The 72089-nt window shown below is 33.3% G+C and overlaps 3 protein-coding genes and 1 long non-coding RNA gene across 9 annotated transcripts; 2 read left to right on the top strand and 2 right to left on the bottom strand.

The window, feature by feature from the left end:
• The first annotated feature begins 1121 nt into the window (after nt 1-1121).
• Nucleotides 1122-8041, top strand: LOC111987506 (uncharacterized). Of its 6 annotated transcripts, none has more exons than XR_010628838.1 (3): nt 1122-1947; nt 2682-2783; nt 5049-8041. It is a non-coding gene; the product is annotated as an uncharacterized LOC111987506 (long non-coding RNA). The 6 variants fall into 6 exon arrangements; XR_010628836.1 differs by having other exon boundaries at nt 2984-8041; XR_010628837.1 differs by having other exon boundaries at nt 2682-6090; nt 6172-8041.
• A 3924-nt stretch (nt 8042-11965) lies between these two features.
• Nucleotides 11966-17447, bottom strand: LOC111987524 (protein EMBRYO DEFECTIVE 514). Its single transcript, XM_065773094.1, has 4 exons — nt 16534-17447; nt 15482-15599; nt 12836-14933; nt 11966-12346 (listed from the first exon to the last, which is right to left on the bottom strand). Exons 1-2 carry the CDS (start codon nt 16930-16932, stop codon nt 15594-15596), a joined length of 405 nt encoding a protein of 134 aa, XP_065629166.1. The 5' UTR covers nt 16933-17447; the 3' UTR covers nt 11966-12346; nt 12836-14933; nt 15482-15593.
• Nucleotides 17448-18518: 1071 nt separating this feature from the next.
• Nucleotides 18519-56264, bottom strand: LOC111987503 (putative disease resistance RPP13-like protein 1). Its single transcript, XM_065773126.1, has 8 exons — nt 55932-56264; nt 40664-40736; nt 36499-36543; nt 22401-25945; nt 22232-22267; nt 20815-21198; nt 19591-20496; nt 18519-19359 (listed from the first exon to the last, which is right to left on the bottom strand). Exons 1-4 carry the CDS (start codon nt 56262-56264, stop codon nt 22431-22433), a joined length of 3966 nt encoding a protein of 1321 aa, XP_065629198.1. The 3' UTR covers nt 18519-19359; nt 19591-20496; nt 20815-21198; nt 22232-22267; nt 22401-22430.
• Nucleotides 56265-66157: 9893 nt separating this feature from the next.
• On the top strand, nt 66158-68825 carry LOC111988604 (uncharacterized). The gene is made up of 3 exons (XM_065773093.1): nt 66158-66253; nt 66356-66408; nt 68635-68825. The coding sequence occupies exons 1-3, from the start codon at nt 66163-66165 to the stop codon at nt 68755-68757; spliced, it is 267 nt and encodes an 88-aa protein (XP_065629165.1). The 5' UTR covers nt 66158-66162; the 3' UTR covers nt 68758-68825.
• The last annotated feature ends 3264 nt before the right edge of the window (nt 68826-72089 follow it).

The raw sequence follows: 72089 nt of genomic DNA, 5'->3' as shown, positions 1-72089 counted from the left end.
TAACAAATTAACAAAAATATTAATCTTGACACACTAAAAACTATTAAAAAATAAGAATTGATCATTAAGCTTGGAATCTTCTTGGAGGTGCCAATGAAGCGCTAATGTATGACAGTGTGAAGTAAGGAAGAGTGAGATTGAACATTGTGTTTGAACCCGGCCTTGCTCTGAGAAATCCGTAAGGAGGAGGAGAGGGCAATGTGTAGATCTAGTTGGTAGATGTTGAGAGAGGAGGAGACATGGGATGACGGTATAGAATTAGGAGGAGATGATGTTTTACTTTTATTGTCTTTCTCGTTGGACTCCTTGGTTCTAGTTGTGGGATTAAAAGAGCTCTAAACTCTATTGAGATCACCCATAAAAGTATGCAGGTGAGATGTTCTTACTTAGGCCAATGAATATTATCATTGTGGTTTTCTTGGCTTCCGTGTAAAATGTTAATGCATCATTTATTTGGGTACAAAAATTAGAAAATTTAGATAAGATATATGACATAAAATTAGAGTCCAATTTATAATCTCCATCAAAGTGTGTAGGTAAGATGTTCTTGCTTAGGCCAATGAGCATTATCATTGTGGTTTTCTTAACTTCCGTGTTAAATGTTAATGCATCATTGTGGTTTTCTTACCCATTCAAGTCACTTTTTGTGTGTGGGTGTGTGTGTACGAGGAACATGTAACTAAAATTTAGTTGTTTTTTTTTTTTTTGAAAACAACTAAATTTTTTTTTAACTAAATTTTTTTTTTGGATAGGAAAAACAACTAAAATTTAGTTGTTGAGAATTGAGATGATTCAAATTTTATTAAGGCAAGAAAAATAACCATGGTATATTATAGTCTTTAAATAATGCTAAGGTTACTATAAATTTTATTACATAACTTTTACTGTGTCCATACTTTTATTAAAAAAATAAAAAGTCAGCAATCATAAAATTATAAATCAAACCTTATTTTATTATATTATTCAAATCCACTAATAATATTTATTATCACGTTAGGTAAAGTGTAACTTATAAACATTTCTTAACATTTTCTTTTTGATTTTTCTGAAATAAATTTACTTAAAGTAAAAAACGAAAAAAAAAAATTGTTACTTTATACGGACTATTATACCCCTTTTTGCTTTGTTTTGCTTTTGTGTGAAAGCAATTGAAGAAATTTTACCAAACAGATCCCCAAAAATCTCCCTTTTTGTTCAAATCCAGCTAATGTGCTATATAGCCTCTTCAATCCCTTCCTTCACCCATCTGAAATCTCCTCCTTACTGCAAAACCATCGGTCTTTGGTTTGGTTTGCAGACTTGGCAGCGGCGTGGTTCAAAGTGGCGGACATTTGGGTTGACGTCGGGTCGGTAGACGTTTGCTTGTTATTTTGTAGCAACCATAGTTAATTGTTATTCCTAAAAACAAATTCTCTGAAGGTATATAGAATTTCCTACAAGTTATTGTTAGTAAAATGTGAGGCTGGACTTTTCTTCTAAAAGATGTCTACTTTTTTGCTTAAATAATACCTGATATGCCAAAACTATTAACTTTGTTGCATTCCAAGTAAGGAGAAATCGTCTTAGATGGAGGGGAAAGTTGTGGCCTTCAAAATAGTCTGTCAGGGCAACTATGCAGTCTTTGAGAAGATAAGAATCCACAGAAGCAGGTAGCCAAACCAAGAAATGTAATCAATTAAGTCGTTTTGTTTTTGTTTACTTCTCTTATGATGTCACCATCCATGTAGAAATTGTTCCTTCACTCATCTGTTGACCTGAGAATATGGTGTATATGTCTGACAAGATTAGGATTTATTAAAGTCATGTATTTTGTGAAAGTATTCTACTGAGTGTCAGACATTTACAAAGGAATTAAAAGTATGCACTATTTATTCATTTGAATTGCGTGCAAATTTTTTGACAAGTATGTGAAGGCGATAGATTTCTTTAACCTGAAAGGGGGAAATGGTATGTACTATTTATTCATTATAATGGTTTAATTTCTGTATAACCTTTGCTGGTTTGTTACATATGTAACTCAGCATTTCATTTACTGTTGCAAATAATGAATTGCATATGTTTGTGTAATCTTTTAGTTTTCCACTCTGTAACTGATTAGTGAGCTCTGAAGATGCCAATGCTGGTTAAAGTTGAAATAGTAGAGCAACTCCAGAATTCATTTTATAACCCTGTTTGTGGATAACAGGAATGGTTCATAGACTGTCTATTTCTAGTGAAGATGTTGGCACTTACAAGAAGGGTGGGTCACTACTCTGGACATTAGTAGACACAAACTTGACATTAGCCCTTGGCAGTTCTAATTTTTGGACTGAGTGTTGATTTGATCTAAATTTGGGCCTTTATTTTATTTTATTTTTGTTCCATTATTTATAGTCTTTGAGAGATGGAATGAGGTTAAGGAACCAATTGGCATTCTTTTGGAGCATAGGCTATAGCCTATAGTATATGATTATGCTTAAACTTTCATTTGCTCATACCAAGCCCTAAAGTATATGATTATACTCAAACTTTCATTTGCTCATACCAAGCTAAAGGGCGTGGTTTTTGAGTGATGCATTTCTACAAATTTTGTGAATTTCATTCTACTGCATTATTGCAATTTCCTTTTGGTCATATTTGAATCAATTTTTCCTCTTTTTGGTGTACACTCTTCCTTTTTTTTTTTTTCCCCTTATGTGCAGATGCAGATAATCTTTTATTCTCCAGTGGGGTTCAATAACAATAGTTTAATAAATATTGGGCGGTAATTTAGAGAAGCAATGCTTTCAACATCTTATTCTCAGGTACCTTCACTCTTACACTCCTCCATTCTTTTTGGGAATCTTATTTTCTTTTTCTTTTCTTTTTTTTATAAAAATTTTGGGATTTTTTCACTTTTTGGAGTTAAATACTTAAATATCTATACTGTGTTTTTGTTTGTTCATGTCCTTGCTTGTACACAATCAGTACAAGTTCAACTTTTAATGCCATTGTTATAACTTAGGCACAGAGCAATCGTTACAAAAGTTAATCGGAACAAATTTTTGTCATGACTATGGAGATCTTTCTCTTACAAGATCAAAAACCCAATTGCTATAAAGGTCTGTAATCGTGGTTTGGATCATCCAGTTACTCCAATGTGGTGGATGGAATGTGTCTTGCTCACCTGGTGTTTGACAAAATGGCCGACTTCTTTGGCACCGCTTTAGCCACACTTAAGATTGTATTCCATTAAACATTATTTTATTTAGAATGACAAAAGAATCTGACAGGTACATGTGGGTCATTCTGCCTCCACCTTATAGTTGTGCAAAGTGTAGCTTTTTACTTCATAAATCTTGTGTTAAATTACCTAGAAAAAGCAACTATATCACTCACTCACCTCCCAAAGACACACTATACAAGACGGATTGTAATAACCTCAATACGCCTACAGAGGATAAGTATGGAAATGTCCAAGCATTTATTCTTCTTGTTATTTTCTCAATTAAGGGCCTGCAATCATGATAGCTCAGCTTACCAGGGACTAAAGGCATACCAAGATATCTAATTGGGAGACAACTTTTCCTTAAAGTGAAGAGCATCCAAAATTTGGTTCTTTAGACCTGCAGATACACCTGCACAAAATACTTTACTTTTAGAATATTAATCTACAGGCTAGAAATTGCTTTAAAGTCTTCAAATGCTTTTCACTCACTGAATTGGGAGTAGATCAGCTCTCGTGAAAATCATTCAGTTGATATGCTGCAGATTCTCACATCTGGGATGGAATTTGAATTCCTTGCAACCAAGAATCCTTTTTTTAGCACCTGAGTTAGGAACTCCATTGCTAGCAAAAAAAAAATAATTGGACAATGGATCCCTTTGTCTCATCCCCTTGGCTCCTTGAAAATAACCAGCTAGTCCTCCATTGACAGTCACATAGTATGTAGGAGTGGTAATAAAATTCACAACTTGAAGGCACTGAAAAGTAAACTACTGTTCCAGATTTTCCACTGAATCATAAGCTTTCCTATTTTCCACCTTGATGGTACACCTGTCTTGGCCTTATTCTCTATGGTAGAGTAGTTCTTAACAATTTCATGAGCTAATAGCACATTTTCTGCTATATTCCTGCCAGGTGCAATTGCAGTTTGGTTGGGGCTAATAATATCATTCAAGCATGCTTTAAGTCTTAGTCAAGTTCTTTGTGATGCTCTTATAAATTATATTTCAACAAAAAAATTGGTCCATAATTCCCCCATGGCCCACACTTGAAGGATTGCTCACTTTATGGACAAGAGTAATAATTGTTGCATTCACCTCTCCAAGTAACCTACCTGAATTGAAGAATGATTGGATGGCATGGACTACATCTGAAGGGATAACAAGCCGAGTTTTTAAAATTTAAAAAAAAAAAAAAAAAAAAAGTTGTGAACCCATCAGGGCCTGGGGCCTTCTCTCCATCCAAAGAAAACATAGTCTGCTGGATCTCTAAACTTGGAACTGGCGTTTGCAAATTTTCTTTGTGATCTATTGCAATTTGGAAGTGTAGAACCCGCTGAAAGTCTCCCCATATTTCTTGAGCCAAGTTCCCCTCAAAGGTGCCTAACAGATTTTAATAATAGTACCCTGAACAAAGGTTGGCTCCAAACATGTTTGGAGCTATCTTTTCCAACCCATTAGGTTTTGATTTATAAGATTATTCATGTGTATTATTTAAACAAGTCACATGACTTATTAACTAAGTCATGTGATACTCTTATAGAATTCTCCAATCTTAAATTGCAGCATCAGTGGTTGGGCTGCAAAATTCACAGTATTCTCTTTGGGTCTAACTCCTCCAGCTTGTAACTAACAGTTATGCCCTCACCCACATTCCTATCAACTTTCCCTGCCAACAACAATGATTGATGTGGCAAAACAACTTTTGGGAATTGATTGGTCTATCTTACGTCCTTGTTATCTATTTTCATCCAAATTCATTGCCGTTCCTGTCTGCAATAAAACAAATGTATACTTAAAGTAGAAATATATGTTCCAAGTTGCGACTGTGTCATTGAATTATATTACACCTTTGTGTTTTAAAGTTGCAGGTGGAGGTATAAAATTGTCTACAAGAATGGTGTCACTATACAAATTGGCAGCGTTATTATGATTGAACACGCAGTTAAAAGTTAGAAACTTAGTTGGATTCCCTTGGCAGCTCAATAGCAATACATTAGTGGCCCTTTGAAATACTGCTGAAGCAGGAAAAAAAACATCTATGTTCTTGGTTGTTTCTCATACCCTGATTCAAGTTTGCCAATCATAAGATTATATATGCCTGAGACGGTGCAGTACTCTTCACCAGTTTAAAACTGAAAAGTGAGCATATCTGCCCAATAAAACCCAACAAATTTCTAAAACAGACAATCCCAACAATATGGTCTATCAGATTCAGTTCAGCCCAAGCCCCAAACAAGAAAATGTGAGATTTTATTAGACAATTATACCTAAAGCACAATTGACACACAGAGAGTGTGAACAAATTTAACAATAGTCCAGATAGTTCTCAAATATTTAACGTGACATATAGCCTATAGGCATTTAGTAAAATCCAACTCGGACTCCCTGCTTTCACAGAAATCTAGAATAATTTATTGGGCAAACAGTTTTCCCCCTTGTGATTTGGCCATGTGACAACTTAGTCCACGAAATTTCTTATGTTGCATTTATACAGCTAAGGTTGGACCAAAACGAATTCATTAGGGTTTGTTCTAATTCTAAATTAATAGAGTTTATATTTTGTGGACAAATTGACCCTAAATGATCCAAGTTTAGTAGTCTGATTTGGTCAATGAGCCATGCATGCAATTAAAAAAAGCATGTGAAGTCAATATTTTGATATTAGGTTTCTATTTGTTGGAGCCATGCAATCGAAAGAAACAGAACCAACATGCAAAACCTCACCCCATAACTAAAAAAAACAATGTTGAGAAACCTGGTCCACAAATTTAATCTTTTTACACCCTTTTTTTGGTCTGGCTCTCAACCAGGTACAACACACAGGTGTATTAGGTGAAGGTATTGAAGAGAAAGTCCAAGGAAACTGCCAAGTCATTGTGATGAAATTTCTCAGTTTCCAGATTGGTATTCTTAATTGTGATGATCTTTCTTAAGTGGACTAGGAAGTTTTTTTTTCCTATACACTTTGAATATAATCTTTTACAGGTTGTACACGATATAGCTCATAAAATATTAAGTGTGTAAGACTTCCACGTCCACAAGCTAGCAAAATCTGATATAAGTTTGTTCTGCTTCACATTTTATAGCTGAAACTCTCTCTCTCTCTCTCTCTCTCTCTCTCTGGGTTCTTCACAGGTACATTCTCTTCACCACTGAATTTTCAATTACTATATGTGTCTGCATGCCTATGAAATGTGATTGTATGAACTTTTGGGCGGTCCAATGTGTCCTTATCAATAGGTAGTATAAGAGGTTCTATTTCATTTCTGGATGACTTGTAATATATCTATGAATGCGTCTAAAGCAGGACTAATATCATGCTATTTTAAGACTTCTGTTATTAGGTCATATGATATGTTTAAAAAACTGTTCTTATTGATTTGCTGCTACATAATCAAACATTGTCTTAATTGGATCTATGTTCATATTTATCACCTCTGTTAATCCCAAGGGATTTTTATTTTTGGAAGTACTTTCAGTAAAATTGAACTCTAGGCAAAATAACCGCTTTATGGTATTTGGTTCTTGATATGGTTCATTTTTGTAGTTTTATCTCATGGAACCAAAGCCCTCAAATTTATATGGCTTCAAAAGACTAAGAAATTCGATAGATAAAAGAGTCCATGAAAAATCTGTTTTGTTTTTATAGAACATTTCTTGTCAAAACAATTACCAATTGATCCAAGCTCTTGTATGATGTTCATAGTTAGGAGAATAGTCAGCCTGGACCATCAGTAATTCAATAACATTTTTGGCCAAGAGACTTTTAGCTCAACGGCATAGCTTGCTCTCCTTTATTAGGAGAACCAAGGTCAAATCTCCCCTCCCCCATTGTACTATCCAATTATCAAAATAATTATAAAAACAATAATAATAACTTTCTTGATACTTAGGTAGGTAATATGTTTCAAAATCATGCAATTCTTGATTTACATAATGGCAGAATACTACTGGTTTAATACTCTGAATTGTGCATGAGCATGACCATCGTGATCTTTAAGCAAAGATTGATCAATGGCCTCCAAGTTTCTTTATTTAATGCCAGATTATAGCCTCTTTAACATATTAAATATGTGTATTAATATTCCTATCTGTAATCTAAGGGTTTGGTGGACAAGATGAATTCATGTTTGAAAATGAAGAGGAAAGCAAAAGGGAAGGCACCATTTATGAAGAATGGAAGACTATTATTAGAGGAGCCAATTGCCTTTTGCAATGGGAAAAGCAATCCTATCCATGTCTTTTCTACCGAAGAGCTCAGAAGAGAAACAAACTACCTTGACCCTTGCTTAGTTTTGAATTTTAAAAGGGCTCTTGGGAAGACCGCTTAATTTCAGTTAAAAACTATAAAGGAAAAATTCTTTGGGATTTTGAAGTTGAAGGAATTATTGAAGTCTTTGTGGTTGGATCACAAATGAGTGTCCACCAAAATGTTCTAAAACACTTAGCATGCTGCTTAGAGACCAATATGCCAATTCTAGTGTATGAATTTGCAGGGGACAGAATTCTCTCCACGTGTATCCATCCAATTCAGGGAGTCGTCTCTGAACCATTGCCATGGAAATGTAGGCTAAGCATTGCAATGGGCATAACTAATGCAATTACAGATCTCCATTAATTTTTTAGGCCTGTTATCCATAGAAATATTAAGCCATCCACCATTAAATTGGATGAGAACAATGTTGCCGAGCTGACAGATTTCTCACTCTCTATATCTATTCCTAAAGATCAATTGCAAGTAATGTGATAGTAGTTTAGGAAGCTGTAGTTATATTTTATCTTTTTTGATTGAAAGTATGTATGCACCTGAATATACAGCTGCAGGCTACATAACTTAGAAGGTTGATGTGTACAATTTTGGTATGCTTCTACATCCTCTTTTGAATGGACGGCCTTCACATTTCCATGCTATCTACCAAATTGAGTGTGTTCCTATGTTGAACAAAATCAGGTAATTGAAGTTGTATGGTACAAATGATTGGGCCTATTATCAACATACTCTTGGGTACCCCTTAATTTTTAATTCATTAAAGTCTGGATCCATGAGTTGTAATTAACATAATTTTCAATGGTCTGAAGCGGGATCAAGATAATGCTAGTTCAAGATTCATGTTCTTACTTTTTTGCTGCATTTTTTTAATTCAGTATTCTTTGTGGATCTTGGTTTATATGTCAACTTCAAACCTTTTTCTTCAAATTATCATATATTTGTTTAATCTTTAAGGGAAGTATTTATTATAGAAGAATTTATTACAAAATTATTTCGGGAAAACTAAAATGGCCTCTAGTCTAGATTAGAGAATGTGCAAGTTTGGCTGTAGGGTGCTCTAGATGAGATTGTTCTGCTGTCCATAAATAAAGGACCTTGCTTATGATTCTCAATGAAAGTTTCATCATGCGATTCTCAGAAAAAAAAAAAAAACTTCAGGGCTGATTCACTTAACAACTTACGATATTTACTGGATCTTGAAATATTTCAACTATAGAAGTTTATCATGAAACCATGCTCTCAGATTTATAATTCTTCAATCAATGACTCAGAAATTCAATGGACAAAGATAAGGTGACCGTGGAAAATGTTTTAAGATTTTGTTGTTGTTAGAAAACATTCATTGCCTAATCCAAGTTTGTTACACTTACAGCTGTAAAATTTAATAGAGGCTTAGTGTGGACCGTGTGGTACAAGATTGGGCTTAGCCATAGGCCGTGTGTAGTGTGATGATAGTTGTTAGTGGGCCTCATTCACGGAATTGGGTTTTAAAGATAGTCCCTAGGCGTGTAGAATTATAAACCGAGGCTTAACATTTTTTGGTTTTGGAAAACGAGCCTCAACAAAATTTAAGTTAGAAAACCGTAATAAGTTTTTTTTTTTTTTTTTTGATAAAAAGTTAAGTTAATATAGAAGAGATATTTAGATGTTTGGAATTTGGTAGCCACGTGTCTATGTGGTTAGCGAGAAAGGAACGAAACAACCACACATTTTGGATGCGTTTGTGAATTGCTAAAACTAGTTTTGTTTTTTACATTTTGTCTCGATATATATATATTTATATATATATATATTTATAAAATATAACTTTTATCTCCTTTTTTTCTTTTTTTCTTTTTAAACTAGCTTTTAACTTTTTGTAAAACATTTAACATAAAAGTTATCAAAAATCATTTATTTTGATTAAAACTACGCAAATAAGCAAAAGTCAAACGTACACTTAAAGCTCTTGTGAGACCTATTAACCATTTGAAATCCTTGCTAATTCAAACTTTGTTTGATTAGTCTCAAGTTTCGGGATTTACTCATTGTACTTTCATTTTTGAATTTCTATTTGAGTTGTTTTTTTTATTGTTTTAGGTACTTTTGTGTTCTCCATCATAAACATAGGGTACTGGTTCCTTTCTTGATAAAATTTTTATTACTTATAATAAAATTAAAAATAGAATAGGTGTATACCATTGGTGTTGATTTTTTTTTTAAACAACTTTAACCGTTTTTTAGGTGTTTTATTTTACTTTTTTTTTTAAATATGTAATCTACTAGCTAATTTTTGTCTCAAAAAATATAAAATGGCCTTCCAAACCTTTTTTTTTTTTTTTTTTTTTTTTTTTTGTTATCAATATTTTGAAAATTGTTTTTAAAAATTGGAGCCAAACAATTATAATGCAAAAATAAAAATTCCACTAAAAACTAGTTTTAAATTCAATTTTTTGAAAACAATTCACACTATTTTGAAAACAAAAACAAAAATCTACCTAACATATAATTCATCACTTATCCTTTTTGTTAATTTCATATTGAAACTAATATTTCCCTGTCTCTAAAATACATTAATTGAACTTAGGTAAATATATTATTTTAGTCTCTACATTTTGGATTTACAGTCAAATAAGTCCCCACATTTTGAAGAAATTATATAGTCCTTATAGTGAACCATGTCATCTGTCCACAATTTCACTAAAAAACTTCTACTTGTTTAAAATTGTCGAGTCAATAATTAGTTTCTGTTTAATTTTTTTTTTAACTAGCAATTTTAAATATGTTAAAGTCTTTTAATAGAATGGTAGACAAATAACGTAACCTACCATGAGAATATTTTAATTTCTCCACATTTTGGCAATAATCAATTTGACCACTATTATTTTCAACTCACGGTAAATTTGATCTTTACAAATGTCTACATGGCAAATGGTGAGTGCAGAAGTGGTGGATCAATTAAAGAATGACACATCAACTAAAAAACACAATCAGAATAAGAATAAGAGTTTTCAACCCCAGACAGATCCCCACTTCTCCCATGACCCAAACAACCCCATCCATCACCTGTCAAACAGACCCAATTCTCTACCACCTTCATCTTCATCCTCATCCTCATTGCTACTCCGCTGGCCACTGGCTAACTTTAAACCATGGAACTTCTACTACTTGTGAGCGGATCTAATAGCAATTTTCAGTGGTGTCTGTGGACTGCAGAACCAAGCCGAAGCAAGGAGGGGATTGGGATTGCCTTGGTTTGGGTATTGTCCTAATGATCCAAATCGTGAAACCCAAATCTCTTAGCAAGGACATCACAAATCTAAAAGAGAAAGAAAACTACAGAGACTTGAGAGAGAGAGAGAGAGAGAGAGAGAGAGAGATTGAAGTCTTTTAATGTTTTTACAAAGTAATCCCCGTATAAGGCCTTATACAAGATCTGGGTTTCCCATATAAGGCCCCTTAGAAGATCTTTCCATTAATAAACAAGTCTCCAGTAAGCTCAAGCTGCTGTGCCTAAACAAAATTACTTCCCTTTTAGATTTTAAATTTCGAGAGGTTGATTCAGCACTAGCAATGGCCATCAAAACGTCTCCTTCCATTGTATTTGAAACTTTTTTTTTTTTTTTTCAAACTTGTGTAGAAAGTTGTTATTGATTTTGTGAATTTGAATTGGATTTGATCTGAAAGTGGCTGAGAATTGTGTTTAAATGGATGGGGTTGTTTGGTAATGGAAGAAGTGGGATCTGTCTGGGGTTTGAAACTTAGATTAGCTGAGTTGGAGTTGATTGTGTTTTTTTAATTCATGTGTCATTCTTAATTGGTCCACCTCTTTAACATTGCACTCACCCTTTGCTACATAAGCATTTTTTTTGTTAGTACCTTAACAGTAGAGACCAAATTGATTGTAAGTAAAAAATCATAAGGATCAAATTTATTGCTATCGAAAAATACAGACTAATTAGATTTGATTGTGACTCCAAAATATGAGGACCAAAATAGTATTTTCACCTTGAACTTATTAAACACTAGTATGTAATCCCGTGCTAGTGCACGAGACTGGTTAATTGTAATAATGCTACTGGCCAATTTTTTTGTTTTTGTTTTGTTTTGTTTTGTTTTTTTTTTTTTGGTTTATCACACGGATGATAGAATTAAATCAAACAATGAAAAATATATATTGCATTTTATTATTTAAGTAATGCTATTGGTTTTTTTTTTTTGGTTTATCATACATAGGATAGCATTAGATAAAATAATGAATAAAAAAGAGAATATTGCATTTTATTATTTAAGTGATGCTACAGTGAAGAAAAAAGAGAATATTGCATTTTATTATTTAAAATATATAAAGAGACATTAATGGAACTTTCTTCAAAAGTTTCTAATAAAATTGGACATGAATAGCATATTGGAATCAGAAGTGTGTTGCAATTCACAGTTTTTAGTGGAGATGCCATTAGATGACACTTTTCCCCTATAGACATGTCTAATACGCTGTCCTTGAGTTTATTTTGAGTACGTTGCAAGCCGAAGTCAATATTGTTGTCTCTTTTATCACTTCAAATTGCCATTGATCAGTTTCACAAAATTAAAATTTACAGAACATTTTACCTTCTTGTTTTTTCAACATTCGAAGGTTAAATGGTTCTATTAAAATCCAAAAGTTCACCTAACTAAAAATCATATATACATATCTTTCATCAATTGTTAATAGCTCTACAATCTATTTATGCACCAAAGGCAATTACTAACTTGAAAGAAGAGAAAGATTACATGTTAGCATTAACTATCACTTTCAAAAGCATCATTAATCAAATATTAAAATGAAATTATAATTCAAAATAATTCCAGCAGTTGTAAGCTTCAATCTTCTCCCACCAATTGTGAGCAACTTAATCTCAAAATCCACACCTGAAAATGATTAAAACAATAATGAAAGTTCATAATACAATCTAAAGAATGAAAATAGTGATCCCTACAAAAATAGAAATAAAAGGACATGAAAGCTCTTGGTGCACCTAATAATACAGAGACTAAGAAGCTCTTGCCCATCTTGGGTTTTCTCAAACCAAGATAATATTGACTATTTAACTCAAACGTTTGAATAGCACACAATGCAGAATTGTGACTAATGAAGTTTAAAAAAAAAAAAAAAACAATTACATGAACTCCAAAAAATGAACTTAGCTCAGCAAAGCAAGCGATACCTTACCAACTAACACATATAATAATAACTAAAAAATGGTCTTCCAAGTGGGATAACCTAATGAAAGGTTGAAAATATTTTGTATAGTTGCAAGATAACTCTTAAAAACCTGACATTTTAATTGAAGGCAGATTTGGCATGTCTCTTTTGTTTATAATCTCTACAACAATTCAAAATTTTAGTATTTTGCTTACCTTGATAGGAATGTAGCAACTTTAGAGAAGCATATATCATGACAAATTCCTACTCCAAAATGACCAACATCTGCATTGAACTCTTGCTTATCAGTGCCAACCAATTTTGAAGAAATTGCTCTTCAACCAATAAATCTAAAAGATAGATTTGTGTTAACTTTCATTATAATTATTTTCAAATTTTGTTATACCACAAATTCTCACAATTGGTCTCAAACGAACCTCTGATGATGGCACCTAGTGGCACCTTACAAAACCACATCCACTTTATCTAAGTAGGCACAGAAGGAACAGAGCCAATCCTCTAAGAAGTATAGATAATACACATTTATGGTGCATAATTTCAATACAATCTTATCACAACAAATGGTAGTTATTTAAGGTTTGAGTCTAAATCATATACACCTATGTTTGGCAACCCAAATTTAAAAAAATCTGGGATAACTACATAAATAAACAACATATTGGAATTTTGTTTGTGTTTGTGTAGTAAAGGGAAAACAAAACCCATAGAGTATAATAAGAAGAAATATTAACCTAATATCAACTATCAATTTTTGAATAAAGAAACTCTATGCTTCAAGTGCATCACAAAAAAAAAAAAAAAATCACAATGGCATTTAAATTAGGAAAATCTTACTTATATACTTCCATTCAGGAAGTCGACAGTACAATCAATATGAAATGTAACGAACTTAGAGTCATTATTCACTTCTCCAAAAACACAGTCCTTATTTACAAATCAAAGCAAATGAAAAAAATCAGCAATGAAAGAAGAATTTAAGCTATCATTATGTGATGTTGTTGACAGTCTCAGACAGCCTTAAAAACTTTAGTTTTGTTGCCTTATTAACCCAAAGACACACAAAACAAAAACCTGAGACAAACACATGGAATGGAAAGGAAATGAAATTTTCTCAGAAAGCAAAAAAGCATAGGATACCTTACGTTAAGTTTTGTGAATGTGATACCTTATGTTTTGTTTAAGTGAGGGTCAGATCTGATATCATTCATAAGCAAATAGATATCAAGCGTAATCTGAAATAAAGCAAATAGATATCTAACTATCATAAAAATAATAAAAAATAAAAAATCACATGAAATTAATACAAACTTGCATAGTTATTAACAAAAGATTGTGTGCACCATTCCTACGCTTGAAGCCTGTCAACGAGACAAAGAAATTAAGACAAGAAAAAAAAAAGTAAGAAGCAAACATCAAATTTAATATTTAGTATTAAATTTTAGATTCAGCGTAGAAATTCTCACCAACAAAACCCATCAACAGAATTTCTCAACCAACCAAATAAATAAATAGAGCAATACAAATTCTGTTAGTTTCAATAGAAAACAGGCTAATTTACCGGAACCAAATATTATATTTTAAAAAATCATTGCCTTTGAAGGATCTTGGAATCTGGTTGCTATCAAAATTAATCAATCTGTAAGTCCACGAAAGAATACCAAGAATCTCTTTGATGCAAATTCAACCTTTTTCCATAGATATATAGATATATAGATTAGATTCACTACTTCTAAGAGGCATCTAAAACATTAATTAATCTTCATGTTGATGATAGCAATATACCATTAAATAAATATATTGAAGAAAATTCAAATAAAATATATGCAAAGAAACATCTAGTAGAAGTCCTATAAAAAAATAGATTAGAATAGAATAAATCATATAAGAAATGTCTAAAACAATACGTACCTGTTTAGGTTCAGATTGTTGTAAAGGGAGAAGCAGCATCCAGCAAAGTAGACATGGTTGGCAGCATAGTATGCACATTGTAAAATCAATCACAGAATAGCCCAGAACCATTTTAATCCTAATATTTAAAACAAAAACAAATAGAAACAAAAAAAAAAAAATCCAAACCCAAATACCTAAATGAAAAAAAATAAATTCTAACCCAAATACCTAAAAATCAAACCAATCAAACCAAATATCCAAACATAAAGTATATTTAACATTCAATTAAAAAAAAAAAAAATTACCGATGATGGTTCCAATAAAGTAGAAACTATACTTGGTAGTACTGCTTCTACTCAGACTTGGATTGCTTCCAAGAATTTCCCTTTCCATCTACAAACCCTGAAAAAGAAAAGCTTAGAAAGAACCCACCTCATATCTGTAGAGAAAAGAATTGACATTGACAGATATAAATCCAAAATACTTTTTTTTTTTTTTTTGAGAATGGAAAATGGGGGTCTTTATGGTTATATTACACCCTCGGGCAAGGAGCCAGGTGGCAACCGAGTCAGCGGCCCTTCTTAGGTGCAGCTGCCCTTTACACACCTGTGTGAGAGTCACCTCACATTTGTGAGTACACCTCACCACTAAGTTTACCCACCAACGGAAACCTGCGGGCAGCGGGACACCAACTTAGGTGTGTTGCACGAAGTGTCCGAGCCTTACCCACTCAGCCAAGCCCTCGTTGGCTTATAAATCCAAAATACTTGAAAAAAAAAAAACCAATAACCAAAAAATATTAAATAAGAATAGTCATAGCTGAAAAGCATTCATCATTGATCCCTGATAAATTAAACAAAAATACCTTCATAATTCACCACTATTTACATTAATACCACTCAAAGCACAAACGGTTACTGTAAAGTCAAGCTCAAAACTCAAAAACTCACTGTATTGGGAGACTTGAAAGATGATGACCCATCAACGACATCGTCAGAGGCACCCAAAGAAAGCAGCATCTGTATCAGACCAGACTTGTCGGCTCGGGCGCCGACACCACAGCTAACCCTATTACAAAACAAAACAAAAAAAAAAAAAAAATACACACCTAGGTGATTAGTTTACCAGGACTTTAAACGTCTACAACTACAACCAGAATATAATAAATTCAGAATCACTCATCTATTGAACGTCCAAATTTACTTCCACAATAACAAATGCATGAGTAGGTTATGGAAACAGTAATGGGCACATCACCACGACTGAATTGATGAACTAATCATTCAATCATTCAAAATACCCAACAACCATGTGAAAGAATAAAAGGTAAAAACCCATAAAGAAATCAATTGGGAACTAAAAAGAACCCCAAAACCAATACACAGTAATTCTTTTCAAACATATTTTCTGATTCTACAATAACCAATTACCAACATTTAAAAATTAAAAAAAAAAATACTCCTGTGTATAAAACTAACTTTGCAGTATAACATAACAGAGTACTTCATTACTCTTTCTCTATTACTCCTCTGCTGAGGGACAGGGTACTTGGTGAGTTAAGCAAACACAAAATATTAATCAAAACTATCAAAAGCTTGAACTTTGACGAAAAGGTTAAAAACAAAAGAGTAACACAACCCCTGTTTGCTTGCCAAGAAAACCAAATAAAACAACAAAAGAGTTGCAAATTTCAAATCTTTTTAAGCAAACCAAACCCACAAAAACCACCGCATGGTAAAGCCCAAAAACATTAATTTCCTTTTCTTGGCTTTCACTCCAATTTATCAGCAACCAAACAGCAAACAAAACAAAACAGATCAAATCAAATTCTTTTACAATCCAAAAATTTATCAAGAAAAAGCGGAAACTTTCAATTCAATTCAGTTTTTTCTTGATCATCCCAAAAGAATCCACAACAGAATTAAAATAAAAAACAACAAAAGAACCAACTTTCTCATCAACCAAACACAAATTTAAACAAAAATTTAAAAGGTTTAATTACCTTATTAACGTTGAGGTTAGGAGGCCAGAAATGGAGAAACTTGTAGAAATAATCAAACATCTCGACCGAAGACCCGAAATCCTTCGGACCCAAGCTCGTCTGACCCGATTTCTCCTCCTCTTCTTCTTTTTCTTGTTCTTGTTCTTCTCCTCCTCCTCCAGCTAGCTTTTCCAATCGCTCTTCTTCCAAGGACTTTTCCTCCTCCTCTACCTTCTGCTTCTTATTCAAAACGACATCGTCGCCATTGTTGTTGTCTTGGTTTTGGGGCTTTTCTTTTTCTTCTTCTTCTTCTTCCTCTCTGGGTCGCTTGGTCGACAACGAAGAATCAACCGCCTCGTTGTTGTTGTTGTCATTGTCGTTGTCGACCTTGGGATGATCGGAGGATGTGTCAAGGTCCATGTCCTGGGCAGTAGGGTGGAAATTTGGTGGTTACGGAGCTTGGAAGCAAGGGTGGAAGAGTCATGGTCGAACTGGTAAGGAACATTGTTGTCAAGGTTAGACGATGGTGTTTCATCAGAGAGGCCTCTGGGCTTGAGGTCCCACGGGGTTTTGGGGTTGAGGTCAGGCCAAGAACACGAAGGCTCCAAGAAGTCATCGTGGGTGTTGTTGGGGTCAAAGTGTGAGTTCTGGAGGTGTTGAATCTGAGAGTTTTGGATCTGTGGGGAGCTGTATTTCTAATTATTTAGCCAAAAAAAAAAAAAAAAAAACACAACATTTAACGTAAAACACAGATTTCTAGAAGGGGAGGTGATCATAGCGTTTTATTCAGGAAAAAAGAAGAGGATTACAGTGTTTCATAAGAGGTAGAGTAAAATTGGACTCCAATTTTAGATTTGAATATTGAAATTGGTATGTACACGTGGTACATAATTAAAGTTTTAATTTGAAATTTTTTGAGTTTTGGTTAGAACAGGTGGCGCAAAATTGAGAATCCAATTGAAATCTAATTGGATTTTCTCTCAATTTCACCTATTATTATATATATGTATATATAGATTACCTTCAATATTCATGTACATTGCTTGTGGATCAAAAGCCTGGTCTTAGCAACTGTGATACTCTTCTTTTCGGCTGCAGTTTGTTGGTTTCTTTAATAAAAATGCTTCAATTTTGGATGGCAAAGTGACATTGGTGGATGTCATGAAATTGCTTGAGACATTCTAACTCTTAAATGTTTCGGTTCTTGTTTCTTCAGTTTCTACAAGCTTTTCATATACTCATTTCGATATACTGTAGATAACAGGTGCTACATTAATGGATTATAGCCATCATATAGGTTTCCAATTATGAATTTTACATTCATATGATTGTCATAATGATACATCTTTGATACTTGATTTTAGGAGTGTGCATGTTCCCTAGTAGTTTTCGTTTGTAAAATAAAAAATTCATCACTTCTAATTTATAGCATAAGACACTCAGAAAATCAAGAGAATCTCAGATTCCTAAGAGAGTGTGTTTCTGAAAGCCCATTGGAATTAATGTTTGGGGATATATTTGATGGACAGACTAGTGGATGAAGTCCAAAACCCTCTAATTGGAATTGCAGAATTTAGATGCCTATGCCTGCAGATGAAATCAAGATCAAATCAATTAGCGAGGAGGTGGAGCCAATATGCTATTCACCAAGACCAAACAAGAAATAACAAAACAAGCAGAGTAACTTAAATTAAATCAAACAAGTAGAAATAAGAAGCCAAAGTTCCGCATTTCTAGCTAGATTTCATATATATAAATATAAATATATAACCAGAGTTTGTTTTAAAAAAACTCTGCATATTCAACAAGAGATCATTTCAAGTTCTCTGTCTAGAAAAATTTTGAAATGAAATTGAGTTGGATAAAACTACATAGTAGGGGCTAAAATTTCTGTGCTTTCACTGTCTAGAAAAGTTTTGAAAATAATGATGATGGTCTTAAGAGTAGTAAATTACAGTCCAAACGATGGTAGATCTTAAAGTTATAATTTCAAGCACAATGTCACAGGCAGTCCAAATGATATTTTAAGCCAAGATTATTTGATGGCCGAGACAAAATTTCAAAGAACAAATTTCAACACATTGGTCAAACTGGTGGCAAGTCAACTGCATCCTTAACTATATTTTGTAAACTGGTAAGCTTGCTTCCTTTTAGATGAAGCCAAAAAAGTGAAAAACAGCTTAAAAATACCTCAATGGTACATATGATGTTTAACATTAAAGTCACATTACAAAGAGGACTAGGCTATAGCAGAAAAAAGGAAGATGTAGAATTGGTGAGCTGAGAATTAGTGGGCATTCGGCTAGGGACTCGTCGAAACTATAGCTTAAAAATCGCAAACGCAGCAAAGCAATGTCTTCTTTAACGGCTTGTCTCTACCACTTCCACAACAATGGCTGCAAACCTCAAAGGCTACTGATAACTACAAGTGCAGTGCACGCCTTTCATAAGTACATCAGATGAGGTTTCTGAATTGTCTGACAAAGCCTACACCTCACCAGCAACTCTTTCTTTTGGTACTAACTCCCACTTGTCATGCCCAAAAATCTACAAACCGTATCCAATTGCACAAAGGAGGTTCTCATTACAATGATTCCCAACCATTGCTTCTTGACAGATCGTGATCATGTGACTGCAATAGTTAAGAGCATGATAAGCATGACAACCTTCCCTTCAAACGTGTCCCACATTCCAGCATTTCAAAATAGCACACAGAGTGGCTATTATGGCATGAATAGCAGAAGAAAAAGGATTATCATCTGCTTATCAAAAAAAAATAAGGATTATCATCCGTAGAGATAAAACTGGTTTGCCTCCTTCAGGTTGAATTACCTATGAAAAACTTGCCTGAAAGTTTACAACAAAAATTAAGTTACAACTATGAGTCATGGTTTTTATTACTATACTGCTATGTTATATTTATGGGAAAGAAGGTACTATAGCATACACTAAACTAAAGAGACAAAACTTAGAAAATGAAAAAAAAAAAAAAAAATGAATTCAACAAAAATTTCAATAAGTTATCTCTAACTTGATGGTGTTTCAAAAGATGAACAAGGTCAAGAAAGGGGCACTGACCTTTTTATTTACATAAACACGGGTGGAAAAGTCTATTAGGTTTTTGGCTCTGTCAGACCAGAATGCCTCCTCTCATTGCTCTTTAAGTCCTCCGAAGATTGTGCCACAATGCCAAGCAGTCCCTAGAATGGCCAGTGGAGAGGAACATCGAAAAATAAAACAAAAAAGAAATGGAAAAAGGAAAAATTAAACAGTGAGCAAATAAGATATGTCTTGTGAATTCAACAAGAGCTACCATCAGCAACAACGAATTTTTATTTCTAAAGTTCATATAATAGCATGGAAGGCTTTTTCCATTGGAATATAATTAGGTGTAGGGGTGTGTAGCCAACCCGCCAACCCATCAAAATTGACCCAACCCAACCCAACCCGCTGGGTTGGGTCGGTTTCTGGGATCAATCCTATTAGGGCCAACACTTCTTACACCGGTTAATAGACTTTGAAGGTCACCAATGACACCTGCACTCACCCAGTCTTGAATTTATCTGTTTTCAAAAAGTTTCTCAAGCTATTTGCTGGTTGAGAGTACAAAAAAACTTTGAATTCCCATATGCTTCAAGGCCACAGAGCTTGTCTCAAAAGGAGGAGGAAGGCAGTGGATTTTGAATTATTTTCACAGCTAAAGAATCCAGTAGTAACAGCATTACTCATTCTATCCCTGCAAAACAAACATGATCCTTTCCAACTTCAGCTCTTATCACATCCTGCATAACCAGAAATTTCCATCCTTGTCAGCCTCTAATACTTCCCTCAGCTTGATAACTTGGTCCTTCTTTAACAAGTAAGCCTCCCTACAAAGCTACTCCATTTTCTTACTATAATCAAGCACTGTCACAGCATTGGTCTCACTCACTGCCTTTGGTGGTAGCTTTGTTTTCGAAAGCCTAAATCACCCACAGCCTGTAGCTGCAAAAGAGTAATTTATTATGTTGAATTGACAAATCTACAAATTGTTTTCCTTTTTAAGTAATTTTCATTAGCCAATGAACTATTTTTGTTCCCAAGCCAAAAACCCACAGAGCAAGGCTTCATATGGATCTTAATAGGTACAATTTGTCACAAACGTGAAACACACAAAGGACCAAAATTTATCTCACTAAGGTATATCTTAAATAGTCCCCCTAATGAAAACTATGAATAAAATTCCTTTTTAAGTATATGGAACCTTTGACCAAAAATTATAAAAGAAATGCTTGAAAGTTTCATTGCCTCTTAAAACTATACCTAATTTCTTATGCCCATTGCCTTGACTTTGCATCCCATGTGTAAATATGTTTTATACAATTATTGTTGTTGCTCCTCTAGGTGATGAACATTAGTGGGAATTTGCCAACAGCTTGATGAAACCAGGGCTAAGGAGATTAGGAATGCAGCACAACAATATGTTAACAGTATGCATCACACAGCTTCATGTTTTCAATCCACAACAAAGGCTGTAAACCCCAGACATACTTGTAAGTACAAGTGCAGCTGCCACACCTATTGCAAATACATAGGATAAGGCTTCAAAAATTGTCTGACAAAGCTTGCACCTCACTTGCTCCAAACCCACCACCTCCACCAAAGATCATGACCATATGGTCACATTCCTGAATTTACAAAGAGTGGCTGCAATAACAAGAATAACATAAGAAAAAAAAAAGCAAGCATCTGTGTAGGATCTCTCCATCCAAACTGAGACCCTATTATTAATGGAATTTGATTCAATAAATTCAAATCTGATAGTGAGATCTGATCCAAACAAAAAGGCTCCGGCATTTCTAATTAAATGGTGAAGATCAACATAACTTATTGGAATAGGCAAGATCATTTATTTCATTCTAATCAGTTCACATTATAATGAACCTTTGACATTTTATTTCACACCAAAAGTGCTTTGGAACCGATGAAATACTTTGACACTGTGGCAGTTATGATACCTACTTTCTTGGCTACCTCATGTTCTTTTTCCATGTAGTAGTCTTCTTTTTTTCGAAATTTTATCTTACCTATATAAGAAAGGTTGGCATGGGGAAGCCAAGAGAAGTTACAGTAATAATTATCCTCAAAAATGTAATTATTGGAGGCTGTAATGGTATTAGGACAAGAGGACTCTTTGAACTAAAAGTAACGATTGATTAAAAAATAGTTAGTTCTTCTTTTGTCCTGATTGGATGGTTTGTCAAAGTCAATACTGGAAACTTCCTGAAAAATTATTTTACAAATGACCTAGATTAGTTTTGGTTAATGTAGAGATACCTGCCATCTGCAGCAACAAGTGAGAATGATTTGATCTTTAATAGCTGCTCAGGCATCATATTGATAAAAAGCCATTATGTGCATATCTCCACTGATCATTGTTCCTCAACATGATATATAACCGGCAATCATCACATTACGTGGTACAATAATTATCCTGACATTATGTGCAAATGGGGTCCCTAGTATTATTAGTACTATTTTTAAATGTTCTCAAATTCCACAATACAATATCTATTTCAGGCATTTCATCGAACAGCTATATGCCTCTAGGAATAAAGGGATCATATAATTCAAATAACTAACAAGTATAAGAGATGAGTGAACAATTCAAGGTGCTAGAAGTTCAATTGTTAAAAGTAGGAAAAAAAAATTGAACATATACGAGCCAAAATTTACATACCTCATCCAAGTTTTGAAGCTAGCCTCTATTGTAACACTGCGAGAATTAGCTTGGGTTAGGGTTTGAATTTTAAAATTCATATTGTTTAAATACACAAACAGAGAGGACTTTATTGTATAATCGTAAAAATTCTTGAACTGAAATATTATGAAACGAAATAACGTTATACCTAGAAGGAAGATCTGTCTGTTTTGCAAAATTATTTCTGCTGCTCCACGTCATTAATTATAAGCGAAGGGATGTTGGCAATCTTTGACCACATTATCCCTTTGCCTTTCTCGTAGTTTTGTTTCAGCACAGGACATTCATAAATATGAAATAGCTGAAGTGAGGGAGGAAAACACTCCTCTGAGAGAGACTCGAGTTTAGGGCACGCACAAATGAAAATTTTTTCAAGTGTAGAGACATTTCGAAAGAACTTCCAGGAGAGGAATAACAAATTTGGAAATTTTTCAAATCTTAGGGTAGTGAGAGATGTAGGCAACATCAACATCGTCTTCCCATCTTCCTCTTCTGGAAACGAATCCATAATTCCATTATGAATCTCGAGAGATGTAAGCGACGTGAGTCTGTGCAGTCCCAACTCAAATACTTGCTCACAGAGATTCGCCCCTGACAACTTAAGCTCTCTAAGCTCTCTAAAGTTGGTGGGGAAACCCTCTTCTGTAAAGGTTGGAAAGGATACGATACTTGGGCAGTTACATACTGATAAAGTTTGCAGAGAGTAGAGGTGCATGTTGTTTGGCAAGGTCACCAGTTTCTCACATTCTTCGATTTCAAGACTTCTCAAGTCGGTCGGGATCAAATCTTCTAAAGAGATAAGACTATTACAGTCATGTATAGTAATCTTTTTGAGGTGATAGAGTACGCCTCTCGGTAAGCACCTAAGCTTTTCACAACATATAATTAAAAATTCTTCAAGTAATGTATCCATGTTTAACTCGTCTACTATTGACTCCAGTTTTGGACAACCCACTAGCTTAAGGACTTTAAGGGTGGTAGGTAACGTGTCTCTCGATGATAAAGATGTTAGATTTGAGCATTCTTCAATCTTAAGGTGTTTAAGCATGGTAGCTAGGTCGACTATTGTTGATATGCATTTTAGGGATGGACAATTAGAAATTTCCAAGTGCTCAAGAAGAGATGCATTGTTGTTACCAATGCAGCTAAGATTCTCCTCATTCTTCAATGAAGAAGAAGTTGAAGAAGCCCTTCCCTCATCCATCACAAATTCCAAGGATTCCAAAGCACTACAGCCTTCAATTGTTAGTGTCCTTAATGTAGACTTCAACTTGATGTTTATAAGCTCATGCACAACCCATGGACATCCCTCAATTTTTAATTCTTGAAGCACTGAATGGCTTGAAATTGAAACAACCAATTGCTCACATGCACAAATGAAAAGTTTATCCAATGACGGGAGAGTATGAGGCAATTTTCCTAATTTGGGACAGTTAGAGATAGAAAGCTCACGCAAGCAAGGAAATTCTTCGCACTCAACCCTGCAAGGAATCCAATCTTGCCATTCAGGCATATTCTCAAAGCAAAGTGTCCGTAAGCTCTCTAATTTTGCTATTCCAGCTGGCATCTCTCTAATTGAATTTGCATCTGTTATATTGAGATGTTGAAGATTGATCAAATTTTCAATTTTTTTTGGTAATTTTTTGAGAGAGGAACAACCTTTCAATATCAATGTTTGTAGCTTGTACAAAGAACTTGTAGATTTTGGTAGACTTGTAATACAAGTATAAGAAAGGTTGAGATATCTTAGATGTTTCAAATCACCAATTGAACTTGGTAGCTCAAATATTGCATTTCCACTCAAAGATAATACCCTTAAGAATCTTAATTGTGGCAACAAACGATATTTAGCATCAAAATTTGTTGAGTTGTATTCGCAATATAATGGTAGTTGCAGGAAGGTTCGTAAATGCATATCTTTGGGCAAGTCATCAAACTTTTGGTTGCAATCATTGGAATGTTTAATATAAGAAAAGTGTCGTACCTTTGTAGAAATCTCAGATGGCTTATTACCACCCAATTGAACCTCCAACCTACAATACAAGCCTCCTGCTGCCCATTGAGCTAAATCATGCATGAGGTCATGCATGACAAAGTGTGTTTTACTATTGCTTGCTTGTCGAAAAAATGATCTCTTGAGTAGATCATGAAAATAATCACCACCAAGATCTTCCATTGGCTTCTTTCCCTTTTTTTTTTGAACCAAACCTTCTGCCATCCATAACAAGACTAGATCTTTCTTTATAAATATATTGTCCTTTGGGAATAAGGAACAATAGGCAAAACACCTCTTTAAATGAGAAGGGAGATAATTGTAGTGCAATTTAAGACTGGAAAAAATTTCAGGAATATCCCAGATCTTGCTATTTAACACATCTTCCCACTCATAAGGATCGTGTTTATTGTGTAAAAGGCCGCCAAATGCTTTTGCTGCCAAAGGTGCTCCCATGCACCTATCTACAATTTTTTGACCATATTTTTCAAGTTCTGGATGCCCACTAAAATCTGATGCCCCTAACGCGTGGTGGGTAAATACACTTAAACAAGCATCACGTGACAACTCTTTCAACTCGTAGGCTGGAGTAGTTCCCATTTTTGATGAAACATAGTAACTTTGAGTTGTGACCACAATTTTACTTCCTAGAGCCCCATATTCAAAAGGCTTGCGTAGGATAGTCCAGTTGTCGTAGCTTTCACACCAAACATCGTCCAACACGAGCAAGAACCTGTTCCCGGATAATTTCTCCTCCAGTTTGACTTGTAGTGAATCTAAAGTACTATTATTATCCCAAGATTCAGAAGTGAAAGAGTGTAGAATTTCTTTTGTCAACCTTAGATTGTCAGAATCTTCAGACACGCAAACCCATGCTTTCAAATAAAAAAATTTGCGCACTCTATCGTCATTGTAAACTAGTTGGGCAAGAGTCGTCTTCCCCAGTCCACCCATACCAACTATGGGAATCACAGAGGGTTCAGCATCACTTGGTTCGAGCAACAACTTGACAATCTCCTCTTTGTCTTCGTCCCTGCCATAAGTTTGACCTTCAACCAGAGAAGACGTGGGCGGCCTTGATGTTTTTGTTATAGTCCTTCCCCCAGCACCGTCATTCAATTTCAGAAATTCCCTCTCTGTCACAATCTCTTGCAATCTTGTATTGATCCCTACAATCTTGGATCGCAAACCGACATCAAACTTTATAGAACTTAGATTGAAACCCACACAACAAGTAGGGATGAACTTCCGTATCTTACTTGTGCTGGGTTCTTCTTCATGCAACTTACGTCGTAAAGCTTCAGTAGCAAACTCATCCAAGATGTCCTCCATATCATAAACCAGATCTTCCAGCTCATCCAGCCAAATCTTCAACGACCTGCTTGTCATCTGCTTCTCTTCTGCATCCTCCAGAACAGCATGGATTTTCAGCAACGTTCTCTCCCACTTCTTGAGATCAGCATCAACGTTCTTTTGCCGAAAGATCTTCAACAAATCAGAGGAGCTTAAGTTGTCAAACAGTTCATCAAAGAAAGAGGATAAAGCAGCTTCCCCGACAGCCCCCGCGACAGTCCAAGCGACAGCTTTAATTGACATGGTTCGCTTGTGGAAACGAGAGAAATTTGGGAAACGAAGTAAACCAGAGAAACACCACAGAAAGTTGAGTAGGGACTTGGGAGTGAAGATAGAATTCCTATGTTCTGTGAAAGTCCAAGAAAACAGGTGTTCAGAAATTACATAAAGCTTGATACAAAGCGAGAAAGATACAAAACGAAACACGCCAAGAATTGGTTGCTTTATTCATTGGGTGGGGCTCTGCTCATGACTTTTGAAATCCAGCCAAAGGAACTCAAATTTAATGTCGGTAGGAATTTTCAAATGATTACAATATACTTTTGTGTAAAAGTGGCATCTTAAATAAAGGTTCAAATGCTCCAATTTAATGGGATCTAACTCATGAGGCTATTCTTAAAATAATTATCCTAAATAATAAAAGAAAGGAAAAATAACAAGCCAGACAATAATAATGCCAATGACCATGATATCAAAATAGTAATTTTCCTAATATGTTTAAAATTTATAAAAATTAAATAAATTTATTGTATGTCATAAAAAATAAAAGTAAATTCAAGAAGATCATAGTCGAACATAGACTGATTATGAACTACTTGAACTCGATTCAAGAAAATACTTATTTATATTCAACTAAATTCAAGCTCAAGCTGAAACTCGATTACTATGTTCTGAAAGTTCAAGAAAACAATGAACTGTTTTGGGGTTTTTTTTTTTTTTTTTTCCTTCTTCTTTTGCTCTTATCTCAGTACAAGAAAATATTCAAAGTCAGAAAGATAAAAAAACGAAACAAGCCAAGATTGACCGCTTTAATTGATTATTTATTCATTTGGTGCTGTGCTCAAGATTTTTGTTGACTTTTGATTTCATATGTAATCCCGCCAAAGGAACTCAATTGATTAATGTCGCCATGTCCGTAGGAAGTTTTAAAGTAATTTATATTAGTGGATATACGGAATCTTAACAGCTGTTTAGCATAAATTTATATAGTATAATCTATTCAGAGCAAAATTTAGATATAGTAACTTAAGTACATTAAGTATTTTTTTAAAAATTTAAACACCTGTACACTTACTTAACAACATTGAATATTTCTTTTAAAATTAAAATACCTGTACACTTATTTAACAGTAAAAATGCCGTTTTCTTCTCCGTTTATTTCTTTTCCTTCTTTTATTTTTCCCCTGTTTCAGACTATTTTGGGCATTCAAAAATTTCTCAAGAAATCAAGATTTTCTATCCAAACAAACACTAAAAAAATAACAAATCAACTTAAAAACTCATTCTAAAACACAAACAATTTCAACAGGGCACATATCAAAACCCACGAATCTACAAGCCCTCATTTCCCAAACCCAAATGAAATTCTCAAGCTTTCATAACCTAATCACCAAATCAACCAAAGGATAAAACAAAAAGAGAGAGAGAATGGCGGCCATCAGTGGTGGAGACCCCTTTGACCCGTGCTACCGTGTATGGTGGTCGTACTCTTGAGGTTCCGGCATGGTTAAGCTTGAGAGATAATCAGGCTTAGGAGTGAGAAACCTGCGAGATTAGAGAGAGAGAGAGAGAGAGAGAGCCATCCTTCTGCGGCTCGCGGTGGTCGTTGGCAGCGGCTAAGGTTTAGCTACATGAAACTTGGCCACCACCACTCAATCTACTCCGCCGCTGGCTTAATCTCCTCTTCATTCTCTCTGCCTCTGTCTCTGATGAACACATCAGTTTGTGGTTTATTGATATTTTGTTGGTTTGATTGTTGCTGTGTGAGAAGTACTTGATGTTCATAAAATTTGAATGAACATTTTCAAATATATTCTCTAGCTACTAGCAAAGGCTTCAGTTTAATGGAAGGGAAGAAGCAACTTAAACGAGAGAGAGAGAAAGAAAGAGAAGAAAACAGTTTTGGGGTTTTGGGGTTTTCTCGCAGGAAGTCTGAAGTCATAGTTTGAAACAGGGAAAAATAAAAGAAGGAAAAGAAATAAACGGAGAAGAAAACGGCATTTTCATTGATAAAGTAAGTGGACAAGTGTTTTAATTTTAAAAGGGGTACTTAACGTACTGTATCTAAGGTATTGTACGTAAGTTTTGTCTAACTATTTATATATTCAATTAGATTATAATTAAACTATATTTGTCTAAAGTGGCATCTAAAATCCAGTTTCAACGTTCAAGTGCTCTAAACCTAGTTTTTTTGGCCAAGTGGTTGGGTACTTAGTTTCAAAGTAGTTGTATTGGATCTGACTAAAAGCTCTATAGTTCAAGTTCAGACACCAGCACTTTAAAAAAACTTCCTGAATCAGTGATTTACCCCGCATGGGCCCACCCTTCGTGAAATAAATAAATAAAAACGTTCAAGTGCTCCAATTTGATGGAGCCCTTCATCAAATAAAAAATAAAAATAAAAATTTATGGAGCCCTCTTTTGTAGAACTTATGAGACTGGTCTTGAAATAATTATCTGAGATAAAAGAAGAAAAATTGTTGCTCTGATGAGCTAGCCACCAACCATGCACTGATCACATGGAAGCCATGGCTGAAAGAATGGCAGTGCCGTTTGTAAAGGACCAGGGCATAATGGAAGCAGTATTTTAAAGGAGTTTCGGCGATTTTCATCAAAGTTAGAACACTTAGTACTTTATGTTAAACTAAATTCTGGCCCATGAAGTTTAAATTTGATTGTTAAATGAGTCAAAATCATAATATAATCGTGTTAATAGGACTCTTTAGAGTAATTATTAATAAATTATATTAAGAAAATTTTGACCTCACTTTTATAAAAAATATAAAAAAATAGTTAAAAAATTTAATCAGTTTGAATAAATTCCTGAGCTTCTTGGTTTGGTTTCTCAAAAAAAAAAAAAAAGTTTATCAATTTTTTCATAAAAGTTTCTAAAANATCTAGCCTAAAGAGTAGCCCACCACATTGCCTCTATGAAAGTAGGTAATCCATGCTCTGGGTTTCACTAGTATACGCAGCCGTATGTGAAAATCAAGACCCCTTTTTAGTTTGGAACAGTTATTTCCCTTATGTTTAAGGCATGGATGTGGTGTATTTGATTGAGAAATTTCATATTTATCACCTGTAATTTTTTATTTTTTATTTTAAAAAAAATTGATTTAATATAACAAAAATTGCAACTTAATCACTGAAGTCATGATCAAGTTAGAAGACCTTAGGACTCCTAAAGCCCAAAATTTTGGTTAAAATAAGTGACCAATCACACATTTGATCTCTATAATTGGTAGCAATCTCATTTCATATACTTTGTCCGGCAAAAACCATCATCACATCATGAGTTCACATATACACACTCGCGTTGCATTTGAGGGTCAGTCTTGGAGAGGCCTAATAGCTAATAGTGAAAATCTACCGTAATGTTTTTGTCATCTAAAGAGTTTTTTTTTTTTTTTTTACAATTTTCAAGAAATTTAAAATATTTTTCCAATAAAACTCAATTACCAAATATTTTAATAAAATATATAATTTTTATTATTATTTAAGTTTTTTTATTTAAAATATATAAGTTAATTAATAATTCAAAAACTCGATCTTATACCATTTTTTTCTCCATGTTAAGTCAATTTTTATTATATTTTTTAAATATGTTTTTTTATTAAAATTACTTCTATTTTTATGACCAATGTAGGGCATAGGAATAATATGTCAATATAGGAAAGATAATGTAATGACATGAGGAAAGCGTTAATCATATATATGAGTTATACTTCAAAAGGAATCGTCAAGTTACAATTGGGCTTCTCATAATCATTTAGCATTAAAACCAAGATCTACCTGTAAACCAAATATGAGACTTAGCACACTTATGCATAACACATATTCAAACATCCAATCCAATCAAATTCTCACAATTTATGGCATCACAATATCCTCACTTAAATTCCTATGTCTTATCAGGGCATATATTTTTTGTCTTGAGCCACATGGCATTACAAAGTTTCTCAAACACCATTTGCAATGACCCAAAGAAAGCACTAGCGAGATACACTTACACTCCAAAAGAACTAGTCAAGTTACAATTTAGGCTCCTCGTAATCACTTATAAAACCATAATTCAACCAATACTCGATGTGAGACTAAGCACACACCCACATAAAACACATTCAACAATCTAATCTAATTAAATCCCTACAATTTAAAATATCACATATTGAGTTTGAGATTTGATTATTTTCCCATGGACCTAGGCCTTCTCTAGGCCTAAGGTCCCCCATGCCCCAAAAATTTACAAACAGGTACTAAGTATCTCCATTACCAAAAAAAAAAAAAAAGTAGTTAAACAAAACAAAAACAACCCCAAAATGTCCTAAAAAGTAAAGGATGATAATTGATTTTTTTTTTTTTTTTTTTGAGAAACCTCCCAACTCGGGGAGAGAAAAGGGTGGCTCATGTGTGATATCATAGCTGACCACACCCCACAGATACATCGCCTGTGAGTACCACCAGCACATAATGGTGCCCGCGACTTGGACTCCACCCATGCACTTCATTTTTTTTTAGAAACCAAAGTCCAAACCCCACACCCGTGGGGTATAAGGACTCGAACCCATGCCTGGCACAACCATCAAGAAGGGGGCAACCACTACACCACACTAGCTGGTGGTTACTTCCTTACCTACATAAGTATAGCATATTATGGCTTCTAATTTAACCACGGTTTGAGTAATAAAATGTCTACATTGATTCTTAATAAATAAAGTGCTCTAATTTTATTTAATTTTTTTTAATAATTTAAACCACTTCTTGGTCAATTAAAACTACTTTAAGCTTATTTAAAAGTGTTTCCAATCCATTTAAACCCTACAATCCATTTAAAATTATCTAAATTTTCTCAACAAAATTTATTATTAACTCAAATATATAACCTTCAATAACTTTTTTTTTACAATATTCTTAAAATTCAACAGTTCATTTTCAATATCTATACTATTTATTGAAGTGGATTTTTATGTAATTCAAAAATATCCTCTTTAATGAAAGGTAACTTTCTCTTAGAAATAAAGTCATAAATGTCAAATAATGAATTTTATTTTGAATTCAAAAAGAGAACTTCTAAAATTTAGAAGTTATTTCCCCTTCATATTCATCTTTTTATTCCCTAAAATTTAGCATTTTTTATTCATTTTTTTTCTAAATAAAAAGTAAAACACCCCTAATTTAAAAAATAAAAACTTTAAGAGAACTCCTAAAATTTAGCATTTTTTCCCCCTCACATTCATCTAATTTTTTTACCCAAACTTTTTTCTATATCACTATACCACTTTCAAACACACGTTTAAAAAAGAAATTATAGTTATGACTTATCTTTAAAATTCATCATTTTTATTTGTTTGAAAAATAAAAAATATTTATTTTCAATAGATATAAATTATTAACCTTTATCTAAAAAAATAAAAGAACCTTTGATCACATGCAACGCGCATGCTTAAAGGCTAGTGTTTTTATAATGTGTTTAAAATTTATAAACATTAAATAAATTCATTGTATTTCATAAAAAATAAAATATAAATTAATTGTATCATAATAAAAAGAAGTCATGTTGTAAACAATGTAAAGTAAAAAGATAAGTATATAAAAACAGGCTCACTGTAATATCTTGGCCAAACTTTATGGTTAACTTTTGTGTAGTTAATTATTATTTGAGCCACTTATTTTCAATAATTGATAGAAGGGTATGTATATAACATGTTATTTTATAATACCATTGAATATAATCATTACATGCAGAACGTACATATCATATTCTCAACTCGATCAAACCACTCAACCTAAACATGAAGGTGATGAATTATCAATTTTCTTTTCGAAATGGAGAGGATAAAAAAAAAACTGCAAATTTGGAGCTTCAAATACCCTGTGACTGTGACTGTGACTGAGACTGACACTAAATGTGTGTTTTTCGAACTTTTTTTGTAGGTATTTATTGTCCACATTAATCATACAATTAACTGATTCATCACAACAATGTATTGCATTTTTGAAGACTTAAACTTCCAATTATTTTTTGGACTCCAAGTCACTTGGAAGCTTTTAAATCCATGCTTAAGGTTGACAGCCTCCCTGACAATCGACATGGTTCGCTTGTGGAAATGAGAGAAATATGGGAAACAAAGTAACCAAAGATACACCACAGAAAGTTGAGTTGGGACTTAGGAGTGAACTGTTTCGTGTTTTTTTCTTCTTCATCTTCTTTTGCTCTCACAGTTATTGCTCCCCCAGCTTCAAAAAGTTGACAGAAACGACATAAAGCTAGATTGCTTCACTTCATTTACACTTACAAAAGAAATGAGGATTGAGATCAGACCTGATGCAATTCACTCATTAAATTGATATTACACAATTTGGAAGTACCTCTCCTCGTCTTCGTCAATGGCAATCTTATCCAAACCCTCACACGATACTGAAGAATCCGAGGAGGCTGGCATGACAGGCACAGGTTGCTATAAGTAGGAGTTGACTCCGAGGAGCCAATTTTAGAGGCTTAGTGCCTAATTGCTGCCACCATACATTGCCTGGCATCCCAACAACTCTCCAACTCCTCCCTCAGTAGGATACTTCAACTTTACATGTAAAGTTAAAGATACAGCCCCCAAAGCGTGAAGCCATGGCCTTGCTAAGATTGCCATATAGGGTGAATAAGCCTCCACCATAATAAAATATACATTCACCACCTCCTCTCCCGTTTGAACGAGTAACCTGATTATACCCCTTGGAACAATGGTCTTTCCATCAAATCTGACCAAGGGGACATCATACTTACTAAGGTCTTTGGGCTTGTGTCCCAAGCCTTTGAATAAATTTGGATATAGTGGCCTGCTTCCCTACTCAATCATTACCATCTTGGCGTTGAATTCCGTGATTGGCAAAGTTACTACATGCACATCATCATGGGGCTGAATCGTTTCCTCCTTATTAGCCTTAGAGAATCCCAGGATTGGTTGGTCCTACAGCTTAAACTTATTAAATGGCCCACCTTCCTCATCCACTTTTGACTGTGGAGATATTGTCATCACCCCGTTAACAGAGCTAGGGTCTTTCCTTGGAGCCACAAAAATGACATTGATTGTTTCAAGGGAACGAGGAACATTATTTCTCTAAGACACTGTCGTGGGCTGTCCTCCTTGGACGGCAGGCTAGTGTAAAAATTGCTTCAACTTCCTAGCTTTGACCAATTGATCGAGGAAGAGTTGCAAAGTCCTGTAATCCTCAGTAGTATGACCTCAGTCCTGATGATAATGACAGTAAAGATTCTGATTTCTCTTGGTGGGGTCTCCTCCCATTCTATTGGACCATTTAAAGTATGGCTCATTCTTGATCTCTCCTTAAACATCGAATTTACCATTTAGGTCCAGCGGGGTGCCTAGTTGAAAAACTCTCTCCTTGGGCGATAAGGTCCATTCCGGTTGGCCCAGTTATCTCTTTGGTCAGTTGTAAAAACTTTGGCTTTCCCTTTACTCTAATTTTGATTGTCCTCCACCCTTTTGTGCTCTTCAATTCGGTCCATTAACTGGTGTATACTTGGAGAAGGCTTCATGGTAAGGGACTTCCAGAGATTACCCACCTTGAAGGTTCTTACAGCTACATCTTTGTAATCCCCATTAATTTCATTGTAAAGCTCCTAACATCTATCGAAATAGTTTTTAGGGTCTCTCCTTCTCTCATAGACATTGAGAACAAAGAGTCTAAGGGCCTCGAAACTCGATTGTATGTTACAAACCTTGCTTTAAATGCCTTCATCAGCTCCTTAAAAGAGCTTATCGTTCCTTCCCCAAGGCCATCAAACCACTTCATGGCAACAGGGCTAAGGCTTGAGGGAAAGACTTTGCACATTAATGTCTTGTTCTTAGAATGGATGGTCATCCTCTGATTAAAGTAGCTCACATGTTCAACCGAATCAGTCTTGCCATGTGTCTGGTGAAGGAGTGAGCGTGATATTTGAAGGAGTGTATTTCCCATGGCATCATTTCCTACACTTCTCCGTGGCGGAGTCCTAGATCTCTTGTGATGATGCCTTTCACCAAAAGTGTAACAAGATGTCAATATGAAAGACTCACTATGTGGAGTTCTGCTTCTTCATCAGTAACTACTGTTATCCTCAAAGCTAGAACTCTGCTTAGGGTGGGGGTCCTCTCCTCCTTTATCCGAGCCTTACGGTGGAGGTGTCAGTGTAGCCAATCCACTTTCTTCTTGAAATTATATACCTCCTCGTCATGCGAGTTATGATTGGCATGATGCTGACCGGTATGTTCGGAATGTACAGATGGAGCTCTTTCAATGTAGGTGTGGCCCATATCACGGTCCCTTCTTCGTTCAAGATTTACAAACTGGTCCCTCCGTTGGGACCTAACAGACTCTAGGGAACCACTTCTCCTGGGGTTGGCCATAATAAGAAAGCTTCTACTCAAGGGTACTTAGGAGATTTTCCCACAGACGGCACCAATTGTGGCGGGCAAAAATAAGTCAAGCTTGCTTTTTTCCCACACAATTAATTTATAGAGGTTGGATGCGAATCAACCTTTAATACCCTTGCTTAGATGTATTGGATTAACTAGAAAAGAGAGGATAAACATTTAGCATAACTGTATGACATGAGATTTGGTTAGAAAGAGCATCGGCTAGCTTATATTATGTTCCTCGGGTTTGGTTCGAGATGCCAATTACACTTGTTCTTGGATTACATTCATAATCTTATATTTCTCCCTATTCATAAAATGTCTCATGCCTGTTTTATAGAGGCCTTCCTGCTTTATATAATCTCCCAGGTTGTATCTTAGCCTTCCACTTGGAGGGTTTTGATTAATTTCCCTTGATACTTGTCCCATCAGGACTTCATTGCAAGGTTTCTGCACCAGGCTTTAAGCTGTGATGACACTGTTCAGGAGTCATTTCCTTATTAATGCGGCCAACTAAGTGGGTTCAAAGCATTGAATACGGAGGGGATGGATGCCTTATATGCATTCCGTTCCATGCTTAACGATAAATCTTCCTCCTCTTCCTCAGTTTATGCCCAGTGGTCTTCAAAACTGGTCCTCAGCTCTTTCAAGGACACACTAATATCCTCGGGGTCCTCGAGTGTTGCAGCCTCCTTGTGCCTGTGATGAATTTTTTACAACTTTCTCGAGGGCTAATATCCTCAGGGTCCTCGAGTGTTGCAGCCTCCAATGCCTTCCAAGGTCCGTTCTTCTGACATTGGACTTTTCTAACTTGCCCTTTCTCTTGAATTCTCTTCCTCCCACACTACTTTTATTTTATATTATAACTAATATTCATAATATTTTATTATATTTTATATTTTAATAAGCCATCTCTAAAAAGGAGTATATAAATATATTCATACTTTTATACTTCAAAAATTAATTATAACTTTTAAAGTTTTTTTTTTCATGCTTTATTATTTTACATGTATTAACTTTCTTATCTAGAATATGCTTGAAAATCATTTAATTTTCCCCATATATATATATATATATAAATATAATAGTCGCTAACCCGTGCGATGCACGGGATAGTTAAATAAAAATTAAAAGTATTTATTTTGCTTAAAGGTTTATGACTTGACTTATTAAAGTGTATAACTTGAAAATAAATGAAAATAGGTAATATTTTATTCAATATAATTGTTTAGAAAAATTATTTTTCTTTTATATCATTGGTTCCACATAAGCAATTAAATCTACTATCCACCACAAATCTAATCTATGTTATCTTGATAATAGATCTACAAATTACATGCTCATATCCTCCATCATTTAGAAGGTAATGATTGTATGTAATGTATAAATTTTATTATTTTACAATATAACATTATTATGATAGATGATTAAAATAATTAAAATAAAATCTAATGTTTAGGAAATTTTTTGAAATATAATTTTAAATATCTTAAAACTTATTTTAAAAAGTTTCTATTTTACCTAAAAGTGAAGATAACCATAGGCCCAATTTTTATTTTATAGCATAGGATGTTATAGTTAGCTCCGTACCATGTGTAATACATTAGTCCATTATGATAGTTCCAAATAATATTTTAATACCTATCTATATGAGTTTTCTTTTTAATGATGCCATAAAGGATGGAGTTTAATAGAAGTCATTTAAGATCTAACGTATCCAATAATTTGTTTTTAAAAAATTTTAATTTCAAAAGTCTTTTAATTGTAAATTTTTTTAATCATAAAATAGACTCTATCTAAACTCTAAAGGAAAGAGTTCGAAATGATCATATCATTAATACCATATCATGATGGTTGCAAATAATAATAATATTATTATTCATGATTAATAGATGAACAATGAAACTGTAAATTAACAATTTAACAATTCAAAATGAAAACACATATACAGAATTCTACAACAACACATATATAGAAAACTCCAAATATTGGAACATACTTCTTCTTTCATTATTCAATCAAAACCAAAATCTCGAAGATAATTCGAATTCTATTCAACCCAATACATACATACACATGAACGTAAAGAATTCCAAAAATAAAAACAACAATTTCCAAAAGCCTTTGCCTAATATAGTCACTATTTTTTTTTTTAAAGATTATGCGTTCTTTAGTTCTTTTTCCTTTCATGTCTCCTCAAACTTTTTCTAATTGACCAAAATATCTCTCATATATGTTAACATTAGACCTAATAAGAAAACTTTACATACCTTTTGTTTTGAAGGCGCTCCAAGAACCAAAATCAATGCAAGAGACTGCATAAAAGAAACAGAAATTTACATTAATGATCAATACCTTCAAATAGATATTTATCTGTGACTCAAACTAACAAACCAAAACCAAATACAAATTTCCATAGAGCATAAATCAAAGAGAAGACTACCAAACAAATTTGCAGCACACACAAACCAACAACAAAAGTAGCTAACCCGTGCAATGCACGGGAAATTTTATTTCTATTTTGAATTTATTAAATTTTATTAGAATGAAAAAAACATTTACTAAATATCTACTTAATTATTAATCATTCTGATTATAAATTATTAAGCAACAAAATTTGAGTAGAGGATCAACATCAATACCTAGGAATTCACTTTGTTTTTTTTGATAGGTTAACCTAGAAATTCACAACCCTCATCGATCTCAAGAGCTAATACCAACATAAAACATAAAACCAGATTATAGAAATGCACATATATATTCCCAAATCTATAGATTGTAATCCATGATTATACAAATAGGGAGGAAAATCTCTATTTTAATCTCAGATATTTTGTCGAATACTTTTAATGGTGATGAGGCTAGACTCTCTTCATGTGTGTAAAGGCCTTAAAATTTCCAACTATTATAGGTTCTGTGAGGGTAAATATAAAATTCAACTACAAAATTTAGATTGAAATTGTAAACTAAATAACTGAATTTAACTGAATTCATTTGATAGGAGTATATAGACTTTGAATATATTTAAATATTTATTAATTATAGTTTATATAAATACTTAAAATTATATGTGCATATTTTAACTAATATACCTATATCTTAGTACTTAAATTTCAGCATTAATAATAATAAACGTGGTGATATAATCAATTGGATTTGGATGATAACAATAATATATAATAATAAACATATTCTTTTTGTTACCAAATGAAAGGCTAGTTATGTAAAATTGAAATTTCTAACAGTTCTACCAAAAAAACAAAAAAACGAAAAAAAAAAAAAAAAAAAATCTTAAAGTTGTTTCAAGTTTCAAAACCCTACAGTAAATTCACATGAGAGGTCTAGATGACTCATAAACCAAGAGCCACATAAAACAAAAGAAAAATAAATGATGGTCCAACCAAAGCATAAGAAGAAGGAGAAGAAGGAGAAGAAAGGGAAGGGTGGACTGAGAAAACTTGAGGAGTCGGAGAGGGAGATGGCCGGCATCGTGTGGATGACAATTGGAAACATGATAATTACATCAACGTGAGTTCTGCCACTAATTTCTCTTTTCTTTTTCATTTTTTTTTCTTTTCTTTTTTTTTCTTTTTCACGTTTTTGTACTACCCGATTTAGATTTTCTGATACAGTCCAGTATCAAGTGGTACATTTTAGAGGTAATTTGATATCAATTCACTGGCCGGAACACAAAATATCTGCCAGTATGGTATGGTAACGACTTCCATGGCTACGGCTGGTGAATAAGGTCCAAATTGCAAGGGTGGCTAGATATTCAAGTTTTATGGGTGTGGCTGTGTGCGTCTCAACTCTGAAGTTTTTCAAGTTTGGGGGTTTTCAGAAACAAAGTCGCTTCGTCTAAGGCAAAGCCGCATTGCTTTATATATAAATAAGAGAGAGTACTAACAGGAGTGTCTCATTTTTGTTAACCTAAGTTTTTTTATTTTTTGGAATTAAATTATATATATTATTTTTTAAATATTATCTTGGGCTGACGTGAAAAATTGGGATGCTAAAGAGGTTTCAGTTTTATATATATATATATATATATAAATTAGTCCATTATGCTAAATTTATAAATTTAATATCTATATTTATGTTTGATTAATTAATAAAGTAATTATGATATTATTGTAGTTCGACGTTAGTTAAACTTTGGTCTAACTTTAAAAACCTTAATTCTCTTCCCTTATTGGTTTTGTGAATAGTATGAGTTTAAAAATAGTTTGGTACACATTAAAAGAAGAGGAAAAAGTACGCTCATGGTCTAGCAAGATTAGGTAAAGATTTATAGAGGGGATGAAAACATGGACTGCTTTCTTAGAGCATCCACAATAGTGGAGTTAAAAATATAGCTATTTAGTTTCACCAAAAGTTACTTTATCTACTTTACCTACACACATGCTGCAACAATGGATCTATTTTAGTTTTCAACACAATAAAATAATATAAACATCACAATAAAATAATATATCTACTACAATAAAATAATATATCCACTTCAATAAAATAATACACATACTACTACCAAAAAAACACCACAAACGGCACAATCCACAACCACTGCCAAAGAACAACCACCCAACAACAACTAGCAAGCCAAGACCACCCACAACCACTGCCAAAAATCCAACAGATCTGAGCTTGATTTTCAAACCAAGAATGTTGAGCTAGCACCCCAGACCACCATCAAACCCACCATCTGAGCTTGATCGAGAGAGAGAAGAAACAAGACCAAGAGGCACAAAACCCACCATCAAACCTAGACCACTGTTGAACCCGAACAACCATCGCCGATCACGTCATCGCCGACCCACTAACCCACGCCATCCACGAAACCCACCAACCCACGCCATCGCCGATCACGCGAAAAGAAGAGAGAAAAGATAGTGAAGAGATAAAGAAGGAAGAGAGAGGGCTGAGACTCTTGAGTCTAATGAAAAGAAAGAGAAGGAAGAGAGAGAGAGAGAGAGAGAGAAAAAGAATATTTTAATGGAAAAGAGAGAGAAAAGTTATAATTTTTTTTTTTTTTAACTTTGCGCTACAGTACATATCTATAAATGGATGTGCATTGTAGTTGAACCGGTAAAATTTTTACCTATGCCTTCACCGCTGCAACATGGTATTTAGGGGTTTGAGGAGCTAAAAATACCAATATGACTTTTTAGCATCACTGTTGTGGATGCTCTTACCTACTCAAGTGCAACGTATTTTGGCTTCTGGTTTAGCCATTGTTTGAGTAATAAAATGTCTACAATGATTCTTAAAAATAAATAAATAAAGTGCTCTAATTTTATGTAATTTTTTTAATATTTAAAACTACTTTAAGCTCATTTAAAAGTGTTTTCAATCCGTTTAAACCCTACAATTCATTAAAATGATCTAAATTTTCTCAAAAAATTATTATTAACTTAAATATGTATCCTTCAATGAATTTACTATATATGAGAAAATAATAAGTTTTTTGTTAGGAAAGAGAAAATAATAAGTTAATTAAATAGTTTGTGAATAAGTTCAAGCATGTTCAATAAGTATAAAATGACTTGTCAGTCTTAAAAAAAATTAAAGGATATATGAATAAATAAAAGTTGTAAAGATTATAAATAACTAATTGACTATATTTTAGGGATTGTATAAGTATCATTTTAATGACTTGAGTTTATTAATCTTATATGAAGATATACATATAAGACTTGAATGTTATAAAGTCGTATGGTTATTTTATTTTTTAAATCTGGGTTGATTGTGATTTTAAGAATAAGAAATGGCAGATTGGTAACTAAATATTGAAAATACTCACCGGTCCCCACCCCAGTCTCCAATTCTTAACGAAAAATTTAATTCTAATCAAGTGAACCACTAAACCAAGAGCACCAATTATCTTAGCTTCAAGAAGGTAAGAAAAGAAAATTTGAATTTTTTCTCATGGCTAATTATTATGCTGACCGAATAAGGATTGGGAGTGAGAGAAATTTGGGAAATGAAGTAACCAGAGAGACACCTCAGAAAGTTGAGTTGGGAGGTGGAGTGAAGAAAGCGTTACAATGTTCTGTGAAAGCCCAAGAAAACAATGAACTGTTTCGGTTTTTTTTTTTTTTTTTTTGGTGCTCTCAAAGTTATTGCTCTGGCTATATAACTTACGAAGAAATGAGGATTGAGAGCAGACCTGATGCAATTCACCCCTCTTCTCTCACAAAATTTTAATTTTAATATATTTAATTTAATAATTGAGATTAAAAGTTATTTTTTAACAAATATTTTAGAATCTGTGATAGTACCTGGTGGTTTTTTGTAGCAGATGAGTGTTGCTTGGTATTTTGTTGATCAAAAACTCTACATTCAAAATGTTTTTCTCAAATCAGACACAGAAGGCATAAATAAAATAAAAATAGAGAAGAGAAGAAGAAGAAGAAGAAGAAGAGGAGGAAGAATAACCTGCAGCAGTACGGAGAGGATAGCAGCAAAGAGATGAGATCTGTTCTGGCATGAGCTGTGGAGATGGTGTTATCTATTGGTCACTCTAAGGGTAAAATTGGGTTTTTAACAAAACATTTGGGCAATTTGGTAATTGATCCTCCATCCCAACGGTAATATTTAATAAAAGTTTTGTACTCCGTACTTTAAACGCTCTTTTCTGTTTGAAAATGAAAGGGCATGTTTAGTAATTGTCTTCTCTTTTTATTTTTTATTTTTAAAAATAATTTTTTATTTTTGAAATTAAAAAATTTATTTGACAACTCAAAATAGACATAAAATAAAAATTATTCTCACAAATTTTTTACTTTTTTTAACTTTTTAATTTTAATTTTAATATATTTAATTTAATGATTGAAATTGAAAATTATTTATTTCAACTTTTAATTCCAACCATTTACTACAATTACAATAACCTAGGTATTTCACGTTATCTCAGTACAAGAAAATATTCCAAGTCAGAAAGATACAAAACGAAACAAGCCAAGATTGACAGTTTTAATTCGGTGCATTGCTCAATACTTTTGTTGACTTTCAATTTCACATGTGATCCCGCCAAAGGAACTCAAATAGTCAAATGATTCGGTAGGAAGTTTCAACATAATTTACATGAGTGGATATACGAAACCTTAAAAGTTATTTACCATAAATCTATATAATATAATCTATTTATATATTCAATTATAATTAGACTATACTTTGTGTAAAGTGGCATCTAAAATCAAGATTCAACTTTCAAGTGCTCCAATTTGATGGAGCCCTCTTCCGTAGAACTGATCATGTGGAAGCCATGTCACAAGAGTGGCAGTGTAGTTTTCAAAGGACATTTGCATAAGGGAAAAGTTCAAACATAATAGGATCATGTTAACAGATGAATTTATGGCAATTCAAGCTTAGGTTCGAACTTATCTATTAATATACTAATGATTGTAAAAAAAAAAAAAAAAAAAAAAAAAACCTATATAGATTTGAGATTAAATTGTATAGATTGGTAAATAGATTTATATGATATCAAATTATTATTTGTAATTTATTGACAACATACAATGGCGGCTCTATAAATTTTCTCAGAGTATTCATTAGGAAGTATAAATTGTACAATATAATAAAAAGAAAAATTTATATATTGACAATAATAAAAATAAAAAAACACGCAAATACATAAAGTTTACAATTGTCTTCTAGGAGTTTTCATATTTTGAAATTTTTGCATGATAGTCTCATTATCAGTGCTACAAACTACATCTCTTTCAATGTACACAACCAAGCAATCATTCATCTATTGAATGTAAACAAATTATGGAGCAAATTTAATTTTATTGGTATAAAAAAAAACAAAGGTGTTCCCAAATTTTTTTGAAGGGTAAACAAATAAAATTTTTTAAATTATTATATATAAATTTTTTTTTTCAAGACCACCCTAGCCTTAAGGTGGTGCTGCCCTTGTCAATATATACAATCATGATTTTACTTTATATGAGAAAATGATAAGTTAATGAAATAGTGTGTGAATAAGCTCAAGCTTGTTCAATAAGCAAATGAACCAAATTTAAACAAATAATCTTGTTTGGTGATAAGTTCTACCTTGGATCTTGTTTGGAAAAAAATTTTGAATAGTGAACAAATGAACTTTATATATTCTACTTTGCTCAACTCATTTGGAACCGTAATAGAGATACACAAATTGGTGTGAAGGCTCTAGATAGAAATAGTTTGTTACACATTAAAAGAAGAGGAAATAACACACACATGCTCTAGCAAGATTAGCTAAAGATTTACAGAGGGGATGAAACATCCACTACTTCCTTACCTACTAAAGTATAGTGTACTATGGCTTTTGATTTAGCCATGGTTTGACTAATAAAGGGCCTGTATGATTGGGTAGTTTAAGTAATATTATTTGTATTTTTTTTAAAATATATATAAATAAAAAAGTGTATAAAAATGAGTGTAATATTATTTAAAAACTGAAAACATATTACTAAAATAGTCTACCAAATGAGCCCATAATGTCTACATTGATTCTTAATAAATAAATAAATAAAGTGCTCTCGCTGAGGAAGCTTTTTTTTTTTTTTTTTTTCACTCANGCAGTATTTAAGGAGATTCGGCTACTGTCATCGAAGCTAGGGCATGTAGTACTTTATGTTAAATTAAATTCAAGCTTAAGTCAAACTTGACTATTAATGAGTCAAGTTCAAACATAATAGGATCATGTTAACAGATGAATTTATGGCAATTCAAGCTTAGGTTCGAACTTATCTATTAATATACTAATGATTGTAAAAAAAAAAAAAAAAAAAAAAAAAACCTATATAGATTTGAGATTAAATTGTATAGATTGGTAAATAGATTTATATGATATCAAATTATTATTTGTAATTTATTGACAACATACAATGGCGGCTCTATAAATTTTTCTCAGAGTATTCATTAGGAAGTATAAATTGTACAATATAATAAAAAGAAAAATTTATATATTGACAATAATAAAAATAAAAAAAACACGCAAATACATAAAGTTTACAATTGTTCTAGGAGTTTTCATATTTTGAATTTTTGCATGATAGTCTCATTATCAGTGCTACAAACTACATCTCTTTCAATGTACACAACCAAGCAATCATTCATCTATTGAATGTAAACAAATTATGGAGCAAAATTTAATTTTATTGGTATAAAAAAAAAACAAGTGTTCCCAAAATTTTTTTGAAGGGTAAACAAATAATTTTTTAAATTATTATATATAAATTTTTTTTTTCAAGACCACCCTAGCCTTAAGGTGGTGCTCCCTTTTTTTTTTTTTTTTTTTTTCACTCAGGGATTAGGATCCGTTCTCACAAAGTTTTTGCACTTTTTAATTTTTCAACTTTTATTTTTTACTTCTTATAAATTTTTGCTTAGCTTTTTTAATCATTAAAATTAAAAGTTGCTAAAAAAAATTTTTAATCTCAACCATTCATAATAATTACATAAAGTACAATATCTTAAGTATTGTACCTTATCTTAATCTATTTCACAATCATAATTATTAATATCATACGATATGCAATTTGTGTATAAAAAATTTTGTATCCTACTGACGTATTGTAAGTACTGATAAAGCAACTAGAGAGACACCACGGAAAGTTGAGTGGGGACTTGGAAGTGAAAGAATTACTGTTCTGTGAAAAGTTCAAGAAAACACTGCAATTAGTTTCGGGCTTTTTCTGTTTTTGCTGTCACGTTACTTCACGCGGTTTCAAAAGTCATCAGTTTCAAAAATGACATAAAGAGAGTACGAAGATATATATGATACACAGTGAAAAGCAGAGAAAACGATACAAAACGAAACACGCCAAGATTGACAGCTTTTTTTTTTTTTTTGATAAGCCAAGATTGACAGCTTTTATAGGTTGCTTTTGCCATTTCATATGGAATCCAGCGCTCTGCTCATGACTAATAGAATGCAGCCAAAGGAACTCAAATGATTAATGTCCGTAGGAAGTTTCAAGCATAATTTGCATAAGTGGATATACGGTTTTTTTTTTTTTTTTGGTTGCTAATAGGTTATACGGAACCTTAATTCTTAAAAGCTATTTACCATAAATCTATTATATAATTCCATTGGATTCTAATTAGTAATTACAATATACCTTTGTGTAAAGTGGCATCTAAAATAAAGATTCAATTATTCAAATGCTCCAATTTAATGGTCTTTTTTCGTGGAACTGATGAGGATGGTCTTGGAATAATTATCCGAGATAATAAAAGGAAGGAAAATGGCTGCTTTGACAAACCTGCCAAGATCATGATATCAAATTATTATTTGTTGTTTATTAACAATATAAATAATCTATTCATAGTAAAATTTTATAAATTTGTGAATGATTAAACAATTTTTAGTCATGATTTTATTATATATTGAAAAACAATAAGTCAATTAAATAGCTCTTGAACAAACTTGAGCTTGTTCAATAAGCTATTGAACTAAACTTGAATATATAATCTTGTTTAGGAATAAAGTACTAACTTGGATTATGTTCAAAATAAAATTAAATAATGACAAAATTTGAACTTTAAATATTCGACTTAACTCGACTTGACTCGTTTATAACAAAAGTTGCACAATTTGATGTTAAGGCTATATATACAACTTGATATACATTAAAAGAAGAGAAAATAACACGGCATATGTACAGATGTACTAATAAGATTAGTTAAAGATTTATAGAGGGGATGGAAACATGAAATGCTTCATTACCTGCTCTAGTAGAATGTGTTGTACTATTATGGCTTCTGACTTAGCCATGGCTTGAGTAATAATATATCTCCATTGATTCTTTTATAATAATAAAAAAGTGTCTAATTTTATGTCTTTTTCTTAATAATTTAAACCACTTCTTTGTCAATTAAAATTACTTTAAACTCATTTAAAAGTGTTTTCAATCCATTTAAACCCTTGATATACGGTTTTTTTTTTTTTTTTGGTTGCTAATAGGTTATACGGAACCTTAATTCTTAAAAGCTATTTACCATAAATCTATTATATAATTCCATTGGATTCTAATTAGTAATTACAATATACCTTTGTGTAAAGTGGCATTTAAAATAAAGATTTAATTATTCAAATGCTCCAATTTAATGGTCTTTTTACGTGGAACTAATGAGGATGGTCTTGAAATAATTATCCGAGATAATAAAAGGAAGGAAAAATGGTTGCTTTGACAAACCTGCCAAGACCATGATATCAAATTATTATTTGTTGTTTATTAACAATATAAATAATCCATTCGTAATAAAATTTTATAAATTTGTGAATGATTAAACAATTTTTAGTCATAGTTTTATTATATATTGAAAAACAATAAGTCAATTAAATAGCTCTTGAACAAGCTTGAGCTTGTTCAATAAGCTATTGAACTAAACTTGAATATATAATCTTGTTTAGGAATAAAGTACTAGCTTGGATTATGTTCAAAATAAAATTAAATAATGAAAAAATTTGAACTTTAAATATTCAACTTAACTCGGCTTGACTTGTTTATAACAGAAGTTGCACAATTTGATGTTAAGGCTATATATACAACTTGATATACATTAAAAGAAGAGAAAATAACACGGCATATGTACAGATGTACTAATAAGATTAGTTAAAGATTTATAGAGGGGATGGAAACATGAAATGCTTCATTACCTGCTCTAGTAGAATGTGTTGTACTATTATGGCTTCTGACTTAGCCATGGCTTGAGTAATAATATATCTCCATTGATTCTTTTATAATAATAAAAAAGTGTCTAATTTTATGTCTTTTTCTTAATAATTTAAACCACTTCTTTGTCAATTAAAATTACTTTAAACTCATTTAAAAGTGTTTTCAATCCATTTAAACCCTACAATTCATTTAAAATTATCTAAATTTTCTTAACAAAATTTATTACTAACTCAAGTATAACCTTCAATGAAATTTCTTTGACTATATTCTAAAAATTCGATAGTTCATTTTCAATATATATTTTCATAATATATTTAAAATTTACAAAAATTATATAAAAATTAATTGTATTTCATAAAAAAATAAAAAGTAAATTCATTGTATCACAATAAAAAGAAGACATGTTGTAAAGTAAAAAATTAAGAATATAAAAATAGGCTAATCATTTACCTTCTTATTTTTTTAAAACTAAAACGTAAACCAAAAACCTTATAACTTAATTGATTATCACTTGCTCATTCCAAGACATACAAGGTTCAAATCTCAGCTCTCTAATATAACTATCAAATTATTGAAAAAAAAAAACAAAAATTTAAGAAGTAATCAAGAGTCATAATCTGCCAAATACTATGCTTGTAATAACTTGTAAGGTTTTCCCGAAGTTGAAGAGAAAAGAAAATTGCGGCCATGTCAAATATTTTTTTTTTTTTTTTATATAGGTAATAATGATATTTTATTATAAAAATCCAAAGAAAGAATATATGGAGTTGGCTGGTTGACGTATGCAGCCAATTTTGTTTAGACGAATTACGTAGCCAAGTTCTCAATAAAATCAAAGATCGAAGGAGGTCTATTTGGATCCCAATACATCCAATGAAATAATATCCCTACAATTACAAAGCACTAAATTAAACATTCAATGTATCTAAAAAAAATTAAACATTCAAGAATGACATTTAATATTTTATTTATAGGTTTAGCTATCTATTATTTTCATACAGATATTTTAGACTCAATACTTTATTAACATTGAAATTTAACATAGTAAGGATAGATTCATTATATGTAGAGATGAATTTTTTCTCTTTAAAAACTTTAATTAATTTAGTAAAACTGATGCACGGCTTGTTTTGGTTGAGTTTAAATAAATTTTTACTGAAATATTAAATTGGTAAAATTGATATGAGTACGAAGATAACAAAGATACAAAACAGAGCTCACTTTAAAAATCAGAATGATTGCTTTATTGGTAGCTTTATTAGTGTTCAACACTTTTGGAAGATGGGTTTTTGAACATCATTTGGGCCCAACTCCCTCTGGCCTGGTCCACCAGGTTATTGGAAGATGGGTTTTTTTTTTTTTTTTTGGTGTGGTGGATTTGGTGAGGTATGGCTAGAAGTGTTAGCACTTTTGACTGTTAATGAATTGTATTGTGGATAGGGATGTTTGATTAAAAGACAAAATATGAGGGACAGGATCAAACCCTGTAACAAAAAAGCAAAAGCTCATGGCCAAATTCAGGTCATGTTTGGTTGCCAAGAAAATACAGATTGAAATGATAAGATTTTAGGTTGTATTATTGAATTTCTTAGAGACTAAACAAAAACTAAATACACTCCAATATGAAAATTAAGTAAACATTAGCACAATGTTGGTAAGTCCATTACGAACAAGAAAACTAAACCGCCAGATGCTTTTGCTTGATTGGGGCACACAATTGATAATATCCAGTAGCATCAAATAATCAAATAATAACTTAGATGCGTAATAGCAATATAAAAATAAACTAATAATGCTACCAAATGAACTAGTTTTTTTAGTGCTGAATCTCGCTAAAAACTAAAAATGAAAATAAAATATATCATTTTTTTCTAAATTTAAACCAAACAATCCCTAAGATTTGCATGATCTAAATCAATTTTACTTCACGTGGATTCAAAAGTCAGGTTCAAAAAAGTTAAACAGAAATGACATAAAGGATAAAGCTTGACAGCTTTATTAAAGCTCACAAATAGTAGGAAGAAATGATACAAAGAGTGAAAGATACAAAACGAAACACGCCAAGATTGACTGCATAATTGGTTTTGCTTTATTCATTGGGTGGGGCTCTGCTGAGGTGGTACAGGATATACAAAATCCTGCTCATGATATATGCCGGGTCCAAGAATACAAAATCCTGCTCATGACTTTTGCCTCCAATTCATATGGAATCCAATGCTCTGCTCATGGCTTTTGAAGTCCAGCTGAAGGAACTCAAATTTAACATCGGTAGGAATTTTCAAATGATTACAATATATTTTGTGTAAAGTGGCATCTAAAACAAAGATTCAAATGCTCTAATTTAATGCCAAATGTTTTGTCGTTGAATTAGCACCTCATCATGTATAAAATGTTTGGAAGTTTAGGGAGAAAAGAGTGAGGTTTAGCAATATATTGTAATTATTTCTCAAAAAAAAAAAAAAAAAAAAAACTCTACTTTAATGGGGCCTCTTACGTGGAACTGATGAGGCTGGTCTTGGAATTATTGTCCAAGATAACGAAAGAAAGGAAAAATAGTTGCCTTGACAAGTCAGATAATAGCAATGCCACCAACCAAGATATCAAATTGTTATTTGTAATTTATTGACAATATAAACAATCTATTCGCATTAAAAACAGGGCCAGCCTAAGGCCTAGGTCTAAGGCCTCACCCAAAAAAAAAAATCTCTCCTCAGGAGAAAAGGTCTCACTTCCATGGTTAAAGGGCTAAATTTTTATAAAATTATATATATATATATATATTTTAAAGATTGTGCATTTTTTTTTAATTAGTGATATTAATGATATTACAAATTTTTTGAAGCTTGTTTTTATAGTGCTTTTAGCGCATTTTTCCTTTTCATTTTTATTAAAACTCTCAAAGTACAAGACCAATAGAACCCTAAAATGTTTCAAAGAAATGTTGCAAATGTGTTAAATCATCAATTATAGATTAATTTCCCATGATAGTTTGAGATTTTAATTTTGGTAAACTAATATCCTACAAAACCACACACTAAATAATATCTATCTCTCTCTCTCTCTCTCTCTCTCTCTCTCTCTCTCTCTAAAAACAATATATAAAATTAAAAATTAGATTACAACTTTACGTAACTATGTCTCGTCATATATCCAAAATAAATTATATTTTTTAATCGTAATATATTTTTATTTCTTTTTATTAATATTTATGATTTAACTATAATATTCAATTCTCTATATGAAATTAACATTAGTTTAGTTGATATTATTCATCAAATTATGAATTTTTTTTTTTTTGAGAATCATCAAATTATGAATTTAATGTATCAAATTAACCTTGATTTGATTAATATTAAATAATTTTGTTTAATTAATATTTACATATTAAAGGCCCCGCATAAAATTTTTGCCTTAGGCCCTAAATTATATTGGGCCGCCCTTGACTAAAAATTTATAAATTTTTGAATGATTAAACAATTTTTAGTCATGGTTTTACTATATATTGAAAAATAATAGTTAAATAAGTTGTGAACAAGCTCAAGTTTGTTTGATAAGCAAGTGAACCAAACTTTAATATATAATCTTGTTTTGTCATAAAATTCTAGCTTGGCTCATATTCAAAATAAAATTAAATAATGAACAAATGTTTAAAACCCTAATAGAAGATGCATAAGGTAGCTTTAAGGTTCTAGGGACAAAATGGGCTTCTGACCTTTTCGAGCAAATTATATAGGGAAATGCCCCCCCTCTCAAACTAAATAGGAAAATGCTCTTTTTTTAAAACTCGATTTTTGATAAATCAAGTTAGGCCCTACAGTAGCATTTTTAAGGAGCCTATAGTGACGTTTTTTTAACTCGACTTCAATGAAATTGAGTTTTAGGCAATGAAATCAACCTATAGTGGCGTTTTTTTTTTTACCTATAACTCGATTTCTTTGAAGTCGAGTTAAAACACGTCACTATAAGCTTCTTAAAACGCTACTATAGGGCTTCAGAAATTTTTTTTTCTAACTCGATTTATCAAAAATCAAGTTTTAAAAGAGGGGCATTTTCCTATTTAGTTTGGAAAGGAGGAAATTTCCCTATATAATTTGCCCGAAAAGGGCAGAAGCCCATTTTGTCCAAGGTTCTAGACAGATCTAGCTTGGTACACATTAAAAGAAGAAGAAATAGTATGGCACATGCACTAGCATTATTAGCTAAAGATTTATAAAGGGGATGAAAACATGGGCTGCTACCTACTCTAGTAGAGCTTATTATGGCTTCTGATTTAGCCATGGTTTGAATAATAAAACATCTATATTGATTCTTTTAAGAAAAGAAAAAAAAAAGTGCTCTAATTTTATGCACTTTTTTTTTTTTAAAAAAAAAAAAAAACCACTTTTTGGTCAATTAAAACAACTATTAAGCTCATTTAGAAGTGTCTCCAATCCATTTAGAATTATCTAAATTTTATCAGCAAAATTTATTATTAAGGCTTCATTTGGGAGTTCATAAATAAATGGAATGGAATGATCATAAAGGAATGGAAATGAATAAAATGGAATGGAATGTATTGAATGAATTTAAGTAAAGGAAATGAATGGAAAATAAACTAATGGAATGAAATTAAGTACATTTTTTTGAGAGTACAATAGAAAGAAATGAATTGAATTATTTTATGACAATATTACTATTAGAGGCACATTAAACTCCAAAAAAGTCTCTCACATGAGATGTTCTAAATGTCAAAAAATTTGGCATTGATTAACAGTAACTATCTATACCAATCTTAGTGTGATAATTTTCAAGATCAAAGTGATCGTATGAGGAAATGGAATAGCTTGCCAATTGCATGATTCGAAAAAAATACAATAAATTCTCATCCCACTTCATGCCCTTGGTGTTAGTCTTTAACAATCTAGCTTTTGTTAAGACTTCTAAGAATTATATAAAAAGTTCATGAAAGGTTTTTCAAGACTTGGTTGCTTAAGGTGAAGAAAGTGAAGACTCAAACTAATGAGATTTTGGTAATGGAGAAACATCAAGTAACATTAGAGTATAATGTTGATAATGAAGCACGAGCATCAGCAAGTGTTGTTGGTTAAACATCTGATCCTTCAGCACTTTAAAACTTGAGGTCAAGTTTTCTCTAACCAAAGCTTATGAAATTTTGCCTTAATGGAAACGAGCAATGAGGTTTGACCCAAGGGTTAGGTGAGAAAAGAACTATTTTAGATTTATAGCAAGATTTGCTTAAAATCCAAAGACTGATGGGCATAGGAAGACTATGTTAAATTCAACGGAGGCCAACCAAACCAGACAACTTCTTGATATTGTTCAAGGAAGGATTCAATTTCATGGTATATTGATTGTTAAAGAAATTTTTTCTATTAAAATTTTGTCTTTTTTTGGTGACACTTCGTCAATGACACTCTTGAGAAGTAAAAATGATGAAAAAGTTTAGGACCACAAAATTTTTCACAATTTCTTGCCATATTGTGAAGTGATAGAGTGTAATTGGTAACGAAAAAAATTAATGAATCTATGTATAAGTATTGGTTAACCGCTCACAGTCTGCCACGTCAAAGTTGTGACAAAAAAATTGTAGAATAATTTGTAATCCTAGAACTACTCAAAAATGATTTTAGAATTGTTTAATAGCAAGTAGGATTACGAGTGGGGGAATATATTAAGAAATATAATTATATTAGTATATTACATTTGGAAATCTAAACTTACAAATATATTTATTTTATTTTGAATTTTTTTGATATGTATAGTGGTAATTATCCAAGTAGAGACAAGGAAGTTCATTTTGTACATCTTTCACCGAAACACAACTCTCTATAGTAAAAATTTAAAATAACCAAATAAATTGGGTTGAACTCAAATCCTATTTTTGGAAATGAAATTGATAAATACTTCAAAGAAAAGGTTAAAAAAGAATTTGGATGAAGCTTGTATTTAATTAGCAAACAAAAAAAAAAAGCATGAAGGATGGAGGCTGGGCTGTCCCCATTGGTGAAGTTGGAGTAGGCCTTAAGCTTCGCAGGTTCATTGAGAGGCCCAGACCCAAATATCAATGCTGGGTGGTCATGCGACTACGTTTAATGCTGGGCTTTGAATATGAAAAAATCCTAACAAAAATGGGGATCCTTCTTTACAACTAGGCTTTAAGCCTAGACAGAAGCTGAGACCAGACTCTGTTTTTTTTTTTTTTTTTCCTAGATGACTAGAAATTAATAGTTGGAGTGTGTATATATATATTGACATTGGTTGGAGTATTTTTTTTATTTGATAAGTTGGTGGAGTATCAAATAGCTAGGGAGCTGACTTCATTACTATTATTTAAAAAGAAAAAAGAAGAAGAAAAGAACTAACAAGTGATATTAGGTGGTGAGTTTTTAATTTTATTTGTTTATTTATTGGAGAATCAATAAATCTTAATCAATTGGTTAACCATTACACATGTGTAGTAGTTGAGCAACCAAACGGTCCAAACCCACAATTATTAACTTTAGTTCTAGCTAATTGTGTTGCCTTGCTCTTTTAAATAATATAGGAAACCTTCATCTCAAAAATAAATAAATAAATAAATAAAAATAAAAATAATAAAAAAAGAAGAAGAAGAAGAAGATAAAAGAGTTATGACACTATTTCTTTCATTGATTTAATAAAATGTCTTAATAAAAAATCATGATTTTTAATTATGGATTTTCTTGCAATTGATATAAATCTTTGCATAATTTTTACTTTCTTTCTTCCAAACAATAGAAAAGGGTTTGTGAGTTGTGACAATTTAGAAATGCGTTTTTTTTTTTTAATAAGTAAGATTCATCTTGTTATGCAAAAGGTTTTTTTTTTTTTTGGTAGGTTGAATAAAAAAAATGAATAGCTAATTATGGTTCCTAGATAGAACCAGTGAAACCAATAAATAGATTTTTTTTTTTTTTAGAATACTAAGTATTTTTAACACACATACACCGGGAGAGGGGAAAAAGTTTTTCTAAAAAAACTTATAGTGGTGTATATTCAAAAATGCCTACAGCAATAAATAGATTAAATATAAAAAATGGAGGTATGATTTAGCACTAATTTTATGGAACCTGAAATTCACTAAGGTGTCTCTACTCTCTATGAGTTTACATATGGTTACTTTATTTACTATATAGAGTGACCAGACCAACTCAAATTTAGGAGTTTTTTTTTTTTTTTTTTTTTTTGGGAATGATTTTGACTAAATGAATATGATGAGTTTAATAAATTTTTGGTACATATTTGAGCTTACATACGCCAAATGTTTAAATTTTATAGTTGGGCAATTGCTATTTGTGTTTTTTTTTTTTTTTTCTTTTTTTTCCCCTTTAAGAAGGCCCATGATGTTAGGGGGGCCAAGTTTTTTTTTTTTTTTTTTTTTAAATAATTTATTTTTTGGGTCAAATTCTAAAATAGGCATTCTATTAAGGAGACTTTTGAAAAGCCGGAAAGGGGGAAATTGTGTCTCCATATACACATATATTTAGATTAGGATAGCATTCTTATAAAAAGAAAAAGAAAAAAGTAAATAATTGAGTGAAAAAAATGAGATCCCCACACACAACAAATCAAATGATAAATAAAAGAGAAATGTTAAGTCCACAACATTTTCATAACAAATCATAGGTGGTAGTTTGTTATTAGTTCTAATTTAAATCAATAACATAAAATTTTTTGCTCACCGATGACAACCAATAACAACTGTAGGAACTCAACTTGGATTGGACCCAGAGTATGAATGGGTTTTCAGCCCAACAAGCCCAAACAATAAATTTGTAGAGAGTGGATCGAAGGTTTAGGCGCTGGCCGGCGTTCACGAAGCATGAACTCTTTTCTTTTATTGATAAATACTTAGAACTATTTACAACTGGGGGATGCTCCTCGGCCCATGGCCGAGGAGGCCTTTTCTTCCTTCCCCTCCTTTTATACATTTTGCTCACCTCTCTTATATATCCCTCTCTTCCTCTTCCTGTTGATCATCTATTGACCTCCCTTCTGACCGTCCGTCCCATCAGAGGCCATATCCATGCTCCAGTGGTTCGCCTTGATCGATGTTGCTCTGTCAAGGGGTTACATCCCCATTAATGCGGCCAGAAGGGTTAGGTGAGCGTATTCAATGTCGAGGTGACAGTTCGCCCAGAGCTTGCCCCTTCTTCGTACTGAGGTCTCGGACGACCGAGGATAGGGTCATCCTCGGACCCATCGTGCGTCCTCGGCGTGGGCCATTTGGGCCTGGGTTGAAGTGGGCCGAGGCACCCGATTTTCTGGCCCCACAATAGCCCCTCAAAATCTTGCTGCACGCATCCTCGGGCGGGGAGAAGGATTTTGAGATCCTCGGCCTTACCCCTCCCACCCCTCGTCAGTGCTGGGGTCCATTCACCTGCCAAAGGCACGTCGCTGACGTTTCGGAGCACGTAACGTACCCATCATTAAATTCAGGCGGCTCTGTGCTCCCCACGTCCAATGAGGCGTTACCCATCCAACGGTGGAGATTCGTCTTGCATTTATGGGCGGGAAAACCCGCATAGTTCCTCGATTTGGGGTATAAATACCCGTACAAACCGTTTCTTCCTGTTCCTCATTTGTAATCGAGAATATTCGTGCGCCCCTCCTGAGTTCAGCCACACTCTCACTAGCATCTCCAGCACAAAAGCCTGTCCGAGGAACCCTTCCTCTTTCCAGTAAGTCGCTCTGTCTCTCTTTGGCCTCTCTTTCTCTTTACCTTTCTTTCTACTTCGCCTGTTCTTTCTTAGTTCTTTTAGGCGTCAACCGGGATGGGTAGGTTTAAGAAATACGTTAATACCGCGGAGGCGATGGAGGAGTTCATCACCGCCCACAGAATTCCCGGCAATGTAGGCCTGAAATATTGTGAGGACGGGGAATGGCGCATACACAGGCAGGAAGGCGAGGTGGTAATTCCCATAGTCGCCTTCCTTGAAGGGGGAATGACGATCCCCATGGGGCCGGTGATGAGGGATTACCTCATGCACTTCCGGTTGGCCCCCACCTAGTGTGGGATAAACGTCTTTAGGATTCTGGGCTGTGTGGACGCCCTGAACGAGAAAATGGGGCTGAGGTTGACTCACCACGACGTGAACTGGTGTTACAACCTTCAACTTCTCAAGGGCTATGTGGGGCTTGGTCCTTTCCTAACTTGGGATATTTTGTAATTAGACTCCCTGTAGGCCTAAGTCCGAGGGCCATGCGATGCCCCTGTTCTGTTCGGTACCCTGGTCTAATTGAGCGGTTAGTTTCCCCATAGGCCTGAGTCCGAGGACCATGCAGTGCCTTGGTTCTGTCTAACGCTTCTGTTTCTCTGTAAGTATCTAGTTTCCCCATAGGTTTGAGTCCGAGGACCATGCAATACATTGGTTCTATCTAGCACCCAGGTATAGCTGAGCAGTTAGTTTCCCCATAGGCCTGAGTCCGAGGACCATGCAGTGCCTTGGTTCTGTCTAACACTTTCATTTCTCTGTAAGTATCTAGTTTCCCCATAGGTTTGAGTCCGAGGACCATGCAATACCTTGGTTCTGTCTAGTACACAGGTATAGAGGAGCGGTTAGTTTCCCCATAGGCTTGAGTCTGAGGACCATGCAATGCCTTGGTTCTGTCTAACGCTTTCATTTCTCTGTAAATAGGGGTTTGTCCTCGGACCGCTTTACTGGAGACGATTCTTCCTTAGGTCGGATTATGATCTTACACGTGGCGTTGATCTCGCCTTCAGCTCGAGCCCCCATCTTTTTCATTTACGAAGCGTCCCTTGGCCGTTCGTGTTTCGCGCTTGACGTTTCGGTGCGCGAGACGCGCCTTCATTAATGTCCTTGTGAATTAACACAAGTCCAGCGGTCTACGGTCCCCTTGGAATTTGGTAGCTTTATTATTAGCCCTGCTGGTAACTCTCTTTTTGAATTCTGCGTGGATTAATTCTCACCAACCTTCATCCTCTATATAAGGCTTTCCGGGGGGACGGTTTCTCCATACTCCATGAACTTCCCAACACAAACAGAAAAACACACCCTTTCAGCTCCCCAAGCCCCTTTAACAACCCCACCGAAATTGTGACCGGAGTTGGCAGATATGGGGCGGCTTTGGGCGGGTGTGAGGACATCCGTGCCAAGAGCCGCTGTGACCGCAGCCCTCACTGGGCTTCCGGTGCGGCAGAGTCTAGGCGTAACACTGACAGTGCCGTACGCGGTGGCCAGGAGGGACGTTGCTGAAGTACCTAACGTCTCTCCCCGGAGCGCACCCCCGACGGAGGAGACGCGCGAACCTATGTCATGGCTGGTACCCGAGTGTTGCCGTTTCCAACGGCCAACGCTCGTGAGGATTGGAGAGAACCAAGGGAACATCACGGGGGAGGGCGTCCCGGAGCCCCTGCATCTGCTCCTCGCTTTGTTCAAGCTCCGCCGCTCCGAGAAAGGAGTTGTTGGTGGCCTTGAAGCGAGCCAGCCTCAGCCCCCTTCCGCCCCCTTATTGTCAAGTTCTCCCATTCTCTTGATGCCAATAAGGGTACGGGTTGACACTTCCTTCTAGCTAGTTTTAGGACAGGTCCGCTTGGGCCTCTGATTGTAGAACTAGCTTGTAGGAATAGTTTTAAAACACGCCTGCCTGAGCCTCTGATTGTATATTGTAACTTTTCTTTTTATGAAATAATATCAAGCTTTCTTTCTTTGCTGTTAAATCTTCTGTCTCGAACTTTTATCTTTCTGCAATGTTTGCTTGGTAGTTTTTTTTTTTTTTTTTTGCATCACCACTGATCTTCCGTAGAATGATTATTTAGAACAATCGCCTGTTGCGCCAGCCAGCGCACTAATCCTCCCCACAGACGGCGCCAATTGTAAGGATTCAACTTGGATTGGACCCAGAGTATGAATGGGTTTTCAGCCCAACAAGCCCAAACAATAAATTTGTAGAGAGTGGATCGAAGGTTTAGGCGCTGGCCGGCGTTCACGAAGCATGAACTCTTTTCTTTTATTGAAAAATACTTAGAACTATTTACAACTGGGGGATGCTCCTCGGCCCATGGCCGAGGAGGCCTTTTCTTCCTTCCCCTCCTTTTATACATTTTGCTCACCTCTCTTATATATCCCTCTCTTCCTCCTCCTGTTGATCATCTATTGGCCTCCCTTCTGACTGTCCGTCTCATCAGAGGCCATATCCATGCTCCAGTGGTTCGCCCTAATCGATGTTACTCTGTCAAGGGGTTACATCCCCATTAATGCGGCCAGAAGGGTTAGGTGAGCGTATTCAATGTCGAGGTGATAGTTTGCCCAGGGCTTGCCCCTTCTTCGTACTGAGGTCTCGGACGACCGAGGATAGGGTCATCCTCGGACCCATCGTGCGTCCTCGGCGTGGGCCATTTGGGCCTGGGTTGAAGTGGGCCGAGGCTACCTGATTTTTTGGCCCCACAACAACTTACTACCTATGATTTATTGTGAAAATGTTGTGGACATACCATTTCTCTAACTAAAATGGTGTGTAGAGTAATTCTTAGGTACTCTCGGAGCACGAAGAATGGTGCTCTTTCCGCTCACATTCCTCGTGGGGTCCACTTATTAAATTCATGATGGAGTCCATTATGAATGTAAAAAGAAGAAGTATCATTTCTTCGTGCTAAAAGTACCTATGAATTTTTTAGCATATGTGAAGGCTCCAAAAGATCGGTATTCATGTGAGTAATGAACCAATAACTCCTACATAGAGTATATGGGAAGCGCCAACAATGCACATATCTATCATTACACATCATTTTAACACCCCCCATAATCACACAAAGTGATAGTAACAGAAAGGTTATGGTCGCACGAATTTGAAAGGAACCAATCCAAAAGGAGAGGGTAAGTCATTCTTGAGTGAACAATTGTTGTACTAAAAGAAATTAATCTAACTTGAGCATCAAAAGACCGGTTGCAAAACACATGTATCTAGACTCTCACTTTCCTATCTTTCTTTGTGGGCTTATATCCATGAGTTTGGACTTGAATCGTTAAACTTGATGCCCAAATTTCATATACAAAGGACCCCTAATCATGGTTCCAAACTTCCAATTATCATGCAAAGAAACACACATTAATCACAAAAACACAAACAAGAGATCAAACAATAGTCTACACACAAAAAAAAAAAAACAAAAAAACAAAAAAAATAAACAAAAAAAAAAAAAAAAAACAAAAGACAAGATAATAGAGTGCAAAATATATCCATGCAGTCAATCTATCAAATCCAAAAAGACAAGATGATAGAATGCAAAATATATCCAGTGTAATCAATTTTTTATATCCAAAAAGACAAGATAATAGAGTGCAAAATATACCCAAGGTAATCATTCTCTCAAATCCAAAAAAAAAAAATAAATAACAAGATAATAGAGTGCAAAATATATCCATTGTAATCAATCTCTCAAATCCAAGTCTAGCTCCAGCTGCAAAAGAAAAAAAAAAAGAAAAAAAGAAAACCTTAGAAATTGCTTTTCATGTAATTTCAAAGGCTATTTAAACCCAAAAGAAAATACAAATTTCACTAACAATGTTATCACAATTTTAGCAATTTCCTTTTCAAAATTTAGAACATACTATCGTGAATGAGAAAAAGGAGGATTCAGAAATACAATATATGTATTGGGAAATGGACTTTGGACTAAGGTATGATATGCAAGTGAAGTTAAACAAAAAAAATTAATAAATACACTAACAACAATGATAACAACAAAGCCTTTGTCTCAAAATGTAGGGTTAATTATGGATTCTTAACAAATTAGATTGGGTCCGCCAATGGATTTTTTTTTTCTCTATTCTATCTATTTGAAGTTATGCTCTCGATTCTTAAAAACAAAAGAAGCTATGCTCTTTGTTGCTTCGCTAATTACATATTTACATGTCCTTTTTTTATTACTTCTAACAATGTTATTTTTTGCCTTAATTCTACTCTTTCTTATCAATTCATTACTTGCTTTTCTTTGAACATGACCAAGCTAGCTCAAGAGACTCTCCCTCATATTTTTCTACTATGATAAATAAAGTCTCAAAATTACATTTAAAAGAAAGAAGAAGAAGAAAGTGGACATGATAATAATACAGTACAAAAAATTCACTGAGGAGTATCCATTAAACATTGAGTAAAATTAGTGACAGAACGCACATAAAAGCATCTATTAGTTGTGAAAGGGGGCAATCATGAAAAATGTTATGAAATATTTTGTATATTGTTCCTTTTTTTTTTAAATGCTACATTCATAAGATTTTCATAGCAAATCCTACACATGAAGTTGTTACTCTTTCTAATTTGAACTCACCTCTAAAATTAATTTTTTTGCCTACCAATAAGAGCGAGTAATAATCTACTACTTAGAATTTGTTAAGAAAGTATTGTGAAAAATGTTGTGGACGTAGCATTTTTCTTTCTTTTTCTTGTTTTTCATTTGATAAAAAAAATATTATTTTATTTACTGACTAATATTTTGGCTTAATTAATACAATTACAATGAAAAATATATAACTTTATTTGTTAAAATTTGGGTTTTTTTTTTTTTTTTTTTTTTTTTTTTTTTTTTTTTTTTTTTTTTTTTTTTTTTTTTTTTTTTTTTTAAATATATAACTTTATTTGTTAAAATTTGGGGTTTTTTTTTTTTTTTTTTCAATCAATCGACTCATTTGCCTATACTAAGGAAGAAAACAACGTCATAAAATACAAATACCTAGAAAAGTATGGACTAACCCTAACTAGTACATACCACAAAAAGATTGCAACTCATCAGTATGAGTAGTACTGTGTGACATGTCACCCTGCAAGAAAAGAAAAAAAACAATGAAAAGAAGAACAAGAAGAAGAAAGAAGAAAGAAGAAGGAAGAAAGAATAGAAAGAGCGTGAAAAAGAAATCTCCAACCATCAGTGTTAGAGTCGCCTGATGAGTCGGACTCAGTCAATGCGTCCTCCAATCTACCGCAGAAAAAGGTACACAAATTTATCGCCTTCAGAGTATGTGCAGTAGATTCGGCACCTTTGAGAAGCTTCAGAGCTCTTCTTGGTGTGGCGCTCCGCGACGTGTAGCTCCAGCTTGCTCACTCGCTCGCTTGAAAGCAGTTCCGCATGTGTTGCAATCCTTGGTGGAGTTCTTGTGCAAGGCAAGATTGTGAGTCGTCATCGCCCTTTATTTCTTTAGGTTTGAATGGCAAACGTGATGGCAAAAATGAATTTTCCACTTCTTAGCTTAGTTTCTCTTGTCCCGCTTTTTCACCATTGTTGCTGCTCTCTCATGTTTATCTACTCTCTTGTGTTTTTCGTCTATGTCTCTCTTTTTATCTCTCTACCTAGATACGTAGTGTGTGTGTTTAGCTTCCTAATATATCTAAACTTTTTCCTCTTTGATTTGCACAATTATTGTAGCTCCTCTATCTCATAGATGGCAATCTTGAACCACTCTCACCTTTTGCCTTTGTAGCGTTTTTTTAGCATTGGACAATTAGTAATATGATGTTCTAAAAGCGAAGGAGGGAGGCCGTCTTTTGAAGGAATGCAAGTTTAGGACAATTCTCGATCAAGAGAGATTCAAGAGAAGAGAGGTTTTGAAAGCCCTTTGAGAATATTAATTGTGTAGTTTGAAATTTTCTAATAACAAGGCTAAATTGTGTGGTTGTGATAGTAAGTGAGGAAAGACCCATCAATATTTTATTTTATTTCCAACAGTGATAAGTTCACTATACTACAAGTATAGGCTCATCGACAACAACAAACGGGAACATAGAAACCAATTAATAAATAAAACTATACTACAAGTATAGACTAATCAGGATGAAGATTGACATGCAAGAAAGCACAACAAAGAACAAGAAAAGAGAAGAAAAAAAAAGTAAATTACATGTTGTAAAATAGATACCAATTAATAAAGAAAACTATACTACAAGTATAGGCTTATCAGGATGAAGATTGATATGCAAGAAAAGATAAAAAAAGAACAAGAATGAAGAAGAAAGAACAAGAAACAAAAGAAAAGTAAATTACCAATTGGACCTTGAAATCTCTTTGCATTGTCTAAAGTAGATGAGTGCATTACTTCTGGTTTAGCAGCAAAAGAGAAATTTTTATGTCTTTTTGTTTTTCACAGAATATACTTTACTATATTTAAGAACATACAATAGTCACCTCTAGTTTTATAGTTTGCATCACTAACTTGATTTCATTTTACACTTATACCTAGGTTTTGGCATACGATTAAATATAAAGAAAATAAATTACCCAGTGAATTACTTGGACCTCCTGAACCAATGTGCCACAAATATGACAAAAAATGATGCAACCATCGCTGATGTGGTCACAGAGGCCGGCAAATGTGCCACAGATAGTGCACTCTCTCCCGGTGCTATCCTGTTGGTGTGGACGTCGGCTAGGACCGAAAGGCGAAGCTACAGATGCCACAATCCACCATGTTTAACTTATGTACACTTTGATTGTGACCCCCCCCCCCCCATTGATGTAATGCTATTGAAAAACAACCGACAAATATGGTAGTAATTGAAGTCTCTCCGCAGTGGTAACAAATCGCGACAGCTTCTCTTGGGTTTGCCCATTCTCTCTTAGTGTAAGTCTCTTGCTCATTCGGTCTCACTCGCTCTCTTGTATCTTGCTCTTTTCTGTGTGAGTGTATGGGAAATGAACTCATCAAAGTTTAGAGTGTTTTTGTTTCTTTAAATGGAAAAAATGGCGCCAGCTAAAGTTCATAGTAATTACGGTAATTAAAGTAAAAATGGCGAATAGTTTTGGTAAATTTTTTTAAGTAAATTAAAAATTGGTATTCATTAAACTAATTATTTAATTAAATTCACTAGTATTTAATTAACTAAGTATAATTAAGTGTAATTAAGCTACCGACCTGGCACACAGCTTAGCTCAAGGCTTTTAAGTATAAGGAGGTGAGCTGCTCGTTCAACTCCTACACTTTGAAACGTTGCGTTTGGTGCAGTGAGTTGTTTCTTTTTCTTTTCTTTTCTTTTTTCTTTTAATTTTATGACTAAGTGTGACCTTTTTATCTTCGACTTTTAACATTTGGTCCAATTTGGGTGTGTTGAGCATCTCCAACCGAAAATGCCATCCTATCTTATTTTACCATCTCAAGAAGTTACTTTACCAATTATACCATACTATTTTTCAATACTTTCAGCATCCCAACTTTTATTTTACAATCCTACACACTAAAATAATATAAATTATATAATAAAATAATATTTAAAGTTATCTATCACTCCTCTCTCCTCATCCATGTCCCTGTCTCTCTGAGTCTCTGTCCCTCTCTCAACAGCCAAACAACCCAATCATCACCACACCACCACCACCATGCCTACCACGCCATCGTGCCCACTGTCCACCAAAATCCCACCGAAACCAAAAACCCAAATTAAGGAAGAAAAAATAAAAAAAAACCACCAAATCACTACCACATCTAACCCATCTGAACCCTAAAGATAAAAATCAATCCACGCCTCACTGCAAAACCCACACAAAACCCAGATCGACGAAACCACAAAACCCAGATCGGCGAAACCATTTGACCCACGGTGCCACCAGATCAACGCCGCCAACATCACAGCACATCTAGCCTATCATCAGCAATCTTGAGCGAAACCATCATCGGCAATATTGGCAACCCACCAATCTCCATTGATCCATACCCACCCCAATTGTACGATCCAGCCGCTTCTCTCTCTACCAATCCCCACCACATGTCCATCATGATCCCCTCCACTCCGGCACTCTTCAGCACCTACAAACTCGCGTTCATCGCTTTCCTCCTATTCGCCGCGTTGTTCATTGTCACGCTGTCCAACGGCATCATCACGGAGAGATCGGCTCTTGTCTCGACTCGTGTCACGGAGAGATCGGCTCGGAGTTCTGGCGAAAGCTTTGATGTGGTGCATGATGCTCAACGCGATGCAGTATCTAAGAAAGTGTGATAGAGAAGAAGGAGAAAGAGAGGAAGGTGTGAGAGACAGAGAAAGACAGAGAGATGAGAGATGAGAGAGAAAAAAGCTGGAATAAAATATTAATATTATTTTTGACATATTGCTATAATACCATCTTACATTTAGGATGGTACTGTAGCACTATGCCAAAAAAATTTAGCCTTTCTCAATTTTGGCCTTCCAGCTGCTGAGCACATTTTGGGCCTAAATGCCAAATGTACCTTACATTTGGCATTTGGCCTTCCAGCTACGGATGCTCTTAGAGAGGTTCTGTAAATGGTTTTTGCTGTTGGAGTGTTTGTATTTGGGTGGTCTTTCATGTTGGTTATAGTAGGTGTTTGAGAGAATGACTGAACAGGGATTACCAACTTAGATTCTTCCTTTCTTCTTTTTTATTTTATTTTCGCTCAAAAGTTAATGCTTTGGACCTGTTTTTAAACCACATTTCGTATGCCTACATGGCATTTTGCTTCTTTGAGCACACTCCCAGGGGTAGCATATGAGCTGGAGCCCACGTCTTATGATGTGGAGGTCACTATTTTGGAGCTCCAATTACCGCTCTCCTAAGGGCCAAAATGAAATAAATAGTATATTATTTTTAAAATGTGAGTCCCAGCGATTTAATTTGGGTGTATTGCTAAACAACAAGAATGAGTCTCAAACTGCTTCTATGTGCATTATCATCATTGATGGAGAAGGTAAAAGAAAATCATCCTTAAGAACAATGATGGGTCTTACACCAATCAATAAGCTAAGATTGATTAATTTCATGGATTACCCCTAATTTCATTCTTTTTTGCTAGGGTCATATTTTCTATGTATTGGCTTATCTTTTGACAAAACGCATTTTACTTGTATTTGGGTAGATCTAAATTGGATTTAATGTATCAACAAATGTGTGAAGTTTACTTTACAAATTGTATCATTAAAGACAAGAAGATTGATCAAAGAAACAAGTGATTAAAAAAAAAAAAAATTGTTTCATTAAAGCTCAACACTAGTTACTATCGAGGTTTAATAAGAGAGCTCAACTCAAACTCGATCTATCAAGACTTACGAATTCAGAATTCTCAAATCTAAATTTTGTCCCATGATGACTTGAATGATTAGGGTTTCTCTCTCTACAACCCTAGTCATATGGATAACATTTCCTATCTTTGAAATTCTATTTTGATTTCTTTTATTCAAAATGATGCAATTTAATCCTTGAAAATTTGAAAAAGTATTAATTTTTGTATTTCTGAAAATTGCATGTGTAGTAGACGATGTATTGATGTAGCATGTGATCTGGAAAAATTTTCATAGAAAATATATGAAGGATGAAATTGTTATACACTTTGAATAAAGGACCAGAGTTTAACTTTTTAAATATCCTGGACAAAAAATAGAGTTTAGTCCAAAATTTTGAAATAAAAAGTATATATCATCATTTTCTTTAGAAGAGGTTGAACTCTTCGATTATATACATTCTTGCATATATTATATTCAATTAAATGAAAATTTGAAACTGTCACATTTCAAAAATATTTGAACTCATAGTAATTTAAGCACTTAATAAAATTAGGTTTCAATTTTTCTCTAAACTTGTTTGGAAGAAAGTTCATCCAATTCATGACGATTAAATGAGTTTCCATATATATTTTTAATTACATAAATTAGTTTAAATGACAACTCATGTGATTAACTTTACATTTTTTTTTTATTTTATTTTATAGAAGACACATGTTTATAGTTATTTATGGGTGAAAATTTTGAGTGGCCACATAATATATTAGAAGAATTTTTTGCAACTTGATTTGATAAGAAACTTCATCCATGAGTTTTTTTTTTTTAAGAAACTTTATCCATAAATTTAATAACAAACTCTTGTAGAAAGTGCAATTGGTAAAGTCTTTGATTGTTAAATAAAAGATTTAGAGTTCAATTTCCGCCTACACCAAAAACTAAAGATAAAGAGCTATCCCCTTACACCAAAAGCGAATATCATAAGTTGAAACTCTCTCTCTCTCTCTCTCTCTCTCTCTCTCTCTCTCTCTCTCTCTCTCTCTCTCTGCCTCTTAGCATGCACTCACGCACATGCTCAGAGACTCTTCTATTTTTTAGGTAAATGTTAATAATTTACATACACTATAATTTAGAAATATATACTTTTTATTTTTTAAACAAATAAAAATGATAAACTTTAGAGATAAACAGTAATTGTAATTTCTTTTTTAAACGTGAAGGGGAAAAAAATCCTAAATTTTAGGAGTTTTCTTTTTTAATTGAAAATGAATTTGTTATTTGACATTTATGACTCTATTTCTAAATGAAGTTACCCTTTATTAATGAATGTATTTTTAAACCACATAAAAGTCTAGTGGAAATAAGGGAATCCTCTTTTATATATATCTACTTTCATACCAAAATTTAAAAACTTTTATTTTTCGTCCTTAAAATTTTAAAGTATCACCCATTTCATCTACTCTCGTTAAATTTTTTATATTTTATACCCCAGGTTTCTAAAGTCTAATATAGTAATATTCATCCACTATCACTTTGACTGCAAGAGGGGAATAGGGTTAAGTGAAACCCCTTAAGCAATACCTTAGGGACGAAAACAAAATGATACATTTTAGATATTTTTTTTGTTTGTTTGCTCCTTTGAAATATCATTCAAGTTTTATTTTTGTTTTTTAAAACTTAACAAGTGTGGATGGAAAAAAAAATTGAAATTAAGAATATTTTAATTCATAAATAAAAATAAATATTTTAAAAGTTGAGAGAAAAAAAAAGAAAAGAAAAGAAAGACCAATAAATTTTTTACATCAAGTTTGGTTTGGGCCTAGTGTGTTCACTGCTTCTAATGGGCCGTACAGTGCCTCCACTGCCACACAATAGCAAATAACAAAACCCTTGCAGAGTAAACCTAGAGGGAGAGAAAGAAGAAAGAGGCAAAGAAAACCCTTGCAGAGTAAACCTAGAGGGAGAGAAAGAAGAAAGAGGCAAAGAAGAAAGATGACCCAGAAAGCAAATCTATTCAAAGGTCAACAGAAGAAGAAATCTGTTCCTCCCAACCGCCATGGCAAACCTTCTGTCACCCGCAAAGGTAACTAACTATCTAGCTTTACGTGTCTGTGTATTTGTTTATGGAAAAGTCCGGTACTTGACAGTATGTGTATTTGTTTTTGTTTTGTTTTGGTTTGTGCAGGGAAGAGATTTGTGAAGCCGGCCAAAGTTACCAAGGAGATGGATGTTGATCGTGTATGTCCCATTTTCTATTCTCTTTCCAAATACTATTTTTATTTTTTAAAGATGACCCAGAAAGCAAATCTATTCAAAGGTCAACAGAAGAAGAAATCTGTTCCTCCCAACCGCCATGGCAAACCTTCTGTCACCCGCAAAGGTAACTAACTATCTAGCTTTACGTGTCTGTGTATTTGTTTATGGAAAAGTCCGGTACTTGACAGTATGTGTATTTGTTTTTGTTTTGTTTTGGTTTGTGCAGGGAAGAGATTTGTGAAGCCGGCCAAAGTTACCAAGGAGATGGATGTTGATCGTGTATGTCCCATTTTCTATTCTCTTTCCAAATACTATTTTTATTTTTTCACAAATTTTTAGGGGTTTCTTTATGTTAGGTATGTTGTGGTTTAGATTAATGGGTTATGTGATGTGAAAGTGCAAATGGGGTCAGCTTAATTTTGTAGTTAATGATAATTATGATGTGGGTCTGAGCAAATCAGCCCATTAACATCTAATATTATGATGCTGTAGTAACAAATTTGAATTTTTATGAGTGAATTTACAAAACGTTTATGTAGACGATCGACTCTAGCCTAGTGAAGTTCTTTGTTGGAAGTTAGCTTTTAATTCATTGTAAAACAATGGTAAAAAAGGTCATGACTTGACATTGTTTTAATGATGTTATTAAAGTTTTGTTGGTGAGGAAACTGAAGGATGAATTTGTATGCATACAAATTTGGACCCTTTCTAATTGCAGTAGATCATAAGGTGCACAAGATATGATATTGCAATAGACCTTGCCACTTAAGAGATGTGTTTCAAGTAGGGAGGATGTTTAATGAATGGATTAAGTTTGGTGCTTTTCTCCTTTGAAAGGTGGTGAGGATCCTAGGATGGTCTTTGTGTTCTCATCTTGTTACAAGAAGTGCTGAAATGTGATTAGTTAAGGTCTCATGGTAATGATGGCAGAGTTATATTTTGAAGTAGCATCTATAAAAAATTCTTATTTTCTCTTTATCTTTTGGACCTTAAGAAGTAGCAGTAGTGCGGTTTTTTTTAGGGTATTATCTAGGATGTTCTGGCACGTCCTAGTGTCCAGGGTTCGAATCCCCCCACCCCCACTATAAACATTTCAGGAAAAAGGGGGCTGGGGCGTCTGAAAAGAGTTCCTTCCCCTGTTGATATCAAACAACTAATGTGCTCATCCCTAGTTTGCTTGGTATAGTGAATATATAGGATTAGCCTCGCCCCTCATTTCCTCCTCCTCACATTGGCTTTTGGGGCATGCTACGTGCATTGTAACCATAGAGAAGTGACATTAATTGGAATTTCTTGATATTTTGGATTTTGAGATGCTATGGAGGTTTGCTGCTTTTCTTGTTCATTTCTGCAAGCATGGTGACAAGTGTGTCTTCTCCAACTTTCGGTGGGTTGGAGGTGATTCTTCTATGAAAGAATGAAAGATATTTGTTATCATTGGGTTGAAGATACTCTCATTTTGATGAAGCTCAGAGCACATCCAACAATCTTTAGATGTTTTTCACTTCTGTTAGGCTTTTTGCACTTCTTCGGTTCGGCATTTTTTTTAATCCTTGTGAGTCCGTTGGTGATAGAATCATGCTGTTCCTGTCTTGTCTTACATCATTCTATTCTATTTCTGTTTTTTGTTTTTTGGGTATAAATTATCCTGTTGTTTTAATCTTTGTGAAAGACTAGAGTCATCACCCATTTCAATCCTTTTTAGTGATTCATAATAATCATCAGCATGTTGGTTAAGTTGTCAACTTGTCATCTACTTACTTGAAAAGCGGACTTTGAAGCTAGTTATTCAGTTCTATTCTAGAACTCTTTTAGAAGAGTGTCAAATTAGGATCTTTCATTGTAACTCCTGTGCGCTTAGGCACTTAGGTATTCATGCCCCTCATGTCTTCACATAATAGATTTTCTAACTGTTTATTGTTGTAATATGTGTTTACTTCTGTTTTTTAGAATTTTGTTAATAAATATATCATAACTCTGGATGCATTTACATTAGAATGCTCTAAAAATCTAAATCCACTGCGAATTTTATATACCTTCTTTTCTGTTTCTAAGTTGCAAGATGATTATTGGTGGAGCTTTCATTTAATAGGTGTCTTGAAAATTGTAGGCTTTTACCTTATTCATTGGTGTCAACTGGTAGCAACCTTTTGGTTTTCAACTTATTCATTCAGGCATTGTTTTGGTGACAATACTTAATGAACAGTATTACGTTTGTCCATTTTGTAAAAACATAGCTGCTTCTATGGGTATTGATGTCATGTTCTGTGATTGGCTACTTTTCTCTTGTGTAGCGAGAAGCCTTGTTATCATTAGTGTAACCCTATATTAAATAACACTGGGTGCGTAATAAACAAGTGTGCCAAAAAAAAAAAAAAAAACTATAATTACTAAAGGAAGCCAAATTTGTATCTGCCTGCATTGGAGACTCTAGAATATGTTGTTTTCTTTCTTTATTTGTTCACATCAGTGATGGTATTTTCCTCTGTAACTTGATTATACCAGGAGCTGAGCAAGTTCATTAATTATTGCAATGAGGTGAAAGCAGCCACTGCTGCTAACAGGGAAGGTGGCCAACTAAGTATTGTCAAACCACCACAAGAGTCGACAAGTGGTGAGAAGAAATAGATGATGATGAGAGCACAGAAAGTATGGATGTAAAAACTGAGTAATAGATTTTGGAAATAGTCATTTTTCTGTCTGTTGTGTGTGTGTGTTACAAAGGAAATGAGGTTAACTGCTTATGTTGCAAATTCATCTTATCTTTTTCTTGTTCCTTTGTTTCATTTGCAGGTTGATATATGTTCTTAGCTTGTTTAATTTCACTGACTACTTCATAGGTTTTACAGTTTTGGTGCCAATGAATATTTAACGTAATTGAATTTATGAGGAAATCTAAACAGCTTACATGATTGATCAGTTGCAAATGTACCATCAAATTGCCATTTGGGACATCCAATTTGTTGATTGAATTAAAAGTGGAACATTATTTCTTGCTGTCAACCAGACCGTATTGGTCTAAAGGCCTTTGACACATCCAGAAGCCATCTATTGGCTCTACATCTCAAAAATATTGAAGCTGAAATCCCTTTCTTCTTATTCTCCCAAAAAAAAAAAAAAAAAAAAAATCCTTTTCTTCTTGATTTATATTGTTATATTGGGACTTAACAGTTAACAAGACCATTTTTAATTTGGGATTTTTAGGATGGAAACTTAAATGATTTAAAAGAATTAAATTTATATAAAAATTTTGAAATATGTAAAATTTTGAATTCTATGTTATTATGTCTTGGATTCTTGATGGTAGAACATACTATTTATTATGAAAATTTATAAGATTAGTTTCCAAAAAAAAAAAAAAAAAAAAAAAAATTAAGAAAAAAATGTCTTGAGCCCATAATTCATTTTTTTACTCTTCCTTCATGGATAAACTGATAAAGCTCCACCGTGGGAAATATCTGAAGGAAAATGATCCTTCTGACCCCCATTTTCCTGTTTTATAGTCTGCTGTAGTTTATGTAAGACTATATAGGTTAATTGAATTGTACAAGGAGTAAAATCGAGAGAAGAAGAAGAAAGAGGGGAAAACATAGTGAAGCTGGGAGATAGATGGACTGATAGAGTTACAGAACACTTCATATAAAATCCGGTCTGGTTGTGTATCAATTAGCATAATTCATAAAGTTTTTTGCCGTCTAATAATAGAGTCTAATGATTTGAATTTGTTCTATACCAAAAATCAATTGTCTTCGCATAATGATAAGATAATCATCATAGAATAGACATCATAGATTAAAATTTATTATATCTATCAGAAGTACATACAATTACTGATTTAAGCCAGCTTGAGTATTAACGTGTGAAAAGGGGGTAGAGAGGGGGGAGATTTATACTTGTGAAGTTTAAGAACGGGAGATTTGAGGGTTCCTTGCCCCCTTTTTCCAATTGGAGTTGAGGAAAGAGTATTGACAAGATTAAACTATATAACAAATTACAAGGAAATGCATATCCTTCCATAATTTAAAATCACATGGAGGACATTTCACCAACTCTCTTTCTCTCTCCTTCTAATCCAACAGCTAAAAAGTTAGAATTATATATTCAAACTTGGTCATTCTACTTGTTGAAGAAGCCTGAGCTACATGATAAATGATTCTTTTTCATGTAAAGTTCACTCAATGACTAAATTTTTCTACCCATTCACAAGTCTATACTAATTAGATAAGTAAATTATAACTAAAATCGTATTATTTGAATTAATTAGATATAATGATTTTCATTAGTAAACTTACAAAAATTAGATTCACTAACCTTGTATTTGCTAATAATAATGTTTAAATTTTACTATGAAATAGATTATTTATATTATCAAAAAATTATAATTAATAATTTGATATTTTATTAACTTGTTTACAAATATATACAATTCAAAACATACACACACTCATTTCAAAATAAAAATTTAAATTTCAAAGATTTATTAATAATATATATATTATATATATATATGTAACTTTAGATATCTTTGAATTGAAACATATTATTCTAACGAATAAGTCCATTTTGTAAATTGTTCTAGTAACTGTTATTTGTATTTTTTGAAAATACGTGTGGATGAAAAAACGTTGTAAAAATACGTATAATGTTTATTTAAACAGTAAAAATTATAGTTTAAAAATGCAATCCCAACACCCTCTAATATTCTAAAAAAATTAAATGTAAAATTTTTGTCGACTTTCAGTTTTTGTGAATTCAAAAACAGAAGGAAAGAAGAAGAAAAAGGGACAGAAGTGAGAAGTCTAAAGACTGTTTTACCCTAAAGTCCAAACACAAAATTTTAGTCCACATATTAATTTTTTTTCTTTTATGAAAAAAAAAAAAGTGACCATTAATCCCACCTACTTAAATTCCCTGTCATATCATTTCGTTGAATCTAAAAACAAATTAATTTTTTATTATTATATTAGAATATGTATAATATATCAACCAAAGAGAGATACATGAAGACAAAATTGAGGTGGATCCAAGTCATCTGATCCTGACGTTTCAGGCCCACCATCTCATTGCTATACTTTCTCCATGTCTTGCCTTATCAATTAATTAACATGATTGTCTGTATACATATAAATATATATATATATATATATAGAACTAGATTTATTTGGAACAAAAAAAAAAAAAAAAAAAAAAACTAGGATTTATAGGCTATGAAGTATGAATTATTTCTAAATAATATTTTTGTTCATCGGGAGAAAGAGAAGTTATACATAATTCAAAAATATTGCTAGATTCTCATTAGTTTTGTGTAATTAGAACTTAAGAGCATTCATATCTAAAGACTGCTAAAATAAGTAATAACTCAAAAATTATTTTAGCACCGATAGTCCATAAAAATCAGCCACACCAAAGTTGTATATTTAAAATTTTTTAAGTTTCAATTACTGTTTAGGATAGACTTGTAAAATTTTAAATGGAAGCTTTCCAATTCAAATAGTATAGGTTGGAAGTGGCAAACAACCCTATGGTTAGTTCTATCTTAATGCACTCCTTATACTTTGCCCGTCGTAGTGTGTGTACACGTGTTAAGATATACTATACTTGGGAGAATGTTATTGTGATTCTCATCCTTTGAATTGCTTTTTGGAGATTTGATCTGGGGTAGGTAGGTAGATTGGCATGTGTTGATGTATGTTGCTAAAATTAGGTTTTGGTGAAGTGGATTAAGTCTAGGTGAAATGGGGTTTTGTTGAATTGATGAAATTGCTGATTTCAATATGGAAGTTTTATGAGTTACTGGTAATAATGAGTGAAGATTATAAATTGAGATGCAAAATAAATAGTGCTATTCATAAATAAAAAAAAAAAAATTACATTCCATTATTGAAATGTAAATTTTTTACTTTGCCCGCGTATGTGTACACGTGTTAAAGACATACTATACTTGGGAGAATGTTAATTGT

This window comes from Quercus suber, unplaced genomic scaffold (assembly GCF_002906115.3).
Source record: "Quercus suber isolate HL8 unplaced genomic scaffold, Cork oak 2.0 scaffold_69, whole genome shotgun sequence".
Lineage (NCBI taxonomy): Eukaryota > Viridiplantae > Streptophyta > Magnoliopsida > Fagales > Fagaceae > Quercus > Quercus suber.
The sequence above is the reverse complement of the archived record's forward strand: the minus strand, read 5'-3'. Positions and strand labels throughout refer to the sequence as shown.

Bases quoted from the DNA above. Each gene is read 5' to 3' on its own strand.
- LOC111987524 (XM_065773094.1), bottom strand. From the start codon at position 16,932: ATGGACCTTGACACATCCTCCGATCATCCCAAGGTCGACAACGACAAT.
- LOC111988604 (XM_065773093.1), top strand. From the start codon at position 66,163: ATGACCCAGAAAGCAAATCTATTCAAAGGTCAACAGAAGAAGAAATCT. The intron at 66,254-66,355 runs GTAACTAACTAT...TGGTTTGTGCAG, and splicing joins ACCTTCTGTCACCCGCAAAG to GGAAGAGATTTGTGAAGCCG. The intron at 66,409-68,634 runs GTATGTCCCATT...TGATTATACCAG, and splicing joins AGGAGATGGATGTTGATCGT to GAGCTGAGCAAGTTCATTAA.
- LOC111987503 (XM_065773126.1), bottom strand. From the start codon at position 56,264: ATGTTCCCTTGGTTCTCTCCAATCCTCACGAGCGTTGGCCGTTGGAAA. The intron at 40,737-55,931 runs GTGTGTTTTTCT...AGTGACCAATAG, and splicing joins GGGCTTGGGGAGCTGAAAGG to ATAACACCATCTCCACAGCT. The intron at 25,946-36,498 runs GTATGTAAAGTT...GGACTTTCACAG, and splicing joins GAGCGCCTTCAAAACAAAAG to AACATAGGAATTCTATCTTC.